The sequence below is a fragment of the Phocoena sinus genome, chromosome 6 (genome assembly GCF_008692025.1).
Source record: "Phocoena sinus isolate mPhoSin1 chromosome 6, mPhoSin1.pri, whole genome shotgun sequence".
Classification (NCBI taxonomy): Eukaryota; Metazoa; Chordata; class Mammalia; order Artiodactyla; family Phocoenidae; genus Phocoena; species Phocoena sinus.
Window position 1 is genome coordinate 88,812,399 of NC_045768.1, and position 72,089 is coordinate 88,884,487.

Sequence of the window (72,089 nt, forward strand, 5' to 3'; positions counted from 1 at the left end):
GATTTATAGGAAACTTAATGGACTTAGCCTACCAGAAGCTATGCTTAGAGGCAGAGGGCATTCTAGTTTTTCCCAAAGATTAAGTGAAACTTTGCAGAATGCCAGGACAGGAACCAGCTTCAAGACTGTCTGCATGAAGACACACTCTACAGTGGAGACAGAGCCTGGGGATAGCTCATGGACCCAGGGCTTTTAAGGTTTTGTGTGTTACCAAGCAGTCTTGATCATCGTGTGATACCTCCAGACTTTTGATCAGCCAGGGGACCAGAACACACTTAATGAATAACCACAGAGTATGCAATCAAGTGGTAAGGTAAGTGTTCAAGCACGTTAAAGGGCCTTATAATCACAGGCCACATTTCTTTCTACTTTCCATGGCTTCACTCATGGTGCAAAGCGACCAGAAGAACTTTATTTATACCATTTCTAGGGTGCTGTGGGAATAGAAGTTGCCTTTAAAAAATGCAGTAGTTAATGACATATTGCACAAAGTGGAGTAACAGAAACAAGGGTTTAGGCATCAAAACCATGTGCTAAATCTGGCCTGGCTCCTGGCTAAGGGATGTTGGACCAGCTACTTGACTTCTAAGTGTTTTCCCCTCATCTGTAAAATTAGAACGCTGTTGTTGATGTTGATGTTGCTTCCTAAGAGCTCTTGGTGTTATGAATAACCCATAAAGTGTGAAGGGTCACGTGAATGTCAGCTGTCCTTGCTATAACCCAGTGTTGGCATCCTTGGTCTCATGAAATCTCAGACCTACCCAGTCTGGCCCATAGCAGGCCTTCTTGGAGTTGGGTGTGACAAGTTCTCCATGAACTTGGTGGCTGCAGACATACCTCAGGTTCCAGGGAAAGCCATCTTCAGAACCCACTATCAGCCCCAATGAGAGGTGGGGACTTCTTTACAGATGTGGTGGGGCAGCATCTTGCTGGGTATCTTGCAGGCTTAGGCAAAATAGGCTCTACTTTACATTAGTTTTTGGAAATTACAAACTGCTTCAGAGGTCTGGGTGTCAATAGTTGTGAAACCGTGATGCATAGAATCGAAGGAAAACCTACTATTTAAAGACTATCACATGATATCGCTTGTATGTGGAATCTAAAAAAAATGGTACAAATGAACTTATTTACGAAACAGAAATAGAGTCACTGATGTAAAGAAACGAACTTATGTTTACCAGGGGAGAAAGGGGGGGGATAAACTGGGAGATTGGGATTGACATATACACACTACTCTATATAAAATAGGTAACTAATAAGGACCTACTGTATGGCTCAGGAAACTCTACTCAGTACTCTGTAATGACCTACATGGGGAAAAAAATCTAAAAAGGAGTGGATATATGTATAACTGATTCACTTTGCTGTACAGCAGAAACTAACACAACATTGTCAATCAACTATACTCCAATAAAAATTAAAAAAAACAAATATCATAGAAAAATGAATAAACATTTTTAACAGAAAAATAAATATATATATTCAATGAATATAAGAAATAAAGACTATCAGGTGTTTCCTCTTTTATGAGAGATAAAGTCTGCATTAATAATTCTTCTATTTGAGAAAAGGATAAAAAAAAAACCCTCATCATTGATTTTAGTTTTTCAAAGGTGAAGTCAAGATCCTGCTCTGGAATGGAGTTTAAGGCAATGCAGAACTTCATAATTTTCTATAATAAAGTCAAAGATGGTTTCCACTGAAGGTAGAATGGCATTTCTGTGTTTATTCATTTAACTAGGATGCACTGAGCTCCCACTGTGTACCTAACGTTCCTCTATGCCCTGAGTGTTGCCCTCAAGGAGCTCATAGTCTAGTGAGACAGAACAGACACCAATGAAACAAGCATATAACTCAGGGGTCCCCAATCCCCAGTCCTCGGCCTGTTAGGAACCTGGCCGCACAGCAGGAGGTGAGCGGCAGGCGAGCGAGTGAAGCTTTATCTGCCACTTCCCATCGCTCACATTACCACATGAACCATCTCTCACCCCAGCCCGTGGAAGAATTGTCTTCCACGAAACCGGTCCCTAGTGCCAAAAAGGTTGGGGACGGCTGATATAACTCATACTGGGTGCTGTGCATTCAAGGGGAATGTATGATTGTGATGGACCTGGTCTTGAAAGGCTTCCCTGAATAAATGGAAGATGAGTCAGACTTTATAGTCAGAAGGGGGAAGGTGCTCACTTCAGCAGCACATAGACTAAAATTGGAAAAATACAATTAGCATGGCCCCTGTGCAAGGATGACACACAAATTTGTGAAGTGTTCCATATTTTTGCACAACAATGTGAAAGTGCTTGATGCTACTGAAGTGTATATTGAAATTAGTTAAAATGGTAAATTTTATGTTATGTATATTTTACCACAATAATAAAAGGGGAATGGTGTTGGGATGGCTCCATTGCAGACAGAGGGAACAGCAGGTACAGGTGTCTTGTGGGAAGAGGGAGCATGGATGAGAGGAAAGACAGCAGGGCTGGTTTGTCAAGATTTGGAGGATGTTTTATGGCCTGAGATGAGGAGTCACAGGCAGAGGCCAGACCACCACAAACCTGGATACTGATCTCTGTCCTGAGATCAGTGGGAAATTGTTGAAGAGCTTTCATAAGGGCAGCAATAGAATTGTGTTTTGAAAAGTTACCATGGACTAGGGTAGACAGTGGGTAGAGGGGCAGTGGAGGTGGCTGACCAGTTGGGAAGGTGTCAGAGTCCTTCAGAAGAGAGATGGTTGTTGCTTGGACTAGGGTGTTGAGGTTGAGATGGAGCGAAGTGGATAGATTTGAGAAAAGTCAGAGGGCCAATGGCTGAACTTGTTGAAAGTTTGCTTTGGGAGTGAGGGGAGGAACCAGTCAAGAAAGACTTCTATGTTTCCAGATGGATGGTGGTTCCCGTGACTGGGACAGGAAGCACAGAGAGAAGGAGTTTGGAGAGCGGGGTCATGGTTCTTGTTTTTTTTTTTTGCAGTACGCGGGCCTCTCACTGTTGTGGCCTCTCCCGTTGCGGAGCACAGGCTCCGGACGCGCAGGCTCAGTGGCCATGGCTCACAGGCCCAGCCGCTTCACTGCATGTGGGATCTTCCCAGACCGGGCCACGAACCCGCGTCCCCTGCATCAGCAGGTGGACTCTCAACCACTGCGCCACCAGGGAAGCCCTGATTCTTGTTTTTGACATGCTGAGTTTGTGAGCCTCAGGAAGTTTGCAGCTGCCAGTGCAGGGGAACCTACGCATGGGGCATTGGTGCTGGGTTAACTGAGGCCCACACTAATTTCTGATAGAGTTTCCAGTGATGCTACCTGGCTCACAGCACAACTTGTTCTCTGAGGCATGTTTGTCATGGGACATGTGAGGACTCAGGACCACTCCCAAGAGAGAAAACAGAAGGAACACCCAGTCTGCTCCATTGGACAGCTGACAAAGACAATTTTTTCTTCTTCTGAAAAGCTTCTCTATGACAGAATCTTGACTGAACCATACATGTTGTGGATGGTAGATAAAATGCGGTTGGATGTATGCAGCTGGGATGGCATCTATGTATCCACCTCCAGTCTTTTAGACCCAAGGATGAGCAGTCCTCAGAGTGCTTCTGAAACATCAAGCATAAAAGGCAGGCAATGTGTGCTAATTGAAGCTAAATGTCATGTTCAGTCACAGGGCTTGATAGTCTCTGGAACAGCTGCCTTTTCGTTTGATAATTTTGGAAAATCAAAAACATCCACCCAAGGCAGAGGCAGCATTGTATTTTTGAGCTTCTCTCCTCCCTGCCTTGAGCTTCTCTGAAATGACTACCACTGTTCCGGTCCCATCTGAGGTAACCTCAATCTTTATTCACACCCCACCAATGAAAAATATGTAAAGGCTTCAAGTGAACAATCAAATGTCAAGAAAACAACATTTTAAAAGACTCTAGCTTTAGGACATACCATCTAGGCAACTAAGCATGTAATAAATGCCTGCAATTTGTTTCACATGCCTCAAGAAGTAAACTCTGGCTAGATTGAATGGCAACTTTTTTTTTTGAGATGTCAATTCTTCCCAACTTTATATATTGAATCTACACAATCCAAATCAAAATCCTAGCAAGCTATTCTGTAGATATTGAAAAAATTATTCTAAAGTTTATATGAAAATACACCATAATGGAAAAGAATATGAAAAGAATATGTATATGTATGTATAACTGAATCACCTTGCTGTATACCAGAAACTAGCACAAAACTGCAAATCAGCCATACTTCAGTAAAAAAAATAAAGAAAAAGAACTTTGAATAAAGTTTATATGAAAACACAAAAGACCCAGAATAACCAAAGCAATGCTGAAGAAGAACAAAGTTGGAGGACAGATACTACCTGACATCAAGACATGCTATAAAGCTAAATAATCAAGACAGCCTGGTGTTGGTGAAAGAAAAGACAAACATATCAATAGAATAGAATAGAGAGCCCAGAAACAGACTCACACAAATATGATCAACTGACTTTTGACAGAAGACCAAAGGCAATACATGGGAGAAAGTATAGTCTTTCATCAAATGGTGCTAGAACAATTGCACAGTCAAATGTTTAAAAAAAAGAAACTAGAAATAGACTTTACACCGTTCACAAAAATTAACACAAAATGTATTCTTTTTTTTTTAACATCTTTATTGGGATATAACTGCTTTACAATAGTCTGTTAGCTTCTGCCTTATAACAAAGTAAATCAGCTATACATACACATATGTTCCCATATCTCTTCCCTCTTGTGTCTCCCTCCGTCCCACCCTCCCTATCCCACCCCTCCAGGCGGTCACAAAGCACCGAGCTGATATCCCTGTGCTATGCAGCTGATTCCCACTAGCTATCTACCTTACGTTTGGTAGAGTATATATGTCCATGCCACTCTCTCGTTTTGTCACAGCTCACCATTCCCCCTCCCCATATCCTCCAGTCCGTTCCCTAGTAGGTCATGCCTTTATTCCTGTCTTACCCCTAGGTTCTTCATGACATTTTTTTTTCTTAAATTCCATATATATGTGTTAGCATACGGTATTTGTCTTTCTCTTTCTGACTTACTTCACTCTGTATGACAGACTCTAGGTCTATCCACCTCATTACAAATAGCTCAATTTCGTTTCTTTTTATGGCTGAGTAATACTCCATTGTATATATGTGCCAAATCTTCTTTATCCATTCATCCAATGATGGGCACTTAGGTTATTTCCATCTCCGGGCTATTGTAAATAGAGCTGCAATGAACATTTTGGTACATGACTCTTTTTGAATTATGGTTTTCTCAGGGTATATGCCCAGTAGTGGGATTGCTGGGTCATATGGTAGTCCTATTTGTAGATTTTTAAGGAACCCCCATACTGTTCTCTGTAGTGGCTGTACCAACTCACGTTTCCACCAGCAGGGCAAGAGTGTTCCCTTTTCTCCACACCCTCTCCAGCATTTATTGTTTCTAGATTTTTTGATGATGGCCATTCTGACTGGTGTGAGATGATATCTCATTGTAGTTTTGATTTGCATTTCTCTAATGATTAATGATGTTGAGCATTCTTTCACGTGTTTGTTGGCAGTCTGTATATCTTCTTTGGAGAAATGTCTATTTAGGTCATCTGCCCAGTTTTGGATTGGGTTGTTTGTTTTTTTGTTATTGAGCTGCTTGTAAATTTTGGAGATTAATCCTTTGTCAGTTGCTTCATTTGCAAATATTTTCTCCCATTCTGAGGGTTTGTCTTTTCATCTTGTTTATGGTTTCCTTTGCTGTGCAAAAGCTTTGAAGTTTCATTAGGTCCCCTTTGTTTATTTATTTATTTTTTTCCCTTTGTTTATTTTTGTTTTTATTTCCATTTCTCTAAGAGGTGAGTCAAAAAGGATCTTGCTGTGATTTATGTCATAGAGTGTTCTGCCTATGTTTTCCTCTAAGAGTTTGACAGTTTCTGGCCTTACATTTAGGTCTTTAATCCATTTTGAGCTTATTTTTGTGTATGGTGTTAGGGATTGATCTAATCTCATACTTTCACAGGTACCTGTCCAGTTTTCCCAACACCACTTATTGAAGAGACTGTCCTTGCTCCACTGTACATTCCTGCCTTCTTTATCAAAGATAAGGTGACCACATGTGTGGGGGTTTATCTCTCGGCTTTCTATCCTGTTCCATTGATCTATCTTTCTGTCTTTGTGCCAGTACCATACTGTCTTGATTACTGTAGCTTTGTAGTATAGTCTGAGGTCATGGAGCCTGATTCCTCCAGCTCCGTTTTTCATTCTCAAGATTGCTTTGGCTATTCGGGGTCTTTTGTGTTTCCATACAAATTGTGAAATTTTTGTTCTAGTTCTCTGAAAAATGCCAGTGGTAATTTGACAGGGATTGCATTGAATCTGTAGATTGTTTTGGGTAGTATAGTCATTTTCACAATGTTGATTCTTCCAATCCAAGAACATGGTATATCTCTCCATCTATTGGTATCATCTTTAATTTCTTTCATCAGTGTCTTATAATTTTCTGCATACAGGTCTTTTGTCTCCTTAGGTAGGTTTATTCCTATATATTTTATTCTTTTTGTTGCAATGGTAAATGGGAGTGTTTTCTTGATTTCACTTTCAGATTTTTCATCATTAGTGTGTAGGAATGTGGGAGATTTCTGTGCATTAATTTTGTATCCTGCTACTTAACCGAATATATTGATTAGCACTAGTAGTTTTCTGGTAGTGTCTTTAGTATTCTCTATCTATAGTATCATGGCATCTGCAAACAGTGAGAGCTTTACTTCTTCTTTTCCAATTTGGATTCTTTTTATTTCCTTTTCTTCTCTGATTGTTGTAGCTAAAACTTCCAAAACTATGTTGAATAAGAGTGGTGAGAGTGGGCAACCTTGTCTTGTTCTGATCTTAGTGGAAATAGTTTCAATTTTTCACCATTGAGGATGATGTTGGCTGTGGGTTTGTCATATATGGCCTTTATTATGTTGAGGAAAGTTCCCTCCATGCTTACTTTCTGCAGGGTTTTTATCTTAAATGGGTGTTGAATTTTGTCAAAAGATTTCTCTGCATATATTGAGATGATCCCATGGTTTTTCTCCTTCAATTTGTTAATATGGTTTATCACATTGATAGATTTGCATATATTGAAGAATCCTTGCATTCCTGGAATAAAACCCACTTGATCATGGTGTATGATTCTTCTAATGTGCTGTTGGATTCTGTTTGCTAGTATTTTGTTGAGGATTTTTGCATCTATGTTCATCAGTGATATTGGCCTGTAGTTTTCTTTCTTTGTGATATCCTTGTCTGCTTTTGATGTCAAGGTGATGGTGGTCTCGTAGAAAGAATTTGGGAGTGTTCCTCCCTCTGCTATATTTTGGAAGAGTTTGAGAAGGATAGGTGTTAGCTCTTCTCTAAATGTTTGATAGAATTCGCCTGTGGAGCCATCTGGTCCTGGGCTTTTGTTTGTTGGAAGATTTTTAATCACAGTTTCAATTTCAGTGCTTGTGATTGGTCTGTTCATATTTTCTATTTCTTCCTGATTCAGTCTTGGCAGGTTGTGCATTTCTAAGAATTTGTCCATTTCTTCCAGGTTGTCCATTTTATTGGCATAGAGCTCCTTGTAGTAATTCCTCATGATCTTTTGTATTTCTGCAGTGTCTGTTGTTACTTCTCCTTTTTCATTTCTAATTCTATTGATTTGAGTTTTCTCCCTTTTTTTCTTGATGAGTCTGGCTAATGGTTTATCTATTTTGTTTATCTTTTCAAAGAACCAGCTTTTAGTTTTATTGATCTTTGCTATCATTTCCTTCATTTCTTTTTCATTTATTTCTGATCTGATTTTTATGATTTCTTTCCTTCTGCTAGCTTTGGGGTCTTTTTGTTCTTATTTCTCTAATTGCTTTAGGTGCAAGGTTAGGTTGTTTATTCGAGATGCTTCCTGTTTCTAAAGGTGGGCTTGTATTGCTATAAACTTCCCTCTTAGAACTGCTTTTACTGTATCCCAGAGGTTTTGGGTCGTCATGTTTCCATTGTCATTTTTGCTAGTGATTTTTAAATTTCCTCTTTGATTTCTTCAGGGATCACTTCATTATTAAGTAGTGTATTTTTTAGCCTCCATGTGTTTGTATTTTTTACAGATCTTTTCCTGTAATTGATATCTAGTCTCATAACATTGCGGTCGAAAAAGATACTTGGTACAATTTCAATTTTCTTAAATTTACCGAGGCTTGATTTGTGACCCAAGATATGGTCTATCCTGGAGAATGTTCCATGAGCACTTGAGAAAAATGAGTATTCTGTTGTTTTTGGAGGGAGTGTCCAATAAATATCAATTAAGTCCATCTTGTTTAATGTATCTTTTAAAGCTGTGTTTCCTTATTTATTTTCATTTTGAATGATCTGTCCATTGGTGAAAGTGGGGTGTTAAAGTCCCCTACTATGAATGTGGTAGTGTCGATTTCTCCTCTTATGGCTGTTAGTATTTGCCTTATGTATTGAGGTGCTCCTATGTTGGGTGCATAAATATTTACAATTGTTATATCTTCTTCTTGGATTGATCCCTTGATTGTTATGTAGTGTTCTTCTTTGTCTCTTCTAATAGTCTTTATTTTAAAGTCTATTTTGTCTGATATGAGAATTGCTACTCCAGCTTTCTTTCGGTTTCCATTTGCATGAAATATCTTTTTCCATCCCCTTACTTTCAGTCTGTATGTTTCTCTATGTCTGACATGTGTCTCTTGTAGACAGCATATATATGGGTCTTGTTTTTGTATCCATTCAGCCAATCTGTGTCTTTTGGTGGGAGCATTTAGTCCATTTATATTTAAGGTAATTATCGATATGTATGTTCCTATTCCCATTTTCCAAAGTGTTTTGGGTTTGTTATTGTAGGTCTTTTCCTTCTCTTGTGTTTCTTGCCTTGAGAAGTTCCTTTAGCATTTGTTGTAAAGCTGGTTTTGTGGTGCTGAACTGTCTCAGCTTTCGCTTGTCTGTAAAGGTTTTAATTTCTCCATCAAATCTGAATGAGATCCTTGCTGGGTAGAGTAATCTTGGTTGCAGGTTCTTCTCCTTCATCACTGTAAATATGTCCTGCCACTCCCTTCTGGCTTGCAGGGTTTCTGCTGAAAGATCAGTTGTTAACCTTATGGGGATTTCCTTTTGTGTTATTTGTTGTTTTTCCCTTGCTGCTTTTAATATGCTTTCTTTGTATTTAATTTTTGACAGTTTGATTAATATGTGTCTTGGTGTATTTCTCCTTGGATTTATCCTGTATGGGACTCTCTGTGCTTCCTGCACTTGATTAACTATTTCCTTTCCCATATTAGGGAAGTTTTCAACTATAATCTCTTGAAATATTTTCAGTCCCCTTCTTTTTCTCTTCTTCTTCTGGAATCCCTATAAGTCGAATGTTGGTGCACTTAATGTTGTCCCAGAGGTTTCTGAGACTGTCCTCAGTTCTTTTCATTCTTTTTTCTTTATTCTGCTCTGCAGTAGTTATTTCCACTGTTTTATCTTCCAGGTCACTTATCCGTTCTTCTGCCTCAGTTCTGCTATTGATCACATCTAGAGTATTTTTCATTTCTTTTATTGTGTTGTTCATCATTGTTTGTTTCATCTTTAGTTCTTCTAGGTCCTTGTTAAATGTTTCTTGCATTTTGTCTATTCTATTTCCAAGATTTTTGATCATCTTTACTATCATTATTCTGAATTCTTTTTCAGGTAGACTGCCTATTTCCTCTTCATTTGTTAGGTCTTGTGAGTTTTTATCTTGCTCCTTCAGCTGCTATGTGTTTTTCTGGCTTCTCATTTTGCTTATCTTACTGTGTATGGGGTCTCCTTTTTGCAGGCTGCAGGTTCGTAGTTCCCATTGCTTTTAGTGTCTGTCTCCAGTGGCTAAGGTTGGTTCAGTGGGTTGTGTAGGCTTCCTGGTGGGGGGGACTAGTGCCTGTGTTCTGGTGGATGAGGCTGGATCTTGTCTCTCTGGTGGGAAGGTCCACATCTGGTGGTGTGTTTTGGGGTGTCTGTGGACTTATTATGATTTCAGGCAGCCTCTCTGCTAATGGGTGGGGCTGTGTTCCTGTTTTGCTGGTTGTTTGGCATAGTGTGTCCAGCACTGTAGCTTGCTGGTCGTTGAGTGAAGCTGGCTGCTGGCGTTGAGATGGAGATCTCTGGGAGATTTTCACCATTTTTTATTATGTGGAGCTGGGAGGTCTCTTGTTGACCAGTGTCCTGAAGTTGACTCTCCCACCTCAGAGGCAGAGCCCTGACTCCTGGCTGGAGCACCAAGAGCCTTTCATCCACACGGCTCAGAATAAAAGGGAGAAAAAGTAGAGAGAAAGAATTAGTGGAAGTAGGAAGAAAGAAAGAATGATAGAAAGAAAGGAATGAAGGGAGGAAGGAAGGAAGGAAGGAAGAAAGAAAGAAAGGAAGGCCAGAAGGAAAGAAAGGAGGGAGGGAGGAAGGAGGGAAGGAAGGAAGGAGGAAAGGAAGGAAAAAAGAAAGAAAGGAAGAAGGTAAAGTAAAATAAAATAAAGTTATTAAATTAAAAAACACTTATTAAGAAAAAAATTTTTAAAAAAAGGACCAATAGAACCTTAGGACAAATGGTGGAAGTAAAGATATACACACAAAATCTCATAGAGAAGCATACACATACACACTCAGGAAAAGAGGAAAAGGGAACAAAATCATAAATTTTGCTCTCAAAGTCCACCTCTTCAATTTGGGATGATTCATTGTCTAAAGGAGGGAAGGAAGGAAGGAAGGAAGGAAAGAAAGAAGAAAGAAAGAAAGAAAGAAAGAAAGAAAGAAAGAAAGAAAGAAAGAAAGAAAGAAAGAAAGAAGGAAAGAAAGAAGAAAGAAGATAAAGTAAAAGAAAATAAAGTTATTGAAATTAAAATTAATTATTAAAAAAAAAAAACGGATGGATAGAGCCCTAGGACAAATGGTGGAAGCAAAGCTATACAGACAAAATCTCACACAGAAGCATACACATACACACTCACAAAAAGAGGAAAAGGGGAAAAAATCATAAATCTTGCTCTCAAAGTCCACCTCCTCAATTTGGGATGATTCGTTGTCTATTCATGCATTCTACAGATGCAGGGTACATCAAGTTGATTGTGGAGCTTTAATCCGCTGCTTCTGAGGCTGCTGGGAGAGATTTCCCTTTCTCTTCTTTGTTCGCACAGCTCCCAGGGGCTCAGCTTTGGATTTGGCCCCACCTCTGCGTGTAGGTCGCCGGAGGGTGTCTGTTTTTCGCTCAGACAGGACGGGGTTAAAGGAGCTGCTGATTCGGGGGCTCTGGCTCACTCAGATCGTGGGGATCAAGGGGCACGGAGTGCAGGGCGAGCCTGTGGTGGCAGAGGCCAGCATGGCGTCGCACCAGCCTGAGGCCCGCCGTGCGTTCTCCCGGGGAAGTTATCCCTGGATCCCGGGACCCTGGCAGTTGCGGGCTGCACAGGCTCCCTGGAAGGGAGGTGTGAATAGTGACCTGTGCTCGCACACAGGCTTCTTGGTGGTGGCAGCAGCAGCCTTAGCGTCTCATGCCCGTCTCCGTGGTCCGTGCTGTTAGCTGTGGCTCGCGCCCATCTGTGGAGCTCCTTTAAGCAGTGCTCTTAATCCCCTCTCCTCGTGCACCAGGAAACAAAGAGGGAAGAAAAAGTCTCTTGCCTCTTACGCAGCTCCAGACCTTTTCCCGGACTCCCTCCCGGCTAGCCATGGTGCACTAACCCCTTCAGGCTGTGTTCACGCCACCAGCCCCAGTTCTCTCCCTGCGCTCCGACCAAAGCCTGAGCCTCAGCTCCCAGCCCCGCCCGCCCCGGCGGGTGAGCAGACAAGCCTCTCGGGCTGGTGAGTGCGGGTCGGCACCGATCCTCTGTGCAGGAATCCACCCGCTTTGCCCTCCGCACCCCTGTTGCTGTGCTCTCTTCCGCGGCTCCAAAGCTCCCCGCCTCCACCACCCGCAGTCTCCGCCCGCAAAGGTGCTTCCTAGTGTGTGGAAACCTTTCCTCCTTCACAGCTCCCTCCCACTGGTGTAGGTCCCGTTCTTATTCTTTTGTCTCTGTTTTTTCTTTTTTTCTTTTGCCCTACCCAGGTACGTGGGGAGTTTCTTGCCTTTTGGGAGGTCTGAGGTCTTCTGCCAGCATTCAGTAGGTGTTCTGTAGGAGTTGTTCCACGTGTAGATGTATTTCTGGTGTATCTGTGGGGAGGACGGTGATCTCCGCGTCTTACTCTTCGCCATCTTCCCCCGGAGCCCTCTAAATGGTAACTTTTAATCATGATTACGGACTGAGTTCTCTCATGGTGTATAAAGGTGTACAGGTCAAATTCTTAGGTAAGTTCAGAAATTTACTGCTCTGGCATTGGCTATTCATAGTCAATTTAAAAGTGGTTACAAGTATGAGACAAACCCCCAGGTCTGATGGTAAATATGTACTGAGGGAAACTTGTTAATCTACAAAGGTCAACTTAGATGACCTTTGATGTATCCTCAAGAAATTACAGTGTGATGTGAGTAAGATTACATATAAACAAATATTACAAGTACAATACATTTAAGGAAAGCATTCTATTATGAAAATAGAAGGGTGATAGTACACCGGGAGTGCAAGAAAAAGGGGGAAAAGTGAGAATGTATGGGGTTATGGGGTTTTGCCACTGTTCTGATTCCATAGTCACTAAGCACCATTCTCTGGTTAATTTGGCCCTGAATGTTGGCCTTGCTTTGCAGGTGGAAGCATTCACCAAAAAGTTGGTACAATGATTTTGAATCACCTAATCAAAATATTCCTAGTCCCAAATTACTATACTGTTATTCAGATTTATATCATCTTTTGGATAAGTTTGGTTGGTGCTAATCTGTTCCATAGCCTCCATACTGCTTTGATCCTTCAGGAGCCCACCATCTGTGGGGTGGTGAGACGCTTTAGACTTGCCAGTTAACAGTATTTTGGTTTAAATGGAACATTTTGAATTTGAGCATTTGGTCTGTTTAAAGTCCCATTGGATATCAGGACTGGTTTAAATATTCTCTTACGTATGGCTCTTAGACAAAAGCTCAGTCTTTGGGATGTCACCAACCTGTTTTTCCCCTTCTACAGCATGGTGTCCCAGAGTATGAAGTTTGTTATTTATAATAAAGAGTTTGCCTGGCCTTTGTCTTTGGTTCCTGGGAGGGAGACTAAATCTTAGGAATTTCCTGAGTAATAAGAGTGTCTTTGTTATGCCTGAGCCTCTGGGATCACACCCGAGTTTATCCTAACAAGATAACTCAGAATGGAGGTTGGTTACCAGAAAGACCAGCCATGTAATTAGAGGGTTGAGGTTTTGAGCCAGTCTGACCTCCAGGGAGGGGAGAAGAGCTGGAGATTGAGTTCAATCATGTGGCCAAGGACTCCACCAATCATGGCTACATAATAAAATCCCAATAAATACTCTGGTCATTGAAGCTTGGTGAAAATTCCTGGTTAGTGAACACATTAACGTGCTGGGAGGGTGAGGAACCCTGATTCCATGGGGAAAGGGCATGGAAGCTTTGTGTTCATAACACTTTCAGATCTTGCCCTATGTATGGTTTCTTTTATCTGGTCCTGATTTGAATCCTTTGTAATAAAACCGTATTTATAAGGATAGTACTTTCCAAAGTTCTGTGAGTCATTCCAATGAATTATTGAAACTAAGGGGACTCATGGGGACGTCCTGGACTTGTAGCCATTTGGTCAGAAGTACAGGTGGCCTGGGAATCCCTGAACTTGTGGCTGGCATCTCAAAGGGGGACAGTCCTGTTGGGGACCTGTGGAGTCTGATGCTAACTCTGGGTGTTTGCATCAGCCTTGAATTGTATTGCCTTATACAGAGGTTGTACTCATGGCACAAGAAGAGATATATCTGCCCTGCCCTGGTGTCCTTGGAATTCTTGCTGGGCCACATCCCCCAGGTAAGATTAGTTTCTCTTAATTCATTTATTCCATGTCTTTTATCTCTAGAGGCACATGTGTCTTGGTAAAGAATCATCAGTGTATAATCTGGCATTTTTGGTTACTGTTATACCAGTGAAACAGCTTGTAACTTTTCTTTTTACATAGTTAAAAAGTCGAAATTTCTCGGGAGGTCTGAAAATCATATTTTCAACAAGTGGTGGTAGTGCATCCAGTATATGGGCTTTATCCAAAATGATGTTGAGCCAATTGATGTCAGTGCCATTCTCTGAAAAACTAATTCCAGGATTAAGCATTGAAGGGGACAAAAGGAACTACTCATGAACATGGTAGCTCTGCTGCCTTAAGAAAAACTTACCCAGAGGAGACAGAGTTGGAGACCAACCACTCCCACCATTATTCATCTCAGCCTGCTACACAAAATCCCTGGATCATGGGGTCTGCTGAAGGACCTTCTGCTCCACCTCTGGGGTATCTTCTGTTCTCTTGGTAACTGCAGATGCTCCTCTGGCAGCAGCTGCCATCATCCACTTCAACACTAGTGCAGGTTCCTCATCCCTAGCTACAGGTTAGAATTACCAGGGGAGGTTTGATAAAATGCCACAGCTGTCCTTATCTTCAGAAATTCTTGACTACCAAGGCGAGGTAGTTCTCCTAGGCTCTGCTCATCATGGCCTCGCAAGGCATAGCACTTGCCTGCAGTCTTCTGGCTTAACACCAGAGAGAAAAGACCTCTCCCTAGCTGTGTCTCCCAATTCACTCTTGGACCAGGTACATTCTGTCTCACTCTTAGGTTTTATACCTAGAAAGAAAGTTGTCAGCTTGAAATGCTTCATCTAGTTTTTCAGTTCCTATGACACATCTCTAAATTAATATCAACAAAACCAACAACTACCTTATTTAATGAGAACTTACACTGTGCTAAGGGTTTTACATGCATTTTCTTTTTCTTAGCCTTTTTATTGTGAAATATGACATATGCAGAAAAAGTTTATCAAACATAAATATGCATCCAAGAGAATTATCACAAAGCCAACACTCATGTAGCCATCACTCTTTCTCATTACACCCTCATTCCCCATCAAAAGTAGCCTCCACCCTGACATTTAAGGTAATCACTTCCCTGTTCTTTTTGATTGTCCATCACCAAATACGCATCTCCAAAGTTGGGTTTTATTCTACAGTCTGTCAATTTCTCACACATGGAATCTCACGTATGTGTTTGTCTGTGTCTAGCTTCTTTTGCTCAGTTATCACTTTTGAGATTCATCCATCTTGCTGTATGTAGCTGTAATTCATTCATTTTCATTGCTATATAACATTTCATTACATTAAAAAATCCTCTTATCCGCTCTATTGTTAGCACCTGAAGCAATTCCCGATTATGGTCATTTTAACAATGCTGCTATGAATATTCTTGCATGTGCCTTCTGATGCCCACATATTAGTTCTCATGTTAGCTGTCCTGATGAGTGTGTATGACAGCCCACCATTGTTTTGCTTTGCATTTCCTAATACAGTGAGGTTGAACACCCATCCTCCTATATCTTCATTGACCACCTAGACATCTTCCCCCGAAAAGTGGCTGTTAGTTCCTTTGCTCATTCTTCCACTAGGTTATCTGCTCATCTCTTATGATTCTCAGAACATTCTGGATGCAAGCCTTCTCTGTTATAAATGACGAAACACCCCCTTCACTTCAAAGCCTGACTCCTCATTCTCTCAAATGATATACCCAGATGAATGGAGGTTTCAATTTTAAAGTAGACCATGTACATTTTCTCATGTGATCCTTCTAAAATTTCTGTGAAGTAGAATTATTTTCCCCACCCTGACGGTGAGGAAACTAATGCTTATGGAGGTTCACTAACATGCCTAGTAATTGGTAGACCTGAGATTAGCTCCCATGTCTGTCTGACTCCAAAGCCCATACACTTGACTCCTTGGCTCTACTAATAACAACCTTGTCACAGTCCCAGCAAGCAACACTTGAAAACCAGACTTGTAGGTTTCTGTTCCCTTTGTTAATCACTCACCCAACCATGAGAGTTGCCCATTAACATTTGACAGTTAATTATTAAATATTTACTTTAAAATACTGAGAATTTAATCCTGGGAAGAGTCTTGGAATATAAGTATCTTCAGGCCACACTTGGTAAAAAGTTAGCTCCAGTTAACCACTCTTATTTATTTATTTATTTTGCGGTACACGCGCCTCTCACTGTTGTGGCCTCTCCCGTTGCGGAGCGCAGGCTCAGCGGCCATGGCTCACGGGCCTAGCCGCTCCGCGGCATGTGGGATCTTGATGGACCGGGGCACGAACCCGTGTCCCCTGCATTGGCAGGTGGACTCTCAACCACTGCGCCACCAGGGAAGCTCTAGCCACTCTTATTTTGTAAATCAAGTTTTAACACCCAAACTTTATCACTTGGCATCATCCTCCCACTCATAAGACCTGACTGGGAAAAGAGCAAACATGATAATTCAAGCGGCATCTTCTGGGACCCCTTCATGTCCACTCATCATCACAGGGTCTCCACCCTGTGCTGCATTTGGGGGCACTTAGTTTACTTAATGTGGCTTAGTTGGCAGGTAGATAGGACAAGAATGATGTCACATTCGTGATGTTTCACCATATGTTCAACGCGCGTCAGACCAAGACAGTGGAAAATAGAGAAATGGAAAAAGAATACCCAAAAAATGCCAGCCAAAGAAAACTGGGGTAGCAATATTAATGTTATGTTCAGTCTAAACCCTGTGATTTCTTTGTTCCACATTTCCAACCCCACTTGCCAGCCACATTGCTCAGTCTTCTGTACTCACCCAGAGGATGAATCCTTGCATTCTATTTATTTTCAAATGGTCTTAAAAGAAAGCTTAAGGTTCTTCTTGGTCACAACCCAGACACTCTCATAGTGCGAGGCTGACAAGAGAAGGCTCAGCTCTGACCTGACCTTGAGGCATTGCCATTGATCCTGAGGTTTTGCACCAAGACTGGTTTCTCTTGAGACCTGCCTCTGTTCTCAGCTGTTTATGATCAAATCCTCAGAGTCAGATCTTATGTTTTAAATTAACTTCTGGAAGGAGGAGGAGCACTTGTCAGTTGACCTGGAAACAGAGATGGGTCAACCTGAAGGCTCACCCCCTGACTAGGGGAAGACTGCCTGGGACAGGGATCCAGGTGGTGCTGTGGGACTTCGCTCAGCTGGACCCTCCAGGAGACTCCAGGTGCTGGTGAACAAATGGATACTGCAGTAAAGAAAATGCTGATTACTTGGTCTTAAGAAGTTCAGCCTACTCTGCCTCTCCCTCTTATTTAAGCTAGAGAAAGAGGTGGAAAAGAGTAAGTACAGAGAGACAAATAGTCAAGGGAGTTAGAGAGGGAGGAAAAGAATCAATGTTTAAATGCTGATCCTTGGAAAATATTTGATCAGTCTCCAGGACTGGGCCTTCCCTGCCCTTGCAGCTCACTCACCTTCCTGTGCTGTGGAAGCCTGGGAAAATTTTTGCTCTGTGAGGGACCCTTCCTCAGTATACTGTGAATTTTTATCCTAGCCGTGGCTATATGCTACTATTTGAATTTTTAATACAGTTGATATCTGAACAATGTGGGGGATAGAAGCCTGACTCCCTGCAGTTGAAAATCCACATAACTTTACATTTGGCCCTCTGTATCTGTGGTTCTGCATGTAGGGAGTCAACTAACTGTAGATTATATAGTGCTGTAGTACACATTTATAGAAAAATCAGTATGAGTGGATCTGTATAGTTCAAACCTGTGTTGTTCGAGACAACTCTACACTGAAATAAATGTGCGACTGTCAATACCTGTTTAGTGCTCTGGAGTGACCAGGACTTCTCACATACCGATCAGACCAGGACAATGGGGGCTCCTGTGCTGTCCTTACTCTGGGGAAGGAGCCCCAAACCTCCACTGCTCCAACACCACGAACACAAGTTCCAACATATTTATGTACCATCTGTCTTGTTATTTGCTTAATATTTAAAAAAATATATGCTCACTTCCTTTTACTTAAGTAAATATATATATATATATATATATTCTTTATAAGTCTCAATCAGTTTTTTACCAATATATGAATACTTATACACATCAATTAAGCATATTCTTAAGAGCTTTTTACCATCATTGGTCTGACTGTCACCTAGTGGGAGGTACTGGTAATGAGAAAAGACTGAAAAGACTCATTACCAGTTAGGATCAAGTAAAGGAGGCCTCTTCCATCCAAGGTTTCTGAGGAGCTGTACCACCTCCCTGGCGATGGATGGGGCTTTTAAGGAGCCAGCCTGTATTTATTGCACTGGGGTGACACCCTGGGAATCAAAGAGGTATCTGAAGAGAAAAGAATGTTCTCCTTGGGAGGAACTATAACATATTTTGGTACCAGCCCCAAACGAACAATGTTTAAAATATTGACCTCTTGACAGAAGTTCACAGGCAGGGGTGTCTGATAGGGACTTGTGGTTAAGACCACCACCACTGGAAATGTCCTGAAATGCAATGCAATTATGAACAGCCTTGTCCACCTGCCTCTTCCTCTCCCAGTCCAAGAAAACAGAATGTGTGGGATCTAAAAGAAAAAAATCTCAAACCACAGCCCTGCACAAACCTCAGCTGAGAAGAGCAGCCTTGGCAGGAGGAGCACCCCCATTGCCTTCCAGCAGATGCACTGTGACCACAGCTTACACAATGAAGAAACTCAGTGGGCACTAAAGCCAGTGTGGAGGCCAGAAGTCAAGGTAACCTTGGCTCCCAGCTGACTCCTTTGATCTAATTGCTTAAATCATATTCTTCCACTGTCACCTCCTCTCCACCAGCCTCCTGCCAGGTCAGCAGACTGGAGTATGATCTGCTCACTGCCCTCTTGCACTTGGACTTGGGTACAAGAGTCCTCAGATGAGGTAATAATGGGAAAAGTACATTGTGGACTTTAATGCTAAAATGTTAATAGCTAACATTTATTGCAGTCTTTTGGTGTTTCAAGTGTTGTTCAAGCACTCTGCTTATCTAATCTTGACAGTAACCCTATAAGGTAGGTACTTCAGAGATGAGGGAACGGAGTTTCAGAGAGGTTAAGTGACTTGCCTATGGTCTTCAGCTTGGAAGGTGCAGCCCAGGACTCTTAACTGGTACCCTGTGGGCTAGCTGGCCAGAGGCCCCCCTCTGCCCCACTTCCCCCCATACTCTGAAGATCCAGACCACATGGAGCCTTTGGAGAGCCTGACGCACATTAGTATGCTAATGCATCTGAGAAGTTCAGCAGTAAACACTTAAAAATGAAGTTGATTATGTTTCTTCAGTCTAAAGCGTCTCACACTTAGTTGAGCAGCCCCCTACCCCACCCCCACCTTTAAATGGGATTCTTATTCCCCAAAACATAGAAGGAAGTGAGCCAGGGCTCTGTGAACATCTTTGTGCAGGCACGGGAGGAGCTTCCTTTTCCGGGGCAGCCACTAATGCTGATGTGCTTGTCTCTGGCCAGGCTCTGGGCCAGTATCTAGCCTGGGATCAGTCACTGTAGCCAGACATTCAGGCAGTATCATTAGGTGCAACCTAGTCAGGGCCCCGGGGCTGGTGCCTGTGTACTGGGAACTAGGTCCAGAGAAGGACTTCTTTTTCTTTAACCATTATTTCCTTACTCTTTACTTTTTTTTGTTTACAAGAGAGAGAAAGACAACTAAAATGTTTTAAGAAAAAAAAAAGGGTGAAGAAATCAAATGGTCTAGGGGTGAAGTTGGCTCCAGATCTTGTGCTTTGGCCTCATTCATGGACAGCACTGTCCCCGTGGTGACTGACAGCAGCTTCAGGCTCCATCAGCTTTATTGCTGGCAGATCCTATAGTTCCAGCCCAGGCCCTGGACCTATTTAGGTCCTGGGCCGTCCCTGCAACGATCTTTAGCACTTCTTTGATCAGCCAGGCTTGTGTCACAGGTCTGGGGGTGGGGATACCTCTCATTACCACATGCAAAGTGAGTTGGAGATGGGCCTCTACCCCATCCCCCACCCCATTACAGTCTGTTTTAAGGGAAAGGGGGAATTGACACTGGTCAGGCAAAACCAACAGCACCAGTACGAAGGGGTCTAGTATGAGCCAGGAGTTGTCTTCTCTTGCATGGTCACTCTTTGACAGAGCAGTTTCACCTCTTAGAGTTTATTCTAAGTAGATAATTGGACAGATATATTAAAAAAATATTAAAGAAAATAACATTCATTGAAATGTCCTTTGTAGTGAAAAACTAAAAAGTCTGTCAGAAGGGAATTGTTTAAATTAATTATTTACATCCAAATAATACACAGCCAACAAAAGTATGATGTACAAAAGATTTTTTAATCAATTTTATAATGTCCAGAATATATTGTTGAATGGAAAAACAGGTAAAAAATAATTTGTGGTAAGGTTACACTTTTGAAAAATTATTTATCTTTCTGAAAGATAATATATCTAAATAGAGGGATGCTTGAAAGTTTAAAAGATATTAGCAGTGTTTATTGCTAGTTGGTGAACTTTGGGTGATTTTTATAAGCTTTTTACTTTCCTGAAATTTTACCACAAACTTGTCTATTTTTACAATCAAAAATTATTTATTACAAGTGCAATTATTTACTCTCTTCAAAGAAAACTATTATTTTCTAAGATAATTAATCTAAGGTTCCTGGCGTGGGGGAATGCTATCTTCCCCCTTTAGCATCTATGTTCTCAAGGGGCACATGGGCAAGCAGAAGCTGAGGGGGTTGCCTGTCCTCATTCCTGTCCTGTTGTGGTCCTCTGGGGAAGCCGGGCTTTGTTCTTCACCTGCATTTCAGCAGTGTTTCAGTGCTCATGGTGTTTAGGGGAGGTGGCCCAGGGTTGCAAATAATCCTTTGATTTATCTAAGGATTATTAGGTCTTTGGGTGCTGCCCATCTCGTCTGAAAGCGTAGGACAGTAAATCTTTTCTAACCAGTGTCCACCCCTCACTCTATGCCCATCCACCATGTCTCTGGTAGCAAAGCCTTCAAGTGCCATGTTGTCTCCTGGCTGGGCACGTGTTTCCGCTTGTCTGAACCAAAGACAGCCTGAGGGCTTGGGCGCTGATCTGGATGTTGAGAGCTCTTCACAATTTTACTGTTTAATTGCTTTTGTGAAAAGAGATATTTTCTGCTTTCATTTCTTCTGTCACTGATACTAAATCATTTGTCCAAAAGACAAAAGGCCTTTTATACCTTCTTATTATCAATCATAAATAAAGCTGTGGTTTAAATTCAGTAAAGCCTTTTTGAGTGGCTGAGCTCATCTCTAATTTGGTGCAATTCAAGATTTTGCCATTTTCAGTTTGTTTCACACAGGGTTATTAAAGGAAATGTGCTAATTAATTTTGAAGTAAAAAGCTGTAAGCTTAAGGGTTTTTTTTTTGAGTCACGGCATAAGGCAAATTAGTCATGTTTTGGTCTCTATATTTAATCACTTTAGACCACATTTTTATTTGTATTTTCACTCACCTTGAATGGAGTAGAGATCACATAAGGGGTATAGTTTCCAAATCAAGTTGTTTGGATAAACATAGTTTTAACAAAGACTATCCCTAGCATCTGTAGAGTGCATGCTCCACACCGCTGCCAAGGGTGTTTCATTCAGTCACTTAAGACAAATTCTTAGCAAGTTACTGCCCTGCCTAAAAGCCTCTAATGTGTCTCCATTGCCTTTGGAGACTCATCAACTCCTTAGCCAGCATTTCAAGGGCCTCCCCGTTTAACCCCAACCCATCTCTCCAGTTAAAAAAAGCTCATTCCTGAGGAAGAATGCTGTTCCCTCTCCTTCAAGGCCTAATCTCACCCTCTCTGTGAGACCTCCATGCCTCTCCCAGGCTGGACACTCCACAGCATCTCATGTGCCCTTCTTATGGCCTTCCATGCTGACTCAGTTTCCACCCCTCTTCACTGAGGTATAATTGACAAATTGTATACATTTAAGATATACAACGTGATATTTTGATACATATATACTTTGTGAAATGATTACCACAGTCAAGCTAATTATCATTTCCATCACCTCACATAGTTACCGTTATCTGTATGTGTACGTGTGCTGAGAACACAAGTCTACTCTCTTAACAAATTTCAAATATACAATATAGTACTATTAAACTACAGTGGTTGCCAGGGGCTGGGGCCTGGGGGAAATGGGAAGATGGTACAAAGTTTCAGTTGTGCAGGATGACTAAGTTTTGGAGATCTAGTGTACACCCTGGTGACTGACTCTGTTTTAATTGTTTGTTTTTCTCCACTCAATCCTGTGCCCTCTGGAGAAGACATTTCCAAGTCTGGCTAAGCATCAGAGTCTCCTGGGTAGCTTGATAAAAATACAAAAATCCCTGAGCCCCATACCAGACCAACAGAATCAGAATCTCTGAGAGTGGAGTCCAGATATCCATAAATTTTAATCAGTTTTCTAGGTGATTCTGACCAGCAGGCAGGCTTGGTAACCACTGCCCCATTGCATTTTCCACGGACCCAGGCCAGTGAGAGCAAGAAATGGAATGAGGCAGAGAGTTGAGGTACATGGAGGACGCACTCTGTATCAGCTCCTCTCTAGGAGATTTTACATCTGTGCGTTTAATCTCAACCGCCTCAAGAAATAGATTATAGCAAGCTCAAGCCTATTACTATAGACAAGAAAACCACAGTTAAAGGGGTTAGGCCCTTGTCCAAGATTCCCACTGGTAACAAAACCAGCTCTGCTGTCTTTTTAGGCTCATTCTTTTTACTTAACTCATGTTAATTAAATGTTAGTTAAAATAAGTTAACATCAATGTTTTTAGAATCTCTGTGCCTTGCTCCCTTACATTCAATCAACCTGCAAGACCTACCTACTCTATCTGCCCATCTTCATTCTCTGCCATGTAGACCTCGGAAACAGCCTTCTAATTTGTCTCCTACCATTTCACCTCTAATCCGTTTTCCTAACTGTAGCTGAGTAATTATTTAAACTTGCAAATCTGCCAAAGCCACTTCTCGTGGTATATTTTACCACATATAAGCTTTTCATTTTTACATATAAAAATATGCCTAATTTTACCTTTATAGCTTTGAGGTTTTCAGACTTGATAATGGGTGTTTAAGTGAGCCTTCCCTGCCCTTTAGACTTCTAATGCAAATGACAATATAGGGGTTAAGTTTTACAATGAATAAAGAGTTTGCACATATTGACGTAGGAAGGCAAACCTCAGAAGAATGGGCAATAGGTACGAGTAGGTAATTCACAGATGAGGAAATTAAACTAATAAACAAATAAATGAAAAGAAACCCCAATCACTAATGGTCAAAGAAACAAAGTGATGTCACTCAACTCCCCTCGGATTAGAAAAAATTAAAAACAGCTATGACCAGGACATGGAACCAACCTAAATGTCCATCAACAGATGAATGGACAAAGAAGATGTGGCACATATATACAATGGAACATTACTTAGCCATAAAAAGAAATGAAATTGAGTTATTTGTAGTGAGGTGGATGGATCTAGAGTCTGTCATACAGAGTGAAGTAAGTCAGAAAGAGAAAAACAAATACCGCATGCTAACACATAATATGGAATCTAAAAAAAAAGGTAGTGATGAACCTAGTGACAGGGCAGGAATAAAGACATAGACTTAGAGAATGGACTTGAGGACATGGGGTGGGGTGGGAGGGGGAAGCTGGGGCGAAGTGAGAGTGGCATGGACATATATACACTACCGAATGTAAAATAGCTAGTGGGAAGCAGCAGCATAGCACAGGGAGATCAGCTCGGTGCTTTGCAATGACCTAGAGGGGTGGGATAGGGAGGGTGGGAGGGAGGCTCAAGAGGAAGGGTATATGGGGATATATGTATGCATATGGCTGATTCACCTTGTTGTACAACAGAAACTAACACAGTGTTGTGAAGCAATTATACTCCAATAAGGATCTATTAAAAAGAAAACAACTATGATACATATTGCTGGCAGCAATGTGGGAGAAGAGTACTCTTGTGAACTGCAGGTTCACAGGGAAGTTTCGTCAGCCTTTTTGGGAAGTGTTCTAGTAACATTTTAAAAGAAACTGCAATACTGTTTGTTCTAATTCCCCACTCCTGGAAATCAGTTTACTTTCCAGCTCAAAGCCATTAGAATAAAGGACCTGTGAACAAGAGTATTTACTGCTGCGTTGTTCAAATGGCAGAAACCTGGATGTAGCATGATTGTCCATCCCTGAAAGAACTGTTGACTTTATTATGGAACATCCACATCCTGGATGTGGAGCTTCAAAAAAAAGGGGGGGAGCAAGTCAAGACAGTAAAGACAAGGGATGAAAGGTTAATAAAAACTAATAAAATCATATCAGCATATGTGATATGATCAAATTTATGCACTTATATAAAATTATATACATATGTATGTATAGACAAAATCTGAAAAAATTAAAAATGCAAAACTAATCTGTTCATTTCTCTACCTAAAATCTGTCAATGGCTTTCTAATCCCCTGTGGATCAATGCAGGATCTTTAGCTTGGGCCCCAGAGGCCCCTGCTCATGTCTCCACCCTCCTATAAAACAGCTGCCCTCCTCATTCTGTGTCACAGACACGTTTCCTGGTTCTTCACCTCCCAGGACCCCCAGGCCCCCTCCACTCTGCAGCCCTCCTGCTCCTCTTTAGTTCTTCACACATGCTGTTTCTTTTCTTCTGCATGACTCTTACTCATTTTCATGTTTCAGCTTAAACATCAGTTTCTCAGGGGGCTTTCGCTGACTCTCAGATGTGGTTATGTATTCTGATATCTATTCCCATGGTTCTCTGTCCTTACTAAAATTCTATTTTATTATTAGCTTCTTTTCCCAAACTTTGCTCAGATTTTCCCAACTGTAATTTACTGCTTTGTTACATCTGAATTGGATAAGAGCCTATAGCAAAGACCTGAACATTGTACCCTGGATCTCATAACTGTGGGGATGTGGAATCACCTCTCCAACCCTGTTGCCACCCTGTGGACCTCTCAGCCATAAGGATCTCTTTTAGTTTTATAGGGACAGCAGTTTATGCCACCACATAGCATCTGTGAGTGCTGTGATACCCTCCCCAGCATTGTCTGTGTCATTCTCTGGGTCCCTCTGGCCATCTGTGCTCCTTGGCTGCCTCAGGCTTCCCACTCTGCTCCTGTCCCCTGTGAGGAATCCCTGGGTAGAGGAGCCCTAGTTCCTGTGATTGACAGAGTCCCTCCTGATCTGTGACCATGATCATGCTCTGGGCCTGAGAGGAGGCTGCAGTGAAAGTGACTTTAAATTCCAAAACATTCTAAAGACAGCTTGGAGTTGACACTTGCTATAGCAACAGAGAACTAACCACGACAGGCGTGAGGGGTTAACACAGGGCACACACCAGTGAGGGCACGACAACCAAGTTTATTAAGCATTATTTTGCTTTCACTGCATGTTTCTAATTAAATGTTTATTTTAAAAAAATCCAATTTATATGAAGAGAAAAAATTTAGTTCAGTTCATTTTCAAACCATAATGTTAAAAAATTATTTTCATAATAACAGCTTTCTTTCTGTAAGCAGTAGCATTTCTGTCTTCACAAAAAAGGGAGAACAGGAAAACAGATTATATGACTATGTTTTTCCAGAAGACCTAGGTAAGCCAGTTTCCCAACAAGGTCATTGCCCCTGGTAAGCTTGGATAAAATAACAAGATTTTTTACATGAGAAGAAAATGTGGAAATAAATTACATTACATGTTAACTCAAAGAGGTTTTTATATTAGATAACCCGAGATTCTTATCCCTTTGGAGGTCATCCTGTCCTCTGTGGCAGGGAGGATTGAGTTGGATAAAGACTCCCATTAGCACTGGGGGAGGTTTCACATGTAAATCCCCTCACAAATGCGAGAGCAAATAGAGAGTGTCCTGCTTAGTAAGTCAACATAATTTGGGTGCTAGTTTTTTCTCTTAGAAAAGTGCCCTTGGTGGCTTGTTATCTTTGAAGTGGATGAGGCAGGAAGCTCTCAGCCCACAGTGTTTGCCTGCTTTTCCTTCCCATCAGGATTGTCCAACATCCCCAGCCTTTTCTCCAGTCTCTGCTTCCATTCTTCTCTGAGCCTGAGGAGGGGAAACAATATACGTGGTTAGTGCATTTGTCTAGACATCTGCTGGTCCAGAGAAGTTTTTTGTTTTTTGGGTTTTTTTCCTTCTGAATAATATTTTTTAAGAGAAATAAATGGCTTTTACAAATTAATGAAGAAAAAAATCAGTAGAGTAATGAGCAGTCTATGAATATGTAGTTTTCTCCAAAATTTATTCCTTCCTACATTGGTATGCGGATTCAGAGTAATATCAATCAAAATCCCAGCAGGACTTTTCTGTAGCTATCAACAAGCTGATTCTAAATTTTATAAGGAAAGGCAAAAGAAGTCAATTAGCCAAAACAATTTTAAAGTAGAAGAAAGATGGGAGACTCATACTACATGATTTTGAGGCTTAATGTAAAGCTACCATCATCAAGACAGTGTAGCATTGGTGAAGGAAGAAACAGATCAATGGAACAGAATGGTGTGGAAATAAACATACACAAATATAGCCAATTGATTTTTGACAAAGTACAAAGGCAGCTCAATGGAGGAAGGATACTATTATTTTTCAATAAATGATGCTGGAACATTACATATCCATATTAAAAAATGGCCTTTGATCCACACTCCACATCTTATACAAAATTAACTAAAAATGGATCATAGACATGAATGTAAAATGTAAGACCAAGGCTTCAAGAAAAAAGCCACAAAATAATATCTTCATGACCTTGGGATAAGGAAAAAATTCTTATATACATTACAAAAAGCCTGATTCATAAAAGAATAAAAAATTTGGGCTTCATCAAAATTAAAACAATTTGTTCTGTGAAAGATACTGTAAAGAGAATAAAAGACAAGCCACAAACAGGGAGAAAATATTTGCAAAATATCTGATAAGGGAATTATTTCCAGAATATATATAGTTTCAAACTCAATGATAAGAAAGTAATATAATGAGGAAAATATTTGAACAGACATTTTCCTAAAGAAGTAACATGGGTGGCAAATAAACACGTAAAAGATCCTCAACATAATTAGGTAAATGCAAATTAAAACAACAATGAGGTACCACTTACCTCATAGAATAACCAAAACAAACAAACAAACAAAAAACCAACTCTTTCCCCCTACCTCCCCTGGCAAAACCTAAAACCAACCCCCACCCCCCAAACCAAAAAACCCTCACAACAAAACTCAAACCAAGTGTTGGCCAGGATGCTGACTAACTGGAACTCTTTTTCATGCTATTAAAATGCAAAACGGTGCAGTTTGTAAAACAGTTTGGCAGTTTCTTATACAGTTAACCATACACTTGCCCTATGACCCAGTAATTTCAATCCTATTTGCTCAAGAGAAATAGAAATTTATCTTCACACAGAAATCTATATGTGAATGTTTACAGCACTTTTATTTATAGTCACCCAAAACTGGAAACAACCTAAATGTCCTTCAGTGGGGAGTGGATCACCAAATTGTGATACATCCCTACCACAGAAAAGTACTCAGCAATGAGAAGGAATGGATGTACACAATTGATACACACAACAAGAAGAAAAAATCCCAAGTACATTGTGCTAAGTGAAAAGAGCCAGACACAAAAGACTACATGCTGTATAATTCATTTATGACATTCTGGAAAAGGCAAAACTATAGGGATGAAGTACAGATCAGTGGTTGCTATGGACTGGAAATTGGGAGAGGAGTTGACCACAAAGAAGCTTAAGGGAATTTTTCAGAGTGATGGAACTATTCTATATCTTGACTGTGGTGATTACATGACTCTGAGCATTTGTCAAACTCATAGATCTGTACACAAAAAGAAAAGAAATGCATGGTGCTTATAAATCAATTAAGAAAAAGAAAGTCTATAATCAAACAGGCAGAGGCTACACAAAGGCAGTTTCTGAAGAAGAAATCCAGCTAGTTCCTATGCATATGAAAAGATCTCAACCAAACCTATAATTAATTAAATTCATTTTAAAACAGTGAGATGCCATTTTCACCTGTCAGATTAACAATGATTAAGAGTTTGACAACACACAGTGTGAGTGACTGTGGGAATTGGCATTCCCATACTTAGAGTGGAAGTTTAAAACAACCTCTTTGCAAGACAAGGAGGCAATAGCTATCAAAATTTAAAACACTCATCTTTTGACATATCTTCATTTCTATGAACTTATCCCATAATGCTTATCCATGTATGAATAATGTATGTACAAGTATTCTTATTACAACATTGTTTGTAAAGCCAAAAAATGAAAAACAACCTAAATGTCCTTCAGTGTGATTGTTTAAATTAATTGTCACATCATTATTGTGGAAAACATTAAAGAAGTACTGAAAGTGCCAATATAGAAAAACTTACAAGATAGCATAAGTTAAAAAAGGAAGGTGCATACTAATACTATGTATAAAATAGATAACTAATGAGAACCTACTGTATAGCACAGGGAACTCTACTCAGTGCTCTGTGGTGACCTAAATGAGAAAGAAATCCAAAAAAAGGGGATATAGGTATATGTATAGCTGATTCACTCTGCTGCACATTATAAACTAAAACAATATTGTAAAGAAACTATACTCCAATAAAAATTTTTTTTAAAAATTAAAAAAGGAAAGTGCAGAATATTGAAGATTGTGTAGATCCTATTTTGCATAAAAATACAGCACTTATTTATTTGCTTAGAAAAACTAAAGTTTTGGAAAGATATATATGAGAAACTGTTGATGTCAGCTTTCTCTGGAGAGCAGATCTAGGAGCCTAAGTGTGAAGGACACTAGTATTAAAAAGTATACACTTGGGGAGACCTTCAAGATGGCAGAGTAGTAAGACGTGGAGATCACCTTCCTCCCCACAGATACATTAGAAATACATCTACATGTGGAACAACTCCTACAGAACACCCACTGAATGCTGGCAGAAGACCTCAGACTACCCAAAAGGCAAGAAACTCCCCCACGTACCTGGGTAGGGCAAAAGAAAAAAGAAAAAACAGAGACAAAAGAATAGGGATGGGACCTGCACATCTGGGAGGAAGCGGTGAAGGAGGAAAAGTTTCCACACACTAGGAAGCCCCTTCACAGGCGGAGACGGGTGTGGCGGGGGGCGGGGCAAGCTTCGGAGCCACAGAGCAGAGCGCAGCAACAGGGGTGCAGAGGGCAAAGTGGAGAGATTCCCACACAGAGGATCACTGCCAACCAGCACTCACCAGCCTCAGAGGCTTGTCTGCTCACCCTCCGGGGTGGGCAGGAGCTGGGAGCTGAGGCTCAGGCTTCAGAGGCAGACCCCAGGGAGAGGACTGGGGTTGGCTGTGTGAACACAACCTGAAGGGGGCTAGTGTGCCACAGCTAGCCGGGAGGGAGTCCGGGAAAACCTCTGGACCTGCCTAAGAGGCAAGAGATTGTTTCAGGGCACGCAAGGAGAGGGGATTCAAAGCACCACCTAAATGAGCTCCAGAGACGGGCGTGAGCCACGGCTATCAGCACAAACACCAGAGATGGGCATGAAACACTAAGGCTACTGCTGCAGCCACCAAGGAGCCTGTGTGCAAGTACAGCTCACTATCCACATCTCCCTTCACAGGAGACTGTGCAGCCCACCACTGCCAGGGTCCCGTGATCCAGGGACAAATTCCCTGGGACAACACACGGTGCACCTCAGGCTGTTGCAATGTTACGCTGGCCTCTGCTGCCACAGGCTCACCCCGCATTCCGTACCCTGAACTCCCTGCAACCTGAGTGAGCCAGACACCCCGCATTCCGTACCCCGACCTCCCCCAGCCTGAGTGAGCCAGAATCCACAAATCAGCTGCTCCTTTAAACCCATCCTGTCTGGGCGCCCAACAGATGCCCTCAGGAGACTTATGCGCACAGGTGGGGCCAAATCCAAAGCTGAACCTCAGGAGCTGTGCGAACATAGAAGAGAAAGGGAAATCTCTCCCAGCAGCCTCAGGAGCAACAGATTAAATCTCAACAATCAACTTGATGTACCCTGCATCTGTGGAATACCTGAATAGACAACGGATCATCCCAAAATTGAGGCGGTGGACTTTGGGAGCAAGAGTAGACTTGAGGTTTGCTGTATGCGACAGACTGGTTTCTGGTTTTATGTTTATCTTAGTTTAGTAGTTAGAGTTTATTATCATTGCTAGATTTGTTTATTGATTTGGTTGCTCTCTTTCTTTTTTTTAAAATAGATACATATATATATTTCCTTTTTCTCTTTTTCTGAGTGTGTATGGGTATGCTTCTTTGTGTGATTTTGTCTGTATAGCTTTGCTTTTAGCATTTGTCCTAGGGGTCTGTCTGTTTTTCTGTGTTTTTTTTAAATATAGTTTTTAATGCTTGTTATCTATGGTGGATTTGTTTTTTGGTTTGGTTGCTCTCTCTTTCTACTTTTATAATCACTTTCTAATTTTTTAAATTTTAATACTTTAAAATTTTTTTATTTTAATAATTTTCTTTCTTTTTCTTTCTTTCTTCTCTCTTTCTTTTTTTCTCCCATTTATTCTGACCCATGTGGCTAACAGGGTCTTGGTGCTCCGGCTGGGTGTCAGGCCTTTGCCTCTGAGGTGGGAGAGCCAAGTTCAGGACATTGGTCCACCAGAGACCTCCCAGCTCCATGTAATATCAAACAGTGAAAAGCTCTTCCAGAGATCTCCTTCTCAACGCTAAGACACAGCACCACTGAATAACCAGCAGGCTACAGTGCTGGACACCCTATGCCAAACAACTAGCAAGACAGGAACACAACCCTACCCATTAGCAGAGAGGCTGACTAAAATCATAATAAGTTAACAGACATCCCAAAACACACCACCGGACGTGGTCCTGCCCACCAGAAAAACAAGATCCAGCCTTATCCACCAGAACACAGGCACCAGTCCCCTCCACTAGGGAGCCTACACAATCCACTGAACCAACAGCCACTGGGGGAAGACACCAAAAACAAGGGAACTACGAACCTGCAGCCTGTGAAAAGGAGACCCCAAACACAGTAAGTTAAGCAAAATAAGAAAACAGAGAAACACACAGCAGATGAAGGAGTAAGGTAAAAACCCACCAGACCTAACAAAAGAAGAGGAAATAGGCAGTCTACCTGAAAAAGAACTCAGAGTAATGATTGTAAAGATGATCTAAAATCTTGGAAATAGAATGGAGAAAATACAAGAAATGTTTAACAAGGACCTAGAAGAACTAAAGAGTAAACAAACCTTGATTAACAACAGAATAAATGAAATTAAAACTTCTCTAGAAGGAATCAATAGCAGAATAACTGAGTCAGAAGAACAGATAAGTGACCTGGAAGATACAATAGTGGAAATAACTACTGCAGAGCAGAATAAAGAAAAAAGAATGAAAAGAACTGAGGACAGTCTCAGAGACCTCTGGGACAATATTAAACTCACCAACATTCTAGTTATAGGGGTCCCAGAAGAAGAAGAGAGAAAGAAAGGGACTGAGAAAATATTTGAAGAGATTATAGTTGAAAACGTCCATAATATGGGAAAGGAAAGAGTCAATCAAGTCCAGGAAGTGCAGAGATTCCCATACAGGACAAATCCAAGGAGAAACATGCCAGGATGAATATAAATCAAACTATCAAAAATTAAATACAAAGAAAAAATATTAAAAGCAGCAAGGGAAAAATAACACACAAGGGACTCCCCATAAGGTTAACAGCTGATCTCTCAGCAGAAACTCTGCAAGCTAGAAGGAAATTGCAAGACATATTTAAAGTGATGAAAGGGAAAAACCAACAACCAAGATTACCCAGCAAGGATCTCATTCAGATTCGACAGAGAAATTAAAACCTTTACATACAACAAAAGCTAAGAGAATTCAGCACCACCAAACCAGCTTTACAACAAATGCTAAAGGAACTTCTCTAGGCAGGAAACACAAGAGGAGGAAAAGACCTACAATAACAAACCCAAACAATTAAAAAAATCATAACGGAACATACATATTGATAATTACCTTAAATGTAAATGGATTAAATGCTCCCACAAAAAGACATAGGCCGGCTGAATGGATACAAAAACAAGACCCATATATATGTTGTCTACAAGAGAAACACTTCAGACCTAGGGACACATACAGACTGAAAGTGAGGTGATGGAAAAAGATATTCCATGCAAATAGAAATCAAAAGAAAGCTGGAGTAGAAATTCTCATATCAGGTAAAATAGACTGTAAAATAAAGACTATTAGAAGAGACAAAGAAGGACACTACATAAAGATCAAGGGATCAATCCAAGAGGAAGACATAACAATTGTAAATATTTATGCACCCAACATAGGAGCACCTCAATACATAAGTCAAATGCTAACAGCCATAAAAGGGGAAATCGACAGTAACACAATCATAGTAGGGGACTTTAAAACCCCACTTTCACCAATGGACAGATCATCCAAACTGAAAATAAATCAGAAAACCCAAGCTTTAAATGATGCATTAAACAAGGTGTACTTAATTGATATTTACAGGACATTCCATCCAAAAACAACAGAATACACTTTCTTCTCAAGTGCTCATGGAACATTCTCCAGGATAGATCATATCTTGGGTCACAAATCAAGCCTTGGTAAATTTAAGAAAATTGAAATCATATCAAGTATCTTTTCTGACCACAACACCCTGAGACTACATAACAATTACAGGAAAAAAATCTGTAAAATATACAAACATATGGAGGCTAAACAACACATTACTAAATAACCAAGAGATCACTGAAGAAATCAAAGAGGAAATCAAAAAATACCTAGAAACAAATGACAATGAAAACACAATGACCCAAAACCTATGGGATGCAGCAAAAACAGTTCTAAGAGGGAAATTTAGAGCAATATAATCCAATCTCAAAAAAAAAAAAAATCTCAAATAAACAACCTAACCTTACACCTAAACAATTAGAGAAAGAAGAACAACAACAAAAAATTAGCAGAAGGAAAGAAATCATAAAGATCAGATCAGAAATAAATGAAAAAGAAATGAAGGAAACAATAGCAAAGATCAATATAACTAAAAGCTGGTTCTTTGAAAAGGTAAAATTGATAAACCATTAGCCAGACTCATCAAGAAAAAAAGGGAGAAGACTCAAATCAATAGAATTAGAAATGAAAAGGGAGAAGTTACAACACACACTGCAGAAATACAAAGGATCATGAGAGATTACTACAAGTAACTCTATGCCAATAAAAAGGACAACCTGGAAGAAATCTACAAATTCTTAGAAAAGCACAACCTCCCGAGACTGAACCAGGAAGAAACAGAAAACATAAACAGACCAATCACAAGCACTGATATTGGGACTGTGATTAAAAATCTTCCAACAAATAAAAGTCCAGAACCAGATGGCTTCACAGATGAATTCTATCATACATTTAGAGAAGAGCTAACATCTATCCTTCTTAAACTCTTCCAAAATATAGCAGAGGGAGGAACACTCCCAAACTCATTCTATGAGGCCACCATCACCCTGATACCAAAACCAGACAAAGATGTCACAAGGAAAGAAAACTACAGGCCAATGTCACTGATGAACGTAGATGCAGAAATCCTCAACAAAATACTAGCAAACAGAATCCAATAGCACATTAAAAGGATTGTACACCCTGATCAAGTCGGGTTTATCCCAGGAATGCAAGGATTCTTCAATATATGCAAATCAATCAATGTGATAAACCATATTAACAAATTGAAGGAGAAAAATCATATCATCATCTCAATTGATGCAGAAAAAGCTTTCAACAAAATTAAACACCCATTTATGACAAAAACACTCCAGAATGTAGGCATAGAGGGAACTTACCTCAACATAATAAAGGCCATATATGACAAACCTGCAGACTACATCATTCTCAATGGTGAAAAACTGAAACCATTTCCTCTATGATAAGAAAGAGAAAAGGTTATCCTCTCTCACCACTATTATTCAACATAGTTTGGACGTTTTAGCCACAGCTATCAGAGAAGAAAAAGGAATTCAAATCGGAAAAGAAGAAGTACAGCTGTCACTGTTTGCAGATGACATGATACTATACATAGAGAATCCGAAAGTTGCAACCAGAAAACTACTAGAGCTAATCAATGAATTTGGTAAAGCAGCAGGATACAGAATTAATGTACAGAAATCTCTTGCATTCCTATACACTAATGATGAAAAATAAGAAAGAGAAATTAAGTAAACACTCCCATTTACCATTGCAACAAAAAGAATAAATTAACTAGGAATAAACCTACCTAAGGAGACAAAAGACCTGCATGCAGAAAACTATAAGACACTGATGAAAGAAATTAAAGATGACACAAACAGATGGTAAGATATACTATGTTCTTAGATTGGCGGAATCAATATTGTCAAAATGACTATACTACGCAAAGCAATTTACACATTCAATGCAATCCCTATCAAACTACTAATGGTATTTTTCACAGAACTAGAACAAAAAATTTCACAATTTGTATGGAAACACAAAAGACCCCAAATAGCCAAAGCAATCTTGAGAAAGAAAAACGGAGCTGGAGCAATCAGGCTCCCAGACTTCAGACTATACTACCAAGTTACAGTAATCAAGATAGTATGGTACTGGCACAAAAACAGAAATATAGATCAATGGAATAGGATAGAAAGCCCAGAGATAAACCCACGCACCTATGGTCACCTCATTTTTGATACAGGAGGCAAGAATATACAATGGAGAAAAGACAGCCTCTTCAATAAGTGGGGCTGGGAAAACTAGACAGCTACATGTAAAAGAATGAAATTAGCACACTCTCTAACAGCATACCCAAAAATAAACTCAAAATGGATTAAAGACCTAAATGTAAGGCCAGACACTATAAAACTCTTAGAGGAAAACACAGGAAAAACACTCTATGACATAAATCACAGCAAGATCCTTTTTGACCCACCTCCTAGAGAAATGGAAATAAAAATAAAAATAAACAAATGGGACCTAATGAAACTTAAGAGCTTTTGCACAGTAAAGGAAACCATAAACAAGATGAAAAGACAACCCTCAGAATGGGAGAAAGTATTTGCAAATGAAGCAACTGACAAATGATTAATCTCCAAAATTTACAAGCAGCTCATGCAGCTCAACAACAAAAATACAAACAACCCAATCCCAAAACAGGCAGAAGACCTAAATAGACATTTCTCCAAAGAAGATATACAGATTGCCAACAAACACATGAAAGGATGCTCAACATCTCTAATCATAGAGAAATTCAAAACAAAACTACAATGAGGTATCACCTCACACCAGTCAGAATGGCCATTATCAAAAAATCTGCAAGCAATAAATGCTGGAGAGGGTGTGGAGAAAAGGGAACCCTCTTGCACTGTTAGTGGGAATGTAAATTCATACAGCCACTATGGAGAACAGTATGGAGGTTCCTTAAAAAACTACAAATAAAACTACCATATGACCCAGCAATCCCACTACTGGGCATATACCCTGAGAAAACCATAATTCAAGAAGAGTCATGTACCCAATGTTCACTGCAGCTCTGTTTACAATAGTCAGGACATAGAAGCAACCTAAGTGTTCATTGACAAATGAATGAATAAAGAAGATGTGGCACATATATACAATGGAATATTACTCAGCCACAAAAAGAAACAAAACTGAGTTATTTGTAGTGAGGTAGATGGACTTGGAGTCTCTCATACAGAGTGAAGTAAGTCAGAAAGAGAATAATAAATACCATATGCTAACATGTATATATGGAATCTGAAGAAAAATGGTTCTGAAGATTCTAGGGGCAGGACAGGTATAAAGACACAGACCTAGAGAATGGCCTTAGGACACGGGGAAGTGGAAGGGTAAGCTGGGACGAAGAGAGAGTGGCATGGACTTAAATATACTCCCATATGTAAAATAGATAGCTACTGGGAAGCAGCTGCATAGCACAGGGAGATCAGCTTGGTGCTTTGCCATGACCTAGAGAGGTGGGATAGGGAGGGTGGGAGGGAGACACAAGAAGGAGGAGATACGGGGATATATGTTTATGTATAGCTATTCACTTTGTTATAAAGCAGAAACTAACACACCATTGTAAAGCAATTATACTCCAATAAAGATGTTAAAAAAATATATGCTTGGTTAGTTTCTTAAGTTGGATAAATCATTTTAATCATTTAATAGGGCTGCCATAACAAAATACCAGGCTTAAACAACAGACAATTATTGTCTCAGTTTTGGAGGGTGATAGTTCAAGATCAAGGTGTTAACAGGTTTGATTTCTCCCAAGGCCTCTCTCCTTTACATGCAGATGTCCTTCTTGCTCCATCCTCATGTGGCCTTTCCTCTGTGTTTGTGCATCCCTGGTGTCTCTTTGTGTATCATAACCTCTTCTTCTTATAAGGACAACAGTTACTTGGATCGGGTCCCACCCTAAAAGCTCTCACTTTAACTGTCACTTGTTTTAAAGGCCCTATCTCCAAATACAGTCACATTCTAAGGAGCTGGTGGTTAGGACTCCCACATATGAATCTGGGGGGACACAATTCATAACAATGCTAAAGCAATGCATGATTATTATGGATAAATTAGAATACACAATAATGAATAAAGAAAAATTGGATTCAACCTTAATTGTTTACTCTTGTAAATAACCCTAAAATGAGTATGATAATAATTAATACTCTTTCCATATACTAGTCTACTTTCCTTGAAAAGATCCCCAGAGGTGAATAACTAGAGGGTATAAATATTTTGAAAGCTGTAGGCACCTATTATCAAACTGACTCCAAGAAACTACTTATGTAAAACTCTGCTCAATTATGGGCCCAAGAAAGAATGGAAAGAATTTGGAATGTTGGCCTGTTGTTTGGTGGTGATGTTGCTTAAGCACATTAGCAACCAAGGATTAAAAGTTGAAATACTGAGAGAATAGGGACATGGGGGGATATCATCCTCATTCTACCTCAACTTTAAATAGAATGAATGACATAGAAATATAGTTTGCCGGTTTGAAAGGGAAGATAAAACATGCAACTGCTGCTCTCCCATTAGTGGACACAGGTCCATGCACATTTTTCTTAAGAAGTGATGATTTATTGAGATTATATGACCTTGTATTAAGATCCACCTATTAGTAATTTTAATAATTATATCCCTTCATTATGGTTATTAAGTAATCATCTTGTTATTTTATTTGCAATCAACCTCTCCAACCTGGGAAATATCCAAGCTCACAAGCTCCCGTTGTTAAGAATCTCTGAAAGCTCCGTAAATAAATCTGCCTCCAAATGTACATGATTTTTGTCACCTGGGGTCTTTTAAAGCTCAGTAATAAAGGTTGCTGCCTATATGTTTCATTGAACTGGAGGGGCATAATATAATGTGAATTCATCATTAATTAAAGGGGCTTTAACTTTTCCTTGGTGTGGTGGGTATGAAAATGTGTTACTCAGAGATCCTGCTGGCCAATTGCCTGTTTTTGTAAATAAAGTTTTATCAGAACACAGCCCTGCCCATTTGTGACTGTTGTCTGTGACTGCTTTCATACAATGGCAGGATTGAGCAGTTGCAACATAGAGTACAAAGCCCAAAATATTTACTACTTTGTCCTTTATAGGAAATATTTGCCGACCCCTCATCTAGATTTAAGAAAGTGATGGAGAAAATCTTAATAATGCAGATTAAACTTAGAAGTGTGCCCTGTCTTCTATAACTATTATGTTGTGAATGGCAGAAAAAGAATGTGGAAAAGCTCTTCTGGCACTAGAAAACTATAATCCTTAACAATCTGACTTTGCTGAATTGTATAGTAATAAAATATTTATTCGTTGTCTGATTTTGTCCTATCATGGCTGAATTGCAACCATATGTTGGCTATAGAGACAAAAGGTTGGCAAAAACCCATAGAAGGATGCTGTGAGAATCAGCTGGATATATGAAATGTGTAATAAAGAGCATTGCATGTTTTATTCTTATTTGTAAAGTATATGTCACACATCTTTATAAAAGTAAAATTCATAATAAAATTATGTACATATATATGTGCATACACTTTTTCCACAGGGAGACAGTCATTAAATGTTTACCAGCACACCATAACTTGCTTCCCATTTTTCTCTCACAGGTGCTTCCCCCAATAAATCTCACACCCATCTAATTTCATCTTGCCCTCTGCTTCTTGGAGGAACCAAATTAACACATTTGGAATGACGAATTTATTCTAGGAACAGAATTTAGGAATCTGGGGTTTATGACACATTTATTCACTTTTTGTATTAGCTATATCACCATTTATTGCCAGATGGATGATAGATGCCACTATCTACCTAGTTCCCATTAAATCCTATTTTATGAGTATTTAGACTGTTTCCTGCCCCTTTCTGGTCAATATCTTTCATCACTGTGTTGCTTCTCTTTATCTTTGTGCTCTCAGTAAGCTGGTGAATATAAGTGTATATATGGATCTTTTCTTTTATAGTAAGGAAGGTCAATATGAGAAAGATAATGCTTAAAAATTGGTATGCAGAGTCAGATACAGCAGAGGAGCAATAAAACTGACATTAAACTTGAAGAGAACATTTTTTTCCTTAAGTCTAGAAATACTGACCTCACTTTTCAAATGGAGACCAAACGATATTTACTATTTATTGTTCTAGATTCATCTGATTTGTGGAGTTGTAATTAATATCTAGGAACACAGATTCTGCTTGATAAGTATGGGATTTGACTAGAAAGGAGGACTTTTTTTAAGAACCGTAAGCCAGAATCACAAACCAGAATCACAATGTCCTTACTAAGAACCACAGAAGATCAACTGGGCACATAGTTTTTTTTTTTTATCATGTGCTTGCTAGGCCCTAAAAATATGTGCCAGTTTGGGTCCTCCAAGAAGCAGATTCAAAGGAATCAACCATGAAAAATAAAGCAGGGGCTGGGGGAAGAAACAGAAACGGTAAGGGATAGCCTTCAGATTAGCATGCTGGTCTGACACCTGTGAAAGGAGAGTGAGAAGTAAGGAATGATTGGGTAGGAAAAGGCCTGCACCACAGCATAGTTCTGAGAAAGCTTAGCTGAGCTGATGAGGAGTCCCTGGGTAAAAGTTTCCCAGTAGAGGAGTTCTGTCACACAGAAATTTACCAGGACTAGCTACCCCTGCCATGCTCAGTCATTGGCTAGAGCAGTCAGGGGTAAATGTGGCCTCAGCTCAAATAAAATGGCAGATCCAGAAAGGCAGCATCTAGGGCTCTTAGTCAACTTTCTCCCCATTGCAAGTTTAGAGCACCTCTGTGGCTACCTCAATATGTAAAGAAGAGCAGTAAAATAATAATCCTTGTCATCAAGGAATTTATAATTTACTGAGTCCTTGATCTCCCAATTTAGATTTCACACTATAATCATAATCTCTGTGCTTTTGTTTTAATATGAAAGGTCAGATGATGCTTTTGCTGCCCCTATTCCTGTGTAATAATGAACATGCCTTTACAGTGGTTTTTCCATAGTGGGGAGAGAAGGGCCTGATCCTGGTTCCCTTTGACCTTCAGCTCACCAGCTGGGTCTGGTCACGGAGCAGCTCAGCATACTGCTCTGAACAACTCAGTTTACCAGCCATATACCCCACCCCCTCAGTTTGAATGAAAAAACTAACTAAAAATTTTCTCACTGGTTATTTTTCGTAGACTAAATCTTATAAAAAGTTTGAAATGATGATTTCATCTGGCTTGGAGATTATGAGTTGGATATTTTGTTACCTGCTTCTGAAAGCATCCTGATTGACATAACTGATAAGTAGGAATCAAAGCAGAGGGAGGTGAGTGGTCTTGGGGTGAGGCCTGATAAACCCCTCTCCTCACTTAGACACTCTGAGCTCTGCTAAGTTCTGAAGAGGTATTTTGAAGATCATACTTCTTGCATTAAAACATTATTATTTTCATATAAGCATTGTACATTTACTCAGTTATAGTTACAGGCTGGTTATTTAGGCTTAGGTGTTCATATAATTTATCATCTAAATTGAGATACTTTGGAAATAAAAGGGAGCACAATTCATAATTATAACAAATTGATATACATACATCTGGACTGTCCCAACACACCAGGAGATTTGTTCATTGTACCTACAGTACACTTGACTTCTCTCAAATTGCCTCAATCAGTTATTTGAAAACAGACTTCAACTTCTCCAGGGGACTGACGCCTGCTGTGTTGCTTCTTTCTAGCCAGACTCAGAGAGAGTAAGAGGGTTTCTAGTTCTGAGGCCACCCACTTTGGCTTGTGATCTCACCTCCAGGGCTTCTTCCACACACATGTGTTCCTAGGGTAAATGGATTCTCTGCAGCTCTGGTTGCATTCCTCTCAGTCAGTGAACCTGTAGACATCTGCTAATGAGCATGTCCATGGTGAAACACCTGTTTCCACTCCACTCAGCTTTGGCACAAGGCCTTGCTGGTTAGCCCAGCTGAGGAACATAAGGCATTATTGGCTCTGTTCTACTATCAGCAAAGGCGTTGGTGGAAAATTTTGAGGTTTTTTTTTTTTTGAGGTTTTTGTCTTCTACTGTTTATTTAGAACGTTTCTTGATTGCACAGTGGCTTGAAATTGCCACTTTTATAAATGGAGGGTAAAATAACAAAAGGTGTCAGTGTTATGTGTGTGTCTCAGGTTATGCACTTACATATAAGCATTTTGGAAAGCCATAGCCTTAAGTGAAATAGGGACCCAAGGTTTTATGCCATTCATTGGTCTGGTCAAGTGTATCCTGGAAGATAATTATTCTAGGACAATATTTCAAACTGTTTGCTTCCATAAGCAATATTTAAGCAAATATTCTGACATTCTGGTTTTGGTTTAAAAATATTTATATTCTTTCTGTGCAACTTGGTTCATCTGGGATATATGTGGCTGTATTTTTTGTTTTGTTTTTGTTTTTGAACAAAAATAATAACAAAACCACTATGTTGTCATTCATTGTTTACCAAATTAAGAAGGCTTTTTGAGTTTTATATTCATAGTTGATAGGGGGCAACAGCTCTGGTAAGTGAGACTCAAGAACAGAGGAGGAGACCATAGAAGCTGCCTCTCCTCCCCCAGCCTCTGCGTATTTTCCTCTTCTCTGAGCAAGGCAGCAGCTCTGTCTCCATCCTCAAACGTTTATTTGGGAGAGACAATGCTAAAACGTTTCATGATGAGCACATTTTGAAGATTTATTCTCTTGGCTATAGAAGGAAGAGAAAACTGCTCCAAACTCTGAAGGGAGTCTTTTTAGGGGGCACATTAGAACCTGGATAATTAATTCATTTGTTCTATGGGCCATTTGCAAATGGTTGCTTTTTTAAATAGCGTTTTTCCTAATTATAATATGGTACAGTGTCATTTTAGAAACTTTGGAAAAAATAGAAGAACACATGCACACAAAATTTGCCATTCCACCAGTCAAAAATAACCCTCTTAATATTTGAGTATTTTCTTCTAATCTTTCCCTATACATATGGATAAACTGCATCTATACATCAAAAAAGCAGATCATATTGCAAATTTTGCTCTTAATCCCACACCCCAGGGCTTCTGGAAAGGAAGATGCAGTACAGGGCTCATGTGGGGATCTGGCTCCCAGTGGGCTTGTGCACCAGGACTAAGGGAGGAAGATGGCAGGGACCATACAACTGACTCTTCTTGCTCCCCTGGACTCTTCAGGACTGGGTGCTCTAACATGTAACTCTTTTAGCATTTAGAAAAACCTGGTTTTTCTTGCTGGACAACCAGGAATGTAACTGGAATAATGGTAGAGCTCTTCTCTGGATATAGAGAGAGGCTATTTCCCCTCAGGAGCTGAAGAAAAATTTTTAGAAGTTAATGTTGGTGCAACACATGTGAATTACACATGTTTGTAGCTCAGCATACTCAGAAACATGGAAGCACATGCCTTGCTGTCCAGCAGAACACACAGATGCGATTCCACTTATAAGTGGGCATCTCAGCAAATAGACAGCGTGGCTGGGCTGTTCCCACTTTAGGGACAGAGAACCCAGACAGTCCCTGAAAAGTTGAGCTGATCTGTCTGCTCCAGGGCACTACATGTGTGAGGGCAGGTGCTGGCCCTTTTAGTCAGAGCAATGTTGACACTTGTGACACATGTCTTCTCACGTAAATAAATGTTCCCCTCTCAGCAGACTTCTTTGACTAGAACAAGTTCAACTGCCAGTAAGAGGAAGATCACATTATTCTTCCCCCAAGAAACTTAATATGTATCATCTCAGATGTGGGATCTTTCACACTTATGCACATCTGTTGACCTAACTCTGAAATTTAGTGTATCCTCGTGTGCTGAGGATTGCAACAGAGGCAGGGTGAGGAAGAGATTTTTTCAGTTCATTAAGATATAAATAACAGAAACTCATTTTTGTTTACACCAAAAAAAAAGCTTGTTCATATCTATAAGTCATTGGTTCTCAATAAGGGGTAACTTTGCCCTCCAGAGGACATTTGGCAATGTCAGGAGATATTTTTGGTTGTCACAATGTGGCAGGGGAGTACTAGCAGCATCTAATGTTTTGAGGGATGCTGCTAAGCATCTTACAAAGCATAGGACAGCTGCCTTAGTAACAAAGAATTATAAGACCCTAAATGTCAGTTGTGCTGAGGTTGAGAAACTCTGATATAGATGGTAGCAAGACTAAATGAGTAGATGAATTAATCATGTCTTTAATTTTCTATATTTTATGACATTTTGACATCTTAAAAAGCTTTCTGGCTGCCCTTGACAGGGCTAGCTTTCTTCTGCATGTCAACCAATCCCGAGTCTGTGGCCCTAAGCACCTCCTTATCTAACTCTCATAGATAAAGCCATATTTCCCCTGCCCTATATCATCCCAAGACCAGGCCAGGCACCAGACAACTAGAGACCATCCCTAAATCCCACAACCCTCAGGAATTATTCAAACTAGCCAATCCTAAACTGTTTACTCTGCCTTTCCTTGGAAACCCTGATAAAGGCGCTGGCTTAGACTTTCCCTCTGTTTCATCTTCTGCCACGTGGCCAAAACCTGGTGCTTATCCTGTGGCCCTGAGTGGCATGCAGTGATACTCTCTCTGAAAGCTGTGTGTATAATAAATGTCTTCCTTCTAAGCCTCATTCTCCTTTTGTCTGTGGCTATACCGACTTGACCATACCACCTCCAATATTTGCATTATTAGAACAGTAGGTAATGAAAACAATTCAGCTTCCCCATCTTCACATCTGGTATATTTCTGGGGAAATCTACCTTAAAAAATAGTGAAGAAACAATCCACATACTTTCTCAGGGCACTCCTTCCCTGACGATCTTCCTCCAGTTCCCGGTAACCAGTCTGTTTGCTAATTTCTTTCTCCCAGAAGCTTTTGAGCTCATGACAAGTTTCACAGCAGAAGACTTCTCGACGTATGTATTGATTGTTCATCCTCTGAAAATAAAAAACAAACCCAAGTACTTCAAATAAAGCCACTCTAATTTTGGAGTGATGAAAGATGAGTTTGAATCCATACACTGCCAATTACACTTTTTGTGCCTGTAGACAAATCACACAGTCACTATGATTTTGTTTGTCAACTGCAGATAGGGATAATAATGGTTAATGTCAGAATATACTGTGAAAAATTTTGAAATGAGCAAAAATACAAAGGATGTCTGATAACCCTTCCAGATTATCTGATTCTACAAGGGCCTGCCCCTTTTATGCCTTTGAGCTATTTTACAACTCTGTAAATTATAGAAAAAGTATAGTAATGCAAATGATTTTTGAACATAGAGATTCAAATATATTTTGTCCAGTGGAATGTGATTGATATCGCTGTGAATATCAACCAATTTTCATCTACTTATAAATTCATTTTAATATTCTTGATTGTCTATATATGTGTTTTTTAAATTCTCCTTGAATCAGTTGTAGTATCTTACTAGTTTTCTTATTAATTATAGTAAGTTAAGTAAAATATCTGATACAAGTTCATTTTATATTTGTATGAGAGTCATGGTTTTAACTTAAAAAATTATCCTTTAACAATTACTTCACAGCTTTGTGTGTGTGTGTGTGTGTAGAACGAGATGGTGTATGCAAAGCTCTAAACACAATGCAAGGCAAATAACAGGCACCCAGAAAATGTTATGTTCTTTCCATCCTTCCTCACATAATAACATCTACCATTTATTGAGTATATAATGTGCAATAGGCTTTTCTTACACACTGTCGTCCCATTTGATCCTTACTACAACTCTGTGAGATGGGTGATTCTGAATTCATGGTTCAGATGAGGAAACTGAGAGAGAATTTGCTTATAGACTCATAACTGAGCATGAAAGAGCAGAAATTTGGATCTAGGTCTGTCCATCTTCAAAGTGGATGCCCTCTATTCTATCAGTCCTCATCACAAGAAATGGTGACTGTATTTGGAAGTATACATGTTTACTACTAAAAAACATTTACTTTTTACTTAAACATTGCCCGTTTTCCAGACCTTAGTGGCTCTGGTGGGCAGGTAGATGAAAAGAACTGCAAAACAAATCCTTTTCTGCCTGCTGGTGAGTGCCTGCTCAGAGAAGAGCTTTATCCCTGGCTGGAGATTGGAAAGGACCTGGACCTTCACTCCCTTGCTACAGAATCCCAGTGATCCCATTCAAGCTGGATTGTCTGCGGGGGCAGCCCAGAGGATTGGGGGTGAGAGAGAAGTTTAGAAAAGCTTTCAGGGAATAAATAACCCATCTATTATTTCATATTTATAATATAGAATGGTAATTCTATATTATAGAATTATAATATTTTATGCTATAGAATATGCAATTTATAATATAGAATTATTTATAATACAGAATAACATAGAATATTTTATTTATATTTTATTTATAATAACAGACTGACATCTGTGCCAGAGGTGGCAAGACACTCCCACTTGTAGAGATATATAAACGTCCTAAAGTAGGAAGAAACTTTGTTTTCTGGAACTGAAGGCCACTTTGAGTATTCTGTAAAGATTTTTAAAAAATCCACTCCTATTTTTCCTCCTAGACCCATCTTCTATTCATCTGGTCATTTCTGTAGCCACAACTGACTTGGGCAAAACTGTGCCAGAAGCGTGTGGGAGGGCACTGTACCCTGGAGCTCTCCAGGTTCTCTCTGAGCCTGAGCTCTGAAGAGTGGCGCAGGGCCCGTCCTGCAGCCTGATAGGAGCACATGTTCTCTCCTGTAAGCACATATTTCCCATTTATTTTCTGTCCTTGGCTAATGGATTCAGCACACAGATTTCTAATGAATTCCTAGTCACTTGACATTGAAAGAATTGTTAACATTGAATCTATAGTCATTTTCACAATATTGATTCTTCCAATCAAAGAACATGGTATATTTCTCCATCCATGTATTTCATATTTGATTTCTTTCATCAGTGTTTTATAGTTTTCTGAGTACAAGTCTTTTGCCTCCTTAGGTAGGTTTATTCCTAGGTATTTTATTATTTCTGTTGCAATGGTAAATGGGATTGTTTCCTTAATTTCTCTTTATGATTTTTTTGTTGTTAGTGTATAGGAATGCAAGAGATTTCTGTGCATTAATTTTGTATCCTGCAACCTCACCAAATTCATTGATTAGATCTTGTAGTTTTCTGGTAGCTTCTTTAGGATTTTCTACGTATAGTATCATGTCATCTGCAAACAGTGACAGTTTTATTTCTTCTTTTCCAATCTGGATTCCTTTTATTTCTTTTTCTTCTTTGATTTCCATGGCTAGGACTTCCAAAACTATGTTGAATAAGAGTGGCAAGAGTGGATTCAGTGCAATCCCTATAAAATTACCAATGGCATTCTTCACAGAATTGGGACAAAAAATTTTACAATTTGTATGGAAACACAAAAGACTCCAAATAGCCAAAGCAATCCTGAGAAAGAAAAAGGGTGTTGGAGGAATCAGCCTCCCTCAAGTCAAACTATACTACAAAGCCACAGTAATCAAGACAGTATCGTACTGGCACAAAAACAGAAATATAGATCGATGATGCAGGATAGAAAGTCCAGAAATAACCCACGCACATATGGTCACCTAATCTATGACAAAGGAGGCAAGAATATACAATGGAGAAAAGACAGCCTCTTCATAAGTGGTGCTGGGAAAACTAGACAACTACATGTAAAGAATGAAATTAGAACACTACCTAACACCATACATGAAAGTAAACTCAAAATGGATTAAAGACCTAAATATAAGACTGGACACTATAAAACTCTTAGAAGAAAACATAGGAAAAACACTCTTTGACATAAACCACAGCAAGATCTTTTTTAACCCACCTCCTAGAGTAATGAAAATAAAACCAAAAATAAACAAATGGGACCTAAAGAAACTTAAAAGCTTTTGTACAGCAAAGGAAACCATAAACAAGATGAAAAGGCAACCTTCAGAATGGGAGAAAATATTTGCAAAAGAAGCAACAGACAAAGGGTCAATTTCCAAAATATACAAACAGCTCATGGAGCTCAATATCAAAAAAACAAACAATGCAAAAAAAAAATGGCTGGAAAACCTAAATAGACCTTTCACCAAAGAAAACATACAGATGGCCAAGAGGCACATGAAAAGATGCTCAACGTCACTAATTATTAGAGAAATGCAAATCAAAACTACAATGAGGTATCACCTCACACCAGTCAGAATGGCCATAATCAAAAAATCTACAAAAAATTAATGCTGGAGAGGGTGTGGAGAAAAGGGAACCCTTTTACACTGTTGGTGGGAATTTAAATTGATACAGCCACTGTGGAGAACAGTTTGGAGGTTCCTTAAAAAATTAAACATAGAACTACCATATGGCCCAGCAATCCCACTACTGTGCATATACCCTGAGAAAACCATAATTCAAAAAGACGCACTTACTCCAATATTCACTGCAGCAGTCTTTACAATAGCCAGGACATGGAAACAACCTAAATGTCCAACAAAAGATGAATGGATAAAGAAGATGTGATACATATATACAATGGAATATAACTCAGCCATATAAAGGAAATAATTGGATCATTTGTAGAGACGTGGATGGACCTCAAGTCTGTCACACAGAGTGAAGTATGCCAGAAAGAGAAAAACAAATATCGTATATTAAGGCATATATGTAGAATCTAGAAAAATGGTACAGATGAACCTATTTGCAGGGCAGGAATAGAGATGCAGACATAGAGAACGGACATGTGGACACAGGGTGGGAAGGGGAGGGTGGGACAAATTGGGAGATTAGGATTGACATATATACACTACCATGTGTGAAATAAATAGCTAGCGGGAACATGCTATAAAGCACAGGAAGCTCAGCTCAGTGCTCTCTGATGACCTAGATGGGTGGGATGGGGGGTGGAGTGGGAGGGAGATCTAAGAGGGAGGGGATAGGTATACATATAGCTGATTCACTTCATTGTACAGCAGAAACTAACACAATATTGTAATGCAATTATACTCCAATTAAAAAAAGAGTTGTTAACAAAAGCATATGTCAGACTTTAAAAAGTATGTATCATATTTAAATTTTTATTTCATAGAACTAGAGTCTAGGATGTGTGCAATTAGGTTTCCTGTGAATTTCAAGCTGCAGGAGTGTCTAAGCCTCTCACTTTCCTGATGTGACCTCTGCCTCTATAAATGCTAGATAAGAAAGTAGCACTTGCTTTGAACTGGGAGGAAGGTGTTAATGCAGACTTGCAATTTAAGTAGACAAAAGGTAATGCAAGATTCATTCACACATTCTTTTATTACAAAATGTCCTTAAAAATTTAAAGTTTATGTTAGGTATCTGGTATTCAAAAAAGGATAATTTGGTCTAATGGGAACTCATTAATTTTTTTTTCTTGAAATTTTGAATTAATATTTTTTTCTAAAGAGATTTTCATTTTTTAAAAAAGAGGTCTATTGAGCAACACAGACTGCTCACATCATCATTTCATCATGTCATTTCACACACATTCCATTTGGATAAAAGGTGTAGTTTGGATATGGAAGGAGGATTTATTCTAAAAAACATTGTAGTTGTGTAATTATGAGCTAGGTTAAGAGAAACAGCTGAAAGCAGGGTGGTATCTATACATCCAAGGAATAAATTAAATCAGCGTAAGCCTTTGGGAAATCAGGCAGCAGTCTCTGAAGAATCTGATGCATGCTGGCTCTCCTTCCTGTTCCCTTTGGGTCAGGAAGCACTTCTGAGGCTGTGACCTTTGGGAGGACTTGAGGAAGGGTTGAACTCAGACGTCCTCAGGGGCCAGGCCAGGCTCCCTTTACTCATAAGGAAGTGAAGCTACTAGACCTGAGCAACAGGGAGCAGTGGGCACTGTGGTCATCTGCAGAGCACATGCTTTGCTTCAAGACATCCCATTCAAGGAGGCGAACACTGTGCTTGCTGAAGAAAAGAGGGTTTTCGGTTACATGAAGTCTGATGGCTCCCTAGTTGCTCCTCTTAAGGGATGTATTCTCTATCTGTAGCTTTAGCTTTATGTCTTTCTTCCTTAGCTTTTCTCAAAATGTCCTCCCCAGGCTCTCCCTGAAGGGCATTCTGCACTATTTCACTTTCTCTCTGCCTCCCTTCTTCCTACACATTCCCGCCTCCAAACCTGAATGTGCAAATAGCATCCTCACTGTCCACACTGGTTCTTGCTGTCATCCCAGCAGCAACTGGGATTGAAACATTTTACCAAGCCTCACCTCACTCACTAGAGGACATGTGGACACAGCTACCTACCAAACACAACTTCGGTTTTGGTCTCACTCACCAGACCTGGAGGCTGTGCTCTGACAGCCAGGATGGCCAGGGAGTTAAGAAGGAGGATGGAGGACTGTTGTCACTACTGTGACTTTAGGCAATAACCCCTTCAGGTGCTCTGAGTCCCAGTTTCATTATCCATGAACTAGAGTTTAAATGTGGCAATACAGAGGAAAGCACCTAATACACTGCCATTCATTCTCCAAATGTTCATCTACCAATACAATACATGCTTGCCCTCAGGGAGCTCAGTTTATTGTCCCATCCCTGGTAAGAGATCAAAAATGTTAACTGAACTTGACCCATCACCTAAATAAGCTCTCATCGTCTCTATTTTATAAATGATATTAAATGCTTTGCTCCTTTGTGACTCAGACCATATTTAAGGTTTATTTATCTCTATTGCTGAGCTGTCAGAACTAGAAATCCTTACACCTCAGGGATAAGAGGCTTCCCTTCTTGTCCAAGGCCCAGGGTTGGACTGTGAACAGAGAACACTTTAACAAAAGCTCTTGGTGATGTTTCGCCCTTATATCACTTAGGATGCTATATTTGGGGACCTTTGGTGTCAGAGCTTATAATTATATTCACTAAGTGATGCCCAATATGTTTAAGAAGTGATTGTCTTACTAAAGTTGACAGTTGCCACTCTGCTAAAGTTTGGACTCAATCCTCCCATGCTACTTCATAACCTAAGTGCTTGTTTTGCTGGAAACTGCTGGGAAATTGAACTTCAGCATTTGGGATCATGACAACTTGTAAGAACTTCTATAAGAGGAAATGCATTTTGTTTTGCATGAGCTATGCCACACCAACTTCTTTTTTTATTTGTTTTACATCTGTTGCATTATATACTGTGCTGTGAGCAGCATGGTAGGAGCTGGTATCCTCTCCTTTGTACCCTCAAGAAACAGAATTGACAGTAACTCTAGAAACGCATTTTTTCAGGAAAATATCAAAATGAGACAGGGAACAGAAAATAAAAGGTGTCCAGTTTTCCTAAGGGGTAATGATGAGAAACCTAAGCACTGAGAGTTACTTTCTCTGCATCTTCACCTGGTCCTTCAACTATGTATGTGGTGCTGCCCCTGTATGGGCTCCAATGAGAATGAAAAGGTATTACTTTCCCAAGTTGTTCTCTGAGTAGAGTCAGGAAGAAGGGGAAACCACTGTGATCTCCTGTGGGACAGATCAGTGGTGCTTTTATAGTCACAGAAATAAGAAATAAGTCACAGAAATAAGAAATAAGCAAGTTCAGGTATGAAGTGAGTTCATGCCCCCATGAAGGGACCAGAGAAAACCTGCTGCCATGCCTTCTGCTACTGGCTGGTGGGCTGCTAGTCTGTGATCTCTGGCTTATTTTTATGCTCTTTATTGAGTACTTACTGAACACCTTCATTTTTCAAAATGCTTTATATCTTGCATTCATTTCTTACAACGCTATTCTTTTTTTTTTTTTTTTTTAAACATCTTTATTGGGGTATAATTGCTTTACAATGGTGTGTACAACGCTATTCTTATCCATATTTGACTGAAGACATGCAAAGAGGCAAGCCATTGCCCAAAGTCACCTAATCTATGGTGATGGAGCTGGGATTCAAACCCTACCCAACTCCAAAGCCTGTGCTCATCACAGTCACACTTCCCAGTCAGCCCAGCAGAAAGATGGCAACTCATGGGAAGAGCTGGGTAATGTGAGAAGCATACACCCTGGTTAAATTTGTTCTGAGTGATATGCAAATCATTAGTTCTTTCTCAAGGCAGAGCTAGATTAATTTTTTTCCAAGATTATTTTATGATTATTGAATTAAGACAAACTTCCCTTCTTCTCTCCAGTACCTTTATGAAAGGTGCCCACCATTATCAGTTTTATGTGCATCATGATAGGAACCAAAATACACATACACAAACTAGAGGCACCCTTCCCCCATCCCACACAAATGCTGATCCCATCACCTGGAAATTCTGCCTCTACAAGTGTCAGGGGACACAGCTACCACTTCATCTCCTCTCAGGTTGTCTTTTTCACCCATAGTGAAAATAACTTTAGGAGTGATGTTCCTAGTACCAGTTGCTAAGATGACTGCAACTGACAGTGGCTCTGAGATATTTTGATGGGTTTCTCCTCCCATCCCACCTTTGGGCCCCCCTGGATGAGAGTAAAGTGAGTTTTCTTACCGTCTCCTCCTTTGCAGTTGGAAGTTGGAGGATTATGTGAAAGCACTTCTCCTCAGTTTAGCACTTTTTCAGAAAACATTTTCTCTTAAACCTCCCCTCTCCTCTTAAAGGCTATTTAAATTTATCTTGAGTCCCTCTCCATAGTTTTCCCTGCAATTAATATACTTCAAAGCCACCTCAGATTTTTGCCCACTGTATGATATTTGGGTCTTAAGAAAAGGTGCAGGTGAAATAAAAGACTGCCGTGGCAGTACGAGTGAGTTCTGAGATAGCTGAGCATTTTAAGTAAAAGAAGATTAATAAGAAAAAAATGCTTATATTGAACGTGCCCATAATAACTCAGCCCTGTTGTTTCCTCTGGGATTTATCTGAATTTATTGAAATGACACAAAGTCATGAAGGAGGGATGCCAATAATGACTAGGCAAATAGCTAACAATTAAGTAAGGAAGTGGCCTTGAGTCCATGTGACCTTGGGAAACTTAAATAACCTTTCTAAAGCTTAAGTTTCTCTACAAAAAAAAAAGATTGTTGGGCTTCCCCAGTGGCGCAGTGGTTGAGAATCTGCCTGCCAATGCAGGGGACACGGGTTCGATCCCTGGTCCGGGAAGACCCCACATGCCGCGGAGCAACTAAGCTCGTGTGCCACAACTACAGAGCCTGTGCTCTACAGCCCGTGAGCCACAACTACTGAGCCTGGATGCCGCAACTACTGAAGCCTGCGTGCCTAGAGCCCGTGCTCCACAATGAGAGAAGCCACTGCAATGAGAAGCCCGCGCACCACAACAAAGAGTAGCCCCCGCTCGCCACAACTAGAGAAAGCCCGCGTGCAGCAACGAAGACCCAACACAGCCAAAATTAATAAATAAATAAATAATAAATTAAAAAAAAGATTGTTGTGAGAAGTAAATGAGATTAGCATCTAGAACACTTAACATAATACATGGCCTATGGGAAAACACTCACCATCGTCCTCATCATTCTATATTCAAATTATCGACTTGCATGGAGTACAGTACTAACTGTTATCTCATTTAATCCTCAGAATATTGTGGTAGGTTTTATTATTTCTGTATTTGTGAATGAAAAAGTGAGTCTGAGGGGCTTAGAGACTTACCCACGGTCACTGAGCTAATAACGGGGAAATCCACAAATCTAGCCCAGACCTGGGGATTTCACGGTCCCTGGTCTGTTCACTCATCAGGTGTTGACATCACACAGAAGTAACAGTGGGTGATGAATCATGCTTTGCAGTTGCTAACGAGATCTTGAAAATTATCTTATTTAATAATATAAATAGCTCTGGGAAGTAGGTCTTATTATTTCCTATTACCAGACAAAAAGTCAGGCTTAGAAGGTTTAAATTTTTGTTCACATCACAGAACAAGTTAATGCTGGTGCTGAGCTCTGAACCTATACTGTCTGATTCCAAAGGTCCTGTCATCACTTCCCACAGTTTGAACCAATTTCCCCACTCATTTAGGGGAAAGTTCACCTACCCTAGGAAAACTAAAGACTGCTTAGTTTCTGTCATCAGAGAATATAATTATTCTCTGCAAGGGCATTTGTTGGACTCACCCAGGTCCAACCTACAGTTTCAATCCTGAGGGTTTTTGTATCTCTGTGGGGTTAGACTGGGAGCCTTGGTAACTAGATCAGAACTATTCTTGTAACATTTCACAATCTTGACATTTTTTTCCAAATAAAAAGTTAAAAAAATAAAACTTACTTTTTTCTTCTTTCAAGAGACAAATTGTTATTTACCTTTTTCTCTCACATTTACTGCCCCCTCCCACCCCCTGCCAACTTCTTATGCAGAGCACTGAATAAATCCTGGACACACATTACCGTTTAAAATCCTTGGTACTGAGGAGCATTTTGTAATGCCAAAAAGTAAGAAAGAGCTTAAAAAAGTGAGGGGCATTGAAGAAAGATGAGAAGCCAACTTGAAAGAGCACCCAATATCTAAAACTGGGAACAATTTGAGGAACAAATGACATGATATTATTTATGAGCAAAGAATGGATCCAATATAAATTAGAGAAATAAATAAAGGGGGGAGAAGGAACACATTCCTTTCAGAAGAATTCCAATGAATAAATGTAGAAGGAATGAGGGGAATAGAAATATCATCATGAGAATACCACAACAGTTGCTGCAGGTAGGATCCTTTGATGAATGATAAAATTAGTGGATGAAACTTTAAGGAGAAATCGTGTATTTGCCTCAAAAAAATCTCTCCAAAAATTCAGTAACCACTGTGGTAATTTTAACATATGACCACAAATTCTTGATTGCCGGCCCCCCATCCTGAGAATGGAGCTGAATTCCCCTCCCCTTGAGTCGGGGATGACTTGGTGACAAGGGAAAATAGTAACTTTACAGTAGAGAAACAAATAGCACCCTTAACCACATGACCAAGGTTCACATCCTTAGTAATAAGCAATATTGATATCACATGTCCTCTGATATAAGACAGAGGGACACATCACCTCTGTGGTATACTTTCCTTAACACCAGAAAGTTAAATCTGTCTATTCATGAGAAAACTGCAGACAAAATCAAATTCTGGAACACTCTACAAAATACCTGATCACTACTTGTTAGAAGTGTCAAGGTCACAAAAGACAAGGAAAGACTGAAAAACTGTCACAGACTGGAATTGATCTAGTTACCATAAATACAATGTAGTATTCTGGATTGGATCCTGAAACAGGAAAAAGGACATCAGTGGAAAAAGTGGAGGAATCAGAACAAAGTCTGCAGTTAATTTTTTTTTTTTTTTTTTTTTTTTGCGGTACGCGGGCCTCCCACTGTTGTGGCCTCTCCCGTTGTGGAGCACAGGCTCCGGACGCGCAGGCTCAGCGGCCATGGCTCACGGGCCCAGCTGCTCCGTGGCATGTGGGATCTTCCCGGACCAGGGCACGAACCCGTGTCCCCTGCATCGGCAGGCGGACTCTCAACCACTGTGCCACCAGGGAAGCCCTGCAGTTAATTTTATTGTACCAATTTTTATTTCATAGTTTTGATAAATGTACCTGGTTATGTAAGATGTTAATATTAGAGAAAAGTGGGTGACAGATTTGCAAATTTGTCTAAATCTAAAATGATTTCAAAATAAAAGTTAAAAAAATTTATATCAAGTACATGCATCTTCCTGGCACTATTGACAGTTATGAATTATGGACCATTCTTTAGCAGAGGAACATTTTCAATGAGCTCAGAATTAACCCCTCCAGGAGCACAACCCTACCTGAGTCATGGAAACAGCCGTGAACTAGGAGTTAGGAGACCTCTACGTTCCACATGGGCAAGTTACTTGAACCAGGTCTGTTTTCCTCATCTGTAAGATGGAACAATACATACTTTCACAAGATTAAATTAATTTTCAACTGAAAAAGCTGCTGTGATAAGTATTTAGCACCTGACAGAGTAATTGCTTAATAAAATCCTGGGTGGTCTAATTCATATCCATAACATTGATTGCCTACAAGTCACGGGCCACAGACTCAGAAGCCTGCAGGGTCCAGGTGCATTTAGATGGCTCTGTAACAAATTCTAGAATGCATGGCTCATTTAAAGGAGACACTGTCACTCAGCTCGAAAGGACTGTTGCCAGCAGGGCTTGGCCCCAGAGTTGCCAAAAGTTTTTCAAGACAAGCTAAAAATTCTGATTTCTAAAAATGTGTTATCTCCTTATTTTTAAAATGTTGATAATGAATTTAAGACATTTTAAAGCATTGTATGAATATCAGAAAATGTCTGTTGGCTAGATTTGGCCTTTCGGTCACCGGTTTCTGAGTCCTATGTGGTCTAATGGGAAAAAGCTTGGAGTTCTCCGTGAACCATGTAGCTATGCCTTAGACTCCAGGAAAAAATATACACTGGGCACGTGTAGAGTTAAAATAAAACACTACAAAGCAAAAGCAAACAGAGTTTAGCCTCCTCCACCTCCCTGGTCACTGCTAACCACTGTAGGTTTATACTGGTTACATCTAGACTGTTCCATTTGATGTCTAGCCACCTTACTGGGGTTGGAAGGGAACTGGGGGGCCATAAAGCCCATCCTCCCAGTCACTGAGAAGCCCCTGGGTCTGCATTTGCCCAACTCCATTGAAGCACAGAGAGCCTCTGTGTCTGGCTGAGTTGGGACCAAGAGCCAGGTCTCCATCCCCTTTTCCCATTAACTAAACTCTAAACACTGTGGGCCAAGGACCTTGCTTAATAGAACACCCTTCACCCAGTGCATCGTAAACTTTCTTGCCCAATGGACAAAACACCTATGATTCCCTCATGATGACATCACTCATCTGGTAAGTCAAAATTCTCCAAAGAATTTTGAGCTAAAAGTGATAACTTCTCTAGCAAATTTTATATTCTACTCCCATTTAAAAAAATCTTTAAAAGTAAGTGGTAAGATGGCTAAGATATAAAATTTGGCTAAAATATCATTTCTCTCCCCATCCCCAATTCCAGCCCAGTGGCTACTTGACTGTCATTAATCAATGTTACTTTTTCCTGGACAGAAAATGATCTGTGTATCTTCTTTAAAAAAGTGGGTTTTAGCCAGAGTCTGATTTCCCAAATAGTTGCATGTCCAGAAACATTTCTTTTTCTTTTAGAAAGTGGAATATATGGAACAAACCTCCTTAATCATCTTTATTGCTCTGCTGAGTGAGAATAAAATCATGGTGGTTGTTATCTCACATTTCTGCCCCACAGAGAGCAGGTTCTAAATAAGCTGGATCATTGTGATCAATAAAGCATAATTCTTTAGAAAATCAAGAGATGTGAGAGAGGCAGCTGTGTCCAAACAGACAAATTCTGGAAGACTGGAGTGCGAGGAGAAAACAGTGAGCATGGCTGACAAGGAGGACAAACACAGTTGGCACACTTGGTGGTGGTATTGAAGGAGATAAGACACTTGAGACCAAAATATGGAGACTTAGAGCAGCATTCACCCTCCTTTTTCTCTCTGAGTATTGTAGGTCACTTTTAAAATTTTTCCCCTTTTGTTGTGATGGTCCATATATTGGGGATACATATGAAAATTATTGCATGCCACAATTTATTCAATCTTTCTTGTCAGAAAATCCCCCAAATAATTTGGTCAACCAGTTTTGAAGTTTTACACTATAAGCAAAGATGCTCCTTAAAGAATGTGAAAATACAGTAGTACACAGCAAAACATTTCAAAAAGTACTGAAGGATATAAAACTCAAAATCTTCTCTTTCCTTGCTGTTGCCAGATACACTTCCCAAAGTTGTCCACTGTTAATGATGTCTTATTTATATTTCCATTTTAATGAAACCACATGTGTGCATATTTTTTGCAAGTAGAACCATACTATATACACTGTTCTGTATTTTTCTTTTTTCACTTCAAAAAATATTTCCTTACCAGCCCGTATTGTTTTTCATGGTTGCCACTTTTAATGGATATGCCATAATTTATTTAAGCATTCTTGTATTGATGGACATTAAATTAATTCTTATTTGGATCTATTACAAAAAAATTATAGAGTGAATCATACATTTTGTTCACAAGTATATATGGAGCATAAACTCCTAGAAGTATAACTGCAGGTCAAAGGCTATGTATTATTAAACGTTGAATGTATAATTCCATATTGCACTCTGCAGTTATGGAAATGTTGGACTGTTTATGGACTTAGATAATCCTCTTCTATAGCGGTGCTTTTAGTCTCCACTAGGGCAGAAAATACCAGACTGTAAATGTATTCAGCTCTTAGTGAAAAGACGAAAGCACAGCTTCTAGTCTGGTACTCAGGAGAACATATGTGAATGTGCCACCCCAAGATAGACCCTGGAAAGTAGTTGGCACTCAAAAAATATTTGTTGAGTTAATGGACAAATAAACCATGGCAGTGCCAATATAGAGTTAGTATGTGTTTTAAGTCAATTGTGTTCAAACATAAAATAAAACTCATTTAAACAAATAAATGTAAAATTTAACAAGTTTTATTGCATTCTTGTGCTAAAAGGAAAGACTAAGTTATCCATTAATCAACATGAGGTGTATTCTGTATTTTATTTATTTAATCTTAAGAGAGCCTTGTTCAGTGAGATAAAAAACTGATTTCTGTTTTTTTTTTCACACTCTTTAACTTGAAATTCATGCATAACTGACATGTAGAAATCAAGAGATGGAAAAGTCTTATTGGCCTGTCTAACTCTATTTCCAAACTGGTACAGGGTGGGGTGTTCAAAGTGAGGGGAAAAAAATGAGTCCAAATGGCCAAAAAGGACACATGTATAAAAATTGGGACTCAACTCCCAGCCCCAGATGTAAGCTATTCCCACACCTGACAACACAAAGCTGAACACACTGTACCTTAAAGATGAATTTACAGGTGAACTGATATCCTGCTGGGATGCAAAGGAGGGCAAGTCTCAGAGTCCCACTCCTGGATCCTCAGCTCTGATTTGTGGAGACCACAGGTGCTGTCCTGAAATCTCATTGTTACAGTCCTTTATATATGGAGTGGAGGAGTTACAGAAATCCCTCAGCCTTCCAAGGTCATTTGAACCAAATTAGTAGCAGAATTAGATAATTATCTTTCCAGGGACATTGTAGCCTTCCCTTGTGGTGAGAGATGGCTCTAAACAAATTCCATCTCTTGCTATCCCACCCACCCCGGGGCAGGGGAGCTTCTGTTTTGGCAGATCCCACAAGTGCCATGACTTGGCCTGAACCAAAAGAGATGATTTAGAACATGTATTGGATTATCCATGTGCCCTGCTCCTCTGAGACTTGTGGAAAGCCATCCTCTGCCCCTTGGTGTGCAAAGGCGACTAGAATGGAGGGACAAGTCACTATTGGGTGTAACATTACAGGAAGACTTAGAGAGGCATCTTGTTCTTTGGAGCCATTAATCCTTGAATGGAATCTGGTGATGACATATCACAGTCTGCTTAGTTCTCTACCAGCTGAAGCAGGAATTGACCCCTGGTGAGTGTTTTCCAATAAACTGTATCCAAGTGAGATGACTTCTCATTTTAGAGTGGCTCTTATCCCATTTTGGAGGAGCACATTTTGTCCTTAAAATAAACGTTTAGAATACTCATTCATCTGATAACACAAATAGCTCTGGTTTTCATCATATCCTTCTACTGTGTTACTAATTAATTGCATGCCCATTACTTGGTTCAGTGGGTTAAAAATGTATAACTGATGTTACATGTGACAACCTTGTCTAATATTCATGTTCAAATTTTATCTTATTGAAGTGGTAATATTTAATATCGAGTCTATGAAAGTAATAAACCTGTTTACTTTAAACTGAATGCCTACTTTAATAGCAGAACCAAATTTTACAGGTGAAAACTTTTTTACATAAGGAGAGAGAGGAGTTAATTCTGAAACTATTTTGTAGGGTACCACCTATACAAAAGCAACAATTTAAAGAAAGAAAAACTCAATAAAAAATGTTTCCAAGGAGCTCATTGAAACCGCAGAAAATACAGTGAAACTGAATAACTACCAGGTGACAGATTACCTGATGACAGTTTCCTTCTCTCCCTCCTGATGAAATAAAATTCATACTTTATGACAAGATAAGAAAAATTTAAACATAAAATTTTTCTTTTACCATTTGGGCCTCCTCCCACCCCTTTAGTGTGTGTTGTGCATCTGCATTAACCAGACCTTCTTAGGAGATAACATTCCATCTTAATCTCATCAAGGATCATAATTCCTTAGGAGATAACCTTTCTTTATCTTGTAAGGGGCTATGATGACCCATGACCTTCTACTGATACTTGCTTTGTATGTGTACATCTGGATTGTGTAAACTGTTAACAATACATATTGTTTTTACATATAACCCTTTATCTCAAATACTTATTTAACTGTGCTTTGACCTCTAATGGGTGCAGTCCTCAGAGCTTTCTTTTTTTTTTTACATCTTTATTGGAGTATAATTGCTTTACAATGGTGTGTTAGTTTCTGCTTTATAACAAAGTGAATCAGTTATACATATACATATGTTCCCATATCTCTTCCCTCTTCTGTCTCTCTCCTTTCCACCCTCCCTATCCCACCCCTCTAGGTGGTCACAAAGCACCGAGCTGATCTCCCTGTGCTATGTGGCTGCTTCCCACTAGCTATCTATTTTATGTTTGGTAGTGTATATATGTCCATGCCACTCTCTCACTTTGTCACAGCCTCAGAGCTTTCTGAAAGCCTGTTTCCTGGGTTGTAATCTTCAGGGTGGTTCAAATAAAATTTTCCATCTTTTTCTTAGGTCAACTGATTAATTTTTTCTTCAAACATGCATGGTGTAGCCAGCAGGATATCAGAGATACCCACCAGAGGACACCTGGAGTCCACCCCAAACTGGTGCTTGGTACCAAGCATGGACCCATTGAGCCCCACTGGCTTCTCAGTACTCCTCAGGTGTTCTGGTGAGTTCTCCTGACATCCAGATTTCATTGTTTGAGTGATGATCCTGAGTTTTATTCAAGCTGTTTTTACTTAAGACTTGGAGTCTCAAGGGGCACTGGTACATTTCCCAGGCATGGTCCTAGGAGGACCTGGGCAGAAGGCCTAGGAAAATATAGGTGGCTGGGTTTTTGTTACATTTGGCTTAAACTGAAAAAAAAAAATCCAAAAAACAATAAACAAGTTGAAACCTAAATGTCTATCAACAGGTGAATGGATAAAGAAGACATGGTACATATATAAAATGGAGTAACACTCAGCCATAAAAAAGAGTGACGTCATGCCATTTGCAGCAACATGGATGGAGCTACAGATTATCATACTAAGTGAAGTAAGTCAAAAAGAGAAAGACAAATACCATATGATATCACTTATATGTGGAATCTATCAATAAAATATACAAATGAACCTATCTACAAAACAGAAACAGACTCACAGACATACAGAACAGACTTGTAGTTGGGGGAGGGATGGACTGGGAGTTTGTGGTTAGCAGATGCAAACAATTACATATAGAATGAATAAACAACAAGGTCCTACTGTATAGCACAGGGAACAATATTCAGTATCCTGAGATAAAACATAATGGAAAAGAATATAAAAAAGAGTATATATGTATATATTGGAATCACTTTTGCTGTACAGCAGAAATTAATACAACATTGTAAATCAACTATACTTCAATAAAACAAACAAACAAAAACAAGTTGATATATGGTCTGAACAAAACTTTTGCTAGTGAAACGAGAGATTAAATTATGCAGCTTCAAAAAATAAGGGAGACCCAGTACAACCAGTAATTAACCTCTCTGGGCCTCCATTTAGAAATTTAGAAATCTGTCAATACCTGTTGGGGTAATTGATGATGAGTGACACGGCATGAGAGCTCCCTCTACGGGGGGGCCTTCCAGACTCCAATTCTAGTTGAGGTTTCCTTTTGTTAACATTCACAGCATGTTTTATTGGCAGGAGGATTCACAATGAGGGAGAAAAGGCCACAAGACTCACCAGAAAGAAGGCTCAGAAATTCTTGGGTGGGTCCAAGGGAGGCACAAGGTGGCTGTAGGGTCAGCTGGTGGCTACAGTGATCACATGGTTCCCTCTGATGTTGCAGATAATGGCACAAATCACAGTGCTGTTGTGAGGATTAAATATGTTAATAAATGTAAAGTGCTTACAACAGTGTTTAGCATGTAGGGAGTATCATATAAATGTTAGCTGCTATTATTTCAACTCACAGAAATCCAAATCATGACTCTTTGACTCAATATACATTACAGCCTGCAGAATGTTCTCTTAGCAAAGCTATATTTCATTCTTTCATGTCTTGAGCAGAATTGTTGGCTGAAGTCTGAAATCATCCCTGCCTTTGAGGACTGCATAGAAAGTAGCAAAATATAACACACCCAAGTTAAAATTCTTGATTTTTTTTCTTTTATCATTTCTCCTTACACTATATTTTGTGTCCCAGGATAAGTACGTACATGTTCGATCACACATTTTCATCAACATGTAATAAAGATGTCTAATTTTCTTGCCTGGAATAACTGAATATTCTCTTCTACCCCCATTCAGCCAATTTTAAATATTGAGGTCTGCATCTCGAAATGCCATTTCCAGGTGGGTCATTGTTTACCAAGAATACAGGAAATTATACAGCAGTGGCTTAAATATATTGCAGTTTATCCTTCTCACCTAATAAGAAATCCAGGGATGGAGAGATAGCTCAATGATGTGATGAAGGACCCAGGTAAGTTTTTTTTTTTTTTTCAGGTAAGTTTTATCACCGTGCCACATCATCTTTGGAAAGTGTTCTTTTGCTTTCAAGTGTGCATGACTGACCTATAAAGGACAACAGAAGTTGGAAGGAGTCATGCTGGATCAGGAAAACAAGTAAGTTCTCAGAATCTCTCAGGTGGTATTTCATTGGCAAGTATTGTGTCAAACTGTAACATTTTGTGGCCAGTGTTCAGAACAGAAACAAAGGGGGGGGGGCGGTGTCACACTCTAAGTAATTAAAGGGAAACACCTGTTCTTCTGTTCCTTTGCATTGTAGCTTAAAGAGAAAGAAGAGACAAGTGCACCCCAATGTTCAGAGCAGCCCTATTCACAATAGCCAGCACATAGAAACAACCTAAATGTCCATCAGCAGAGGAATGGATAAAGAAGATATGGTACATATATACAGTGGAATATTACCCATAAAAAGCAACAAAATTGGGTCATTTGTAGGGATGTGGATGGACCTAGAGACTGTCGTACATAGTGAAGTAAGTCAGAAAGAGAAAAACGAATATTGTATATTAACGCATATATTTGGAATCTGAAAAAATTGGTAGAGACGATCTTATTTACAAAGCAGACATAGAGGCACAGATGTAGAGAAAAAACGCATGTATACCAAGGGGGAAAGTGGGTGTGGGATGAACTGGGATACTGGGATTGACATATATACACTATTGATACTATATATAAAATAGATAACTAATGAGATCCTACTGTATAGCACAGGGAACTCTACTCAGGGCTCTGTGGTGACCTAAATGGGAAGGAAATCCAATAAAGGGGGGATATATGTATATGTATAGCTGATTCACTTTGCTGTACAACAGAAACTAACACAACACTGTAAAGCAAATGTACTCCAATTAAAAAAAAAGACTCCGCATTCCCAATGCAGGGGGACTGGGTTTGAACCCTGATCAGGGAACTAGATCCCACATGTGGCAATGAAGATCCCGCATGCCACAACTGAGACCTGGCACTGTCAAATAAATAAATATTAAAAAAAATAAAACAGAAACAAAAGGGGAGACTGTCATTCTGTCTCTTTGCATTGTAGCTTAAAGAAAAAGAATGCCTGCAGAAAATACTATTTTTAGCTTCACTGTGGGCCAGCATGGAGTCAATGAGAAATCCCTGATACAAATTTTTGAAGTGTCACTGAACATTTTCAATAATGGACAGAACATACAGACCTCAAATCAATAAAGGAACAGTTAACTTTCAACAACATTATAAAACAAATGGACCTAAGAGCCATATGTAGAAAATTCTACCCAACAGTTATATATTAGTCTCAACTCTAAATGGAACTTTCTCCTAGATCACGTATTAGGTCACAAAACAAGTCTTAATAAAATTAGCAAGACTGAATTATACTAAGTATTTTTTCTGTCCACCATGGAATGTAAATAAAAAGCAACATAAAAAAGGTGGAAAATTCACAATGTGTGGAAATTAAATAATATAATCTTGAGAAAGATTATTTTGATTTCAAAAATGAAAACAAAAGAGAAATTAGAAAATATCTTGAAAAGAATTAAAATGAAGACAGTATACCAAAACATATGGGATACATCAAAAGCAGTTCTACAAGGGAAGTTTATAGTCATAAATCCCTAGATTGAGATAAAAGAAAAATCTCAAATAAACAACTTAAAATCATACCTCAAGAAACTAGAAAAAAGAAGAACACAGCAAGCCCAAATTTAGCAGAGGGAAGGAAATAAAGAGCAGAGCAGAAATAAATGAAATACAGACTAGAGAAACAATAGAAAAGAATAATGAAGCTAAGAGCCAAGTTTGCTTTTTTTTTTGCGGTACGCGGGCTTCTCACTGTTGTGGCCTCTCCTGTTTCGGAGCACAGGCTCCGGACGCGCAGGCTCAGCGGCCATGGCTCACGGGCCCAGCCGCTCCACGGCATGTGGGATCTTCCCAGACTTGGGCATGAACCCGTGTCCCCTGCATTGGCAGGCGGACTCTCAACCACTGCGCCACCAGGGAAGCCCAAGAGCCAAGTTTTTTAAAAAGAAAAACAAAAATTGACAAATCCTTAGCTAGTCTAACAAAGAGAGAGAGAGAGAGAGAAGATCCCAATAAAATCAAACAGGTATGAAAGCAAACATAAAATGGATTCCACAGAGATAGAAAGGATTATAGGGACTGTTATGATTAATTGTATGCCATGAAATTGGATAACCTAGAAGAAATGGATAATTCCTAGAAACACAACCTGACAAGATTAAGTAAAAAAGAAATAGAAAACCTAAAGAGATCTAAAACTAGTAAGGAGATTGAATCAGTAATCAAAAATATCTCAGCAGATAAAAGCCCAAGATTAGATGTCTTCACAGATGAATTCTGTCACCATTTGAAGAAGATTAATGCCAATCTTTCTGAAACTCTTGCTTACTCCATGTGGGATACTCTAACAAAATACCACTGACTGAGTAGCTTATAAATAATAGCTCACCATTCTGGAGGCCCGAAGTCTGACATTATGGCATCATCACACTTGGATGAGACTATTCTTTCTGACTCATAGTTGGTACCTTGTCTCTGTGTTCTCACATCATGGAAGGGGCTAGAGGTATCTTTGGAGCCTTTTATTAAAAAAAAAAAATAAGCGCACTAATCCCATTTATGAGCGCTCTGCCCTCATGACCTAAGCAACTCCCAAAGGCCCCACCTACTCTTACTATCACATCAGGCATTAGGATTTTAACATATGAAATTTGGAAAGACATATTCAAACCATAGCAAACTCCTGCTAAATACTGAAAAACTGTGAACTCTTCCAAACTAATTTTAAAAGGCCAGCATTACCCTGATATCAAAACCAGGCAAAGACACTACAAGAAAAGATAAAATATCCCTGATGCACACAGATGTTAAAAACCTCATCAAAATACTAACAAACCAAATTAAACAGCACATTAAGTGGATTATACATATGACCAAGTGGATTATACATATGACGCTGGGATTCAAGGTTGGTACAACATCCATAAATCAATCAATGTCATGATACATGACATTACCAGAATGAAAAAAAAAAAAAACAACACCCCCCCCATGATCATCTGAACAGATGAAGAAAAAGGATTTGGAAAAAACTCAACATTCTTTCAGATAAAAATCCTCCATAAAATGGGAATGGAAGGAAATGAACATAAAGAAGCCAAATATGAAAAGGACACAGCTAATATCAAACTCAATAGTGAAAAAGTGACAGCTTTTCCTTTATGAACATGAAGGCAAGGATGTCCAATCTTGCCACTTTTATTAAGCATAGTTCTGGAAATCCTAGATGGATAAATTAAGTAAGGAGAAGAAATAAAAGACATTCACATCAGAAAGGAAGGGGTAAAATTATCTTTGTAGATAACACAATTTTTTTGGTAGCAAGTCTTACCAACTCCACAGAAAATGAATTCACTGAAGTGGAAATACCTAAAAATCAAATACAGAAGTCAATTACATTTCTACTCAATAACAAGGAAAAATCTGAAAAGTAAATTAAGAAAACAATACCATTATCAACTTCAGTGCAAAGAATAAAATACTTAGGAATAAACATAATCAGAGGTGAAACACCTGTACACTCAAAAGTATAAAAAAATGATGAGGAAAATTAAAGAAGACACTGATAATACAGAAAGACATCCCGTGTTTGTGATTACTATTTTCAGAATGTACATACTACCATAGTCGTCCACAGATTCAATGACGTCCCTATTAAAATCCCAATGGTGTTCAATACAGAAATAGAGAAAGCAATCCAAAAATTCATAGGGCACCACAAAAGAACCCAAATAGCCAAAACAATCTTTTGAAGGATAAATCTCAAGGGATCACACTTCCTGCTTTCAAAACATATTACCAGGCTTCCCTGGTGGCGCAGTGGTTGAGAGCCCGCCTGCCGATGCAGGGGACACGGTTTCATGCCCCGGTCCGGGACGATCCCATATGCTGCGTAGTGGCTGGGCCTGTGAGCCATGGCTGCTGAGCCTGTGCGTCTGGAGCCTGTGCTCCGCAACGGGAGAGGCCACAACAGTGAGAGGCCCGCGTACAGCAAAAAAAAATAAACAAAAATACATATTACCAAGCTACAGTAATTAGAATAGTACTGGGTTAAATACAAACATATCGACCAATGGAACAAACTAGAGAGCCCAGAAAGATACCCATGTATATACAATAAACAAAATATCACCACTGAATACTCTCAATCAAATACTTATGAAAAGTCCTAAATAAACTTTTGTCAAATGTTTGAATCTTAAACGTTAGTAGCATGGAACATAAAAATATATCCAATAAACCAACACCATATTATATTAATTTAAAATAAAGTCACAAAAAAATGGTATGGGCTTCTCATATCACAAAGCTTCCTTTCAACCTATAACAACCATTACATCTTCCCAAATGCAAGCTAGATTTCAACAAACATGTGCAATACCACCACCACCAACAACAACAGTAACAAACAGCTGTAACAGAAAATCCTGATGGGAAGGGAGAATCTGATTTCCAGAATTTCTACTTTATATTATTTCACATATAAATTTTCAACAAAGAGTTATGAGGCATGAAAACAAACAACAAAGTATGATCCATGAATGAGGAAAAAAATGTGTATATATATATATATATATATATATATATATATATGCACTCCTGTGTGTCTGTATATATATATGTACATTGTCCACACAATGTGGACATACATATATACACATTGTCCAGGCATTAAAAAGACTTTAAATCACTCTCTTAAATATTCCCACAGAACTAAATGAAATTTTGGACAAAGAACTAAAGGAAATCATGAAAATGGTGTCTCACCAATTGACGAATACTAACAAAGAGAAAGAAACTACAAAAAGGAATCAAATATATATTCTAGAGTTGAAAAGTGCCACAACTGAAATAAGAAAGTCATTAGGGGGATTCATTAGCAGACTTAAGCAGGCAGAATAAAGAATTGGCACATTTGAAGAAGAACTGATTGAGGCTATCCACTCTGAGGGGTGCAAAGAGAAAAGAGTGAAGAATAATGAGCAGAACGTAAAAGACCTACAAGACATCATCAAGTATGACAACATATCCATAATAGGAATCCTGCATGGAGAGAAAGGGATAGAAAGTCAGGGAAAATATTTGAAGAGATAATTGTTCCAAACTCCTCAAATATGATAAAATACATGAAAGTACATATCCAAGAAACTCAGTGAACTCCAACAGGAGATCTACACAAAAGCACTATATTAAAATTGCAAAAACTAACCACAGAGAGAATTTTGAAAGCGTCAAGGGAGAAGGCTGGTGGATTTCATATTCACATGTTGAAAGAAAAACACTGTTAACCAAGAATTCTATATCTGGTAAAACCATCTTCCAAAAATGAAGGACAGCAGTGATATAGGTAAGATGGCAGAATAGGAAGCTCCAGGTCTGTAACCCCATGAAAACACTGAACTAAACAATAGAATACAAATAGCTTTGTGGGAGCTCTAGAAACCAGTCAGTAATCTGAAGCAACAAAGTGAATGCCCAGTCAAGAAAGAGTCGCTCTCAAAATGATAGCAAATTTCGTGACATTTTTGCTCCCTCTTATCCTAACCCATTCCTGACTCAATATGGTGCAGTAGAGTGAAAGCTGCCCAATTACTGGTCCTCCATTGGGAGAAAAGTAAAAGAGTGCAACTTGATTGCAATGTGTGGCATGCCAGGCAATGTCTGAGAGTCTGGTTTCTGTCTCACATGACTCACAGCTGAGATAGCAATAGTGGAGTATTTTTTATATCAGATTGGTGGCTGTGAAAGCAATGATGGATTCAATGGCCCATGAAAACTTCATGGCAACTGTACACCTGCACACACTTGGAGGGCAGAGATTACTGACAGAGGAATACAACAGAACATTTAAGGGCCAAGAAGACAGGGGTGCGGCTCTTGGGGAAATGAAACATCTGTGTGTGGCAGAAGTAGGGGGCTGTAGCTGGGCTTCAGACACAGGTCCAGTGAAGGCACATCCTCAGAAAAGATCTGAGAAGACCTTAAGTCATTACACCAGGCTGATTAGTGAAGGCCTTCCTCTGCAAGTATCCAGTCTACAAGGCTGGGAGAGGTGGCTGTTTTTTTCAATATGCAATTTTTGACAAAAGCTCACAAAACACAGAAAAAAACAGGGAAATGTGGCCCATTCACAGGAACATAATAAATCTCTAGAAAGTGACACTAAAGAAACACAGGCTTCAGACTTGCTAGATGAACTCTTGAAAACAACTGCCTAGGAAATCAGGAAGATGATATATCAACAAAGTGAGAATATCAACAAAGACAGAATTTATTTAAAAAGCAAATGTGGAGTTAAAAGTGTAAGTAAATTGAAAATTTCACAAGAGGGGTTCAAAAGCAGACTGAAACAGGCAGAGGAAGGCATCAGCAAACTTGAAGACAAATCATTTGAAATTATTAGTTCTCAGAGCCAAAAGGAAAATCAATGAAGAAATGTGAACCGACCCTAATGGAATTATGGGAATCCAAAAAAGAAGACATTATGGGAATCCAGGAAGAAAAAAGAATGAGAAAACAGCAGAAACCTCGTCTGAAGGAATAATGGACAAAAACTTCCCAAACTGTGAAATACTTGGACAGAAAAATACAAGTTAAACGAACTGTAGGGTAAAATCAAATAGACCCACACTAAAACACATTATAATCAACCTGACAAAAGTAAAAAACAAAGAATCTTGAAAGAATCAATAGACAACTGAATCATCATGTATTAATGATGCCAAATAAAATTTTTAGCAGATTTTTCAGCAGAAACCTTGCAGTCCAGAAGGCACTGGGATGACGTATTTTAAGTACTGAAGGGAAAAAAAAAAAAGCCTTATAAACTGAAAATCCTATATCGGCAAAAATGTACTTCAAAATAAAGGAGAAATTAAGGCATTCCAAGATAAACAAAACTTGGAGGGAATTACTATCATTAGAACTTCCCTACCAGAAATACTAAAGGGAGTCCTTCAAGTTGAAATGATAAAATCCTAGACAAGTAGCTCAAAGCTAGAAGAAAATATATAGCTCTCTGGCTAAGGTAAATAAGTGGGGAAATATAAAAAACATGAGTATTGCAACATGGGTTGGTAATCACACTTTTTATATATTATAGGATTAAAAGTAAAAAAATTAAAAATTAACGTAATTTCTATGTTAATGGATACACAATATATAAGGATGTCTTTTTTACATCAATAACAGACTGGAGGAATGGTGCTGTGAAGGAGTAGAATTTTTGTATGTTATTGAAGTTCAGCTGTTGACAGTTTAAAACAGATTGTTATGACTTTAGGATATTGTATGTAATCTCTGTGATAACCCAAAAGATAATATTTACAAAGTATACAGAAAAGGAAGTGAGAAGGGAATCAAAATGTGTCACTCCAAAAACAATAAACACAAAAGAAGGTAATAAGGAAGGGACAAAAATTTAATGAAGCATACAGAAAAAAAATGTCACAAATAGCAAAAAAAAAGTCCTTCTCAATCAGTAATTACTTTAAGTATAATGGATTAAACTCACCAATTAAGATGCATAAGCTGGCAGAATGGATAAAAAACAGAATCCAACTATAAGCTGTCTATACTGTCTACAAGGGATTCAGTTTAAATTTATGGACATACACAGGTTGAAAGTGAAGAATGGAAAACTATCCCATGCAAATAGTAAGCAAAAGGGAACAAGGTGCCTATACTAATATCAGGCAAACTAGATTTTAAGTCAAACCTTTTACAAGGAACAAAAAAGGAATTTATATAATGAGAAAAGGATCAATTCTCTAAGAAAAAATAAAAATTATAAACATTTGTACCAGAGCTCCATAACAGATGAAGCAAACCTTGACGGAAGGGAGAAACAGTAAGAGTTGGAGACTTTGATAGCCTTCATTCAGAAATGGGAGAGAACAACTACACAGAATATCAGTAAGGAAACAGAAGACTTAAACAACAGTATAAACCAATAGACCTAACAGACACATATATACAGAGCTCTCTACCCAAAGATAGTAAATTACAGATTTTTCTCAAGTGTACGTGAAACATTTCCAGAATAGGCCATATGTGAGGCAAAAAACAATTCTTAATAAAAATTAAAACTACTGAAATCACACAATGAATCTTTTTCCATCACAATGGGATAAAAGTGGAAATCAGTAACAGAAGGGAAATGAAAATTCACAAATATGTGGAAATTAAACTGCACGCTTTTAAACAAGTGATGGGTCAAGGAAGAAATTACAAGAGAAACTACAAAATACCTTGAGACCAAAGAAAAAAACTACATAATAGCAAACCTTACGGGATGGAGCACAAGCAGTGATGAGAGGGAAATTTATAGCTGTAAAGGCTTACATTAAAAAAGAATAAAGATCTCATATCCACAATCTAACATTTTCCTTAAAGAAGTAGAAAACACTTAACCCAAGGCCAGCAGATGGGAAAAATAATAAATATTACAGCATACATAAACAAAACAGAAAAACAATATAGAAAGTCAATGAAACCAGGAGTCGGTTATTAGAAAAGATCAACACGTACCTCAAGATGGACACAGAAGAAACTCCTGAATTTCACTCCTTCCATGGATGCACTGCACACAGATCAATTCCCTCTGAAAGATATCAAGAAACTAACTTTAGTGACTCTGACACATTGGGAAATTGAGAAAATACACACTCAGAAATGTGTAGGAAAGGATGAGACACACTCTTACTATAAACCCCACCCAAGAACAGCGCCTTATAATCTTTCTGAAACCAACAACTCCTAGCCTCTTCCTAATTAGCACGGTGTTTGCACCATATTTCTAATGTCCCAACTTTTAAGGCTGCCACCTGAGGGATGGGTCCCCAAATCATCTAGCTCTGAGAGCCAAAAGGGCTTCCCTTCAGAAGTCCCATGATATTATAGCAAACAAATAAGCAGTTTTTACAAGGTGCTTGAGCACTCCCTCTGCCTATCTCCACAAGCTCAGAGCAGAGGGAACACACAAATGCTTATCTCCCAATTTCTTCCTGGAGGGTGTTGGACTACATACTTTCCCAGCTATTGTCTGAAGGTCCAGCTTCTAATCAGCTTGTATTTCAGCTGACTGGAATCCTGCCCAGAGCCCAAAGGAGCCAGTGGGTACTTACTCTGACCTCTCCCCACAGCTTCCTTCAACAATAAAGCCAAATCTCCTGCACGTCCCTGGAGGGAGCTTGTCTACACATTTAGAACCCTGACTTTTAAAACTGCCATCTGAGGGATGGACCCCAAAATAACCTACCTCTGACAGTCAATTGGGCTTGCATTCCTCAGCACCACAGTACTATAGCAAACAAAGAAGCAGTTTTTAAATGGATGCATAAGGATTCCCCGTAGCTATACACCCAGACCCAGCATGGAGGGAGACGACAAAAAACTGCCCATCTCCCAGCAAGAATGTTTCTCCCTGGAAGGAAGTTGTATATTTTCCTAGCTGCTGCCTGTGGTTCTGGCTTCCAGTTAGTCTGCATGTGGAAGCTCACGGGGATCCATCTGGGAGCCTGGTAAAGCTGGTGGGCATATCCCCTGCTATCTCCCCCAGCTCCAAGTAAGACCAAATTTTTATCTTCTCTCCTGGAAGGAGCTTGTCCACACATCTAGCACACCAGTTTTCAACTGCCACCTAAGGGACTAGCCCCCAATTCACCTAGCTCTGGGAGCTGAAAGGGCTCAGCCTTCATGAGTGCCTGGGACCACTAAAAACAAAGACTGTTTTACTCGGACACAGAAGCATTCAGAGCAATTATTTGCCTTGACTCAGCACAGAGTGAGGAAGAAGAAACTCTTCCAGCTCTGGATTCTTCTTCATAGGGGCTAGACTACATATGTCATATTCTGACTTTTCCAGCTCCTGCCTGATAATTGGGCTTCCAATTAACCTGCATCAGGGAGTTAAAGCGGCAGGCAACTGGCAGTTGTCCAGAAGCCTAAACAGGCATATGAGCATTAACCACATGGTTGAGGACGCTGATGGGTCTTGGAACACCCTCAACTGCTGCAAGTCACTAAGAACAAACACAATGATTTCAACAACCAGGCCAGGCTGATTAAGGCCAATCTGTCAAAGCTGGGAAAAGGGGCTGTTTTATACAAAAACGAACACAGAGAGTCAAGGAAAGCAAAGAAACGGGGATGTTTCAAACAAATAAACAGATCTCTAGGAGCTGACCTTAATGAAGTGGATATAAGAAATTACCCAACAGAGTTCAAAATAATGGTAATAAAGATGCTTACTGACCTCAGGAGAATAAAGCACGAGCAGAGTGTGAGTTTCAACAAAGAGACGGAAAATATTAAGAAGTACCAAACAGAAATCATAGATTTCAAGAATAAATGAACTGAAAAATTCAATACAGTGCTTCACAAGCAGACTAGACCAAATGGAAGAAAGAATCAGACAAGGCAGTGGAAGTCATCTAATCAAAAGAGCAAAAAGAAAGAAGAATAGAAAAAAGTGAAGATCACATAAGGGACACCAGTAAGTGGATCAATATATGTGTTACAGGTCTTCAAGAAATAGAAAGAAAGAAAGGGCAGAGAGCATATTCAAAGAAATAATGCCTAAAAGCTTCCCTATTGTGGGGAAAGAAAGAGATATTCAGATCAAGGAAGCCCAACACTCTCCAAAGAAGATTAATCCAAAGAGATCTACAAATAGACACACTATAATGAAATTATCAGAAATTAAAGACAGAATCTTAAAAGCAAGAATAGCCACTTGTTTATACACGGGAATCCCCATAAGATTAACAGATTTTTCAGCAAAACTATTGCAGCCCATAAAGGATAGCAATGATATATTCAAAGTGTGCAAAGAAAAAAAAATGCCAAGAATGCTCTATCC

At 39.4% G+C, this 72,089-nt stretch overlaps 1 protein-coding gene and 1 pseudogene across 1 annotated transcript; one reads left to right on the forward strand and one right to left on the reverse strand.

Annotated features, from left to right (window-relative positions):
* The first annotated feature begins 2,176 nt into the window (after positions 1-2,176).
* On the forward strand, positions 2,177-2,277 carry LOC116756233 (annotated as a pseudogene).
* Positions 2,278-25,923: 23,646 nt separating this feature from the next.
* On the reverse strand, positions 25,924-43,395 carry LOC116755199 (protein FAM240B-like). The gene is made up of 2 exons (XM_032634235.1): positions 43,253-43,395; positions 25,924-26,017 (listed from the first exon to the last, which is right to left on the reverse strand). Exons 1-2 carry the CDS (start codon positions 43,393-43,395, stop codon positions 25,924-25,926), a joined length of 237 nt encoding a protein of 78 aa, XP_032490126.1.
* Positions 43,396-72,089: the final 28,694 nt, after the last annotated feature.

Coding starts and splice junctions, on each gene's coding strand:
- LOC116755199 (XM_032634235.1), bottom strand. CDS start 43,395: ATGAACAATCAATACATACGTCGAGAAGTCTTCTGCTGTGAAACTTGT. Junction 26,018..43,252: donor GGAAGGAGTGCCCTGAGAAA/GTATGTGGATTG, acceptor TCCCCTCCTCAG/GCTCAGAGAAGAATGGAAGC.